Source organism: Phaethon aethereus (assembly GCF_964289735.1).
Source record: "Phaethon aethereus genome assembly, chromosome: 25".
NCBI lineage: Eukaryota > Metazoa > Chordata > Aves > Phaethontiformes > Phaethontidae > Phaethon > Phaethon aethereus.
In genome coordinates, this window is record NC_138601.1 from 1,352,280 (window position 1) to 1,422,659 (window position 70,380).

The following is a 70,380-nucleotide window of genomic DNA, read 5'->3' on the forward strand; positions in this document are numbered from 1 at the left end:
AAGAGCGGCCATCCGAAAAAATGCACTGATAAGCCAAACACACACACACACACACACCACCCCCCAGCCCCGAGCAGAGGGCGGGACGAATCGAGAGGGCGGGAATGGCCCGCCCGCAAGGGAAGCGGGCAGGAACGGAGCCCAACAAAAAGGTACTGCTAACCAAAAAAAAAAAAAAAAAAAAAAAAAGCTGGGAGAATGGGAACAAGGGTGGAGGCCAGTCCTTACAGGGCGAGGGTATGCCGCAGTTAAAAAAGATGGAAAAGTTAAGTGGTGTCCGCTTAAGTCTATTAAACCAGACCTTCAGAATAAAGCTAATGAAAACTGTGAGTTTTTGTCCACAGGACCGGATTATCGGACGTCCTTGTAACCCGTACACCCCGGTGGCGAGAGAGGACGACAAGCCGACAAGCATCCTGTCCGCACCTGGGAGCTCCACACTGGTGGAATCCAAACAGCAGCGACCTAACCTCCAAAGGGGGAGGCTACAATGTCTTTGTGTGATCTTGATTTTAGGGCTCGTCACTATAGGGCAAGCAGTATCAGAACACCATCCCCATTGGCCATTTAAATGGTCCCTCCTTCAATTCGATGATCAGCAAGTTATCGCAACCCGCTGCTTTAAGAATGTTCTTGTTCAAAATTTCCTTTAACTATCCCCAGTTATACCCCGTTGCTCCCAGCTACCCCCCAGTCACCTCTTGACGTGCCTTGTGTTTTCTATTCAAGTTCGTAATATGTATACATTTTTTAAGATTATTATAAGGCATAGAGTAAGAGTAGGATGCATTTAGCATGTTTCCTATCCAAGATTACGAGATATATATTCTTTAAGATTGCTATATTTTAACCAATTTAATTAAATTTATTAATTAAATAGTAATTTAATTACTGTTAATATTAATTAATATAATTAATAATAATTAATTTATTATTATAAATTAATAAATTAAATTAATTTAATTACGCATAGGGAGGGGGGAAATGTAGATAGCTAGGGTCTGGCGGTCGGAAGATATCGCGCTGTACGGAAAGTTAGGGCCCCTCTCCTGAAAGCCAATAGCATTTAGTTTATGATGCAAGCAGGCGGAAGTGAGGTTATAAACCTAAGCGATATAACGCCATGTCATACACCAATAAACGCCATTTGCCATCCACCACATTGGTGTCAGCTAGCTGATAGCCCGAGCGGCCTGGGGTTGGTCGCCGTGCCGTTCCTGAACCAGGTCGCCACGCCTGCGAAGGCAACAACCCCCCAGAAGGTTGAATTCAGAATTCAAATTAAAACATTAAATGATGTACAAAAATTGGTAGGAGACGTTAACTGGATTCGACCTATTTGTGGGATCACAAACCACGATATGGAGCCTTTGGTTCAGCTCTTGCGAGGGGATAGCAGGTTAAACTCTCCTCGGCAATTGACCAAGGAAGCCCGGGAAGCAGTAGCAAACATTTCTGAAAAGGTAACTCAAGCATTTAGTTCTAGGATAGACCCCTCGATAGGGATCCCTTTGGCAGTAATCAATCACGAGTGACATCTTGTGCTTATAACACAGTGGATAACAAAGCTAGAATCAAAAGCGGACCATGGGTCTTTTTGCCTCAGCAGCAGAGAAAAACCATCACCACGAAAGCAGAGAGTTTTGCAAATCTGATTATGAAAGGGCGCACAGAATTATTAATATATCAGCAAAGGACCCGAAAACGATTTTAATACCATTACAACAAGAATATTTGACTTGGGCTTTGCAGCACTCTGTTCCCTTCCAAACTGCATTAGCAGGATTTGAAGGTGACATTCAGATTAATTATCCATCACACAAAATGTTTACCTTTTTTAAAAAAAACATGAAGTAGAAGAAAAATCAAGGTGTAGTCAATATCTAGTTCAAGGTACTACAGTATTTACAGATGGTGGTGGGAAAACAGGCAAGGCAGCAATAGTATGGCGAGAGCACGGAGAATGGAAAGAACGCGTACTTGTCGTGCCAGGATCAATTCAAAAGGTAAAAGTACAGGCAGTAATTGAAGCCTTTAAATTATGGTCTGAAGAACCTGTGAATATAATTACTGATTCTTTATATGTAGTTGGAGTACTCCAAAGATTGGAAGGTTCAATCCTCAGACAAGTACAGCAGGAACAGCTATATCAACAATTTAGAACGCTTTGGTTTTTATTGCAGAAAAGACGACACCCTTATTACATTATGCATATACGCAGCCATACCAACCTTCCAGGGGAATTGGTGGAAGGAAATGCAAGAGCTGATCGGCTGACTGCCGCAGTATGGGCTGGACCTGCTCCGGACCATTTAGGTCAAGCACAAGCCTCTCATGCCTTTTTCCATCAATCTGCCAAAGTTTTAGCGAGACAATTTAATCTAAGTGCAGGTGACGCTAGAGCTATCATACAGACTTGTGCTGATTGTCAACAAATAGGCCCAGGAATCCCGATTACAGTAAATCCCTGAGGCTTGCATTCTCAACAGCTATGGCAGAGGGATGTGACACATGTCGCTGACTTTGGAAGATTTAAATATGTTCATGTTTCAATTGATTGCTATTCTGCAGTAGTCTGGGCCACTGCACAAACAGAAGAAACTAGTAGACATGTACAAAAGCATTTGTGAGCTGCATTCACAGCCCATGGTATACCCCTACAAATTAAAACCGATAATGGTCCTTGTTATGTAGCCCAGTCAACCCAGCGATTTTTTGCTCAATGGGGAGTGACGCATGTTACTGGAATACTGCATTCCCCAACTGGACAAGCTATTGTTGAACGAATGAATCATTCCCTGAAGCGTTTATTGCAAAAACAAAAAGGGGGAGAGGCTGCCACACCACCCCAAGAATGTTTGAATAAAGCCTTATATGTGTTAAATTATTTGCATCTAGCAGAAGGAGAAACAGTACCTCCCATAATAAAACATGTAAAAGGAATGACAGGAAGTCTGTTTGAGTTAACACAAAATGTGCAAGTAAAAGTTAAAAATTTGGAAAAGAATATGTGGGAAGGACCTTTTCAACTGCTAACCTGGGAACGAGGTTATGCTTGTGTCATTACAGATTCTGGAACTCGTTGGGTACCCGCAAAATGGGTAAAACCATGGGTGAAACAGTCACCATCATCGCCATCGGACACATCTTGACACTATCAGGTGTCATCGCAATCTGCATGCCACCTCAGCCAAAAGGAAATGTATGGGTAAATCACACTGAAATTAGCAGTATCATGAGAGGAACATAGAAAGCTTTTAGGGTAAACTGCTCTATAACTACAAATCCTTTAGTAAGATATAATATTGGTTTTCATAGCTTTGCGCAGGCGCTTTTTCCATTGCTAGGAGTAGTTTCCATCGCTAGGAGTAGTACAGCTGGAATTGTTTGCCTTGTAACATTCTGCTATTGGCTTAAGCATAGTTGATATGTGACTGCTGGATTATGGTAAGATGCCGTGTGAACAAAGCCTACGAACCAATAGACGGGATGGCTGTGGCGCGTGCAGCACGTCTGGCCAGCAGGTGCATACGTCATAGGCTCCCTGTGTTAAAAGGTGACAACCGAGGCGTGTTCCGACACTCGTTGGCCACGTGTGTCAAAACCCGTTCCTCTGCAAATGTATAAATAGCGGGATTTCCCAAAGAGCAGTGGGCTGGTGTATGGCAAGGCCACCGTTGCCTCTGTGGGGACGCCCACGTAAAGCTGGCACCTACCGACTGCTGGGCTGAGTTCGCGGCACAGGACGATACAAGAATGTACAGGTGGTTCATCTTCCTCACAGTCCTCGAGTTGCGAATGATCCATCAGGTTTTGTTTATAGATAAACAAAAAGGGGGAGATGTTGTGATCACCCTGCATGGCTCGACCTTAAGGAGAAGGAGCTGTGGCATTGAGAAGCTGGTAAACAGCTGGATATCTGCACAGCTCAGCCTTGAGGAGAAGGAGCTGTGGTAAACAACTAAGAACCAGCAAAGGAGCACAGGAGCACCTGCAGGCAGCAAATCCTGACTGTGCGAGAGGCGCATGGACAGCACGTGATATTTTGTATATAGCAAATTGCAATAATGTGTGTAACAAGCTGTAACCAATCATGAGTGTGTGCGCGTTGACTAAAGAAAAATTATGATATATATTGGAGTCAGACAAGACAATAAACGGCTTCGGAATATAACTCTCATAGAGTTGTGAAGTCCATCCTTCTCCCGCAGTTTTCTCCCGCTATTAAAATATCGTCCATATAGTGGTCAATCAACAGCTGACCCCATCGAGCCCAAATAGGCTGTAGAGCCCAATCAACAAATATCTGACAAATTGTGGGTGAGTTTTTCATACCCTGTGGCAACACTGTCCAGTGATATCTTTTCATAGGTTCAGCTTTGTTAACTGATGGCACTGAAAAAGCAAATCTCATTGCATCTTGTTCATGCAAAGGAATGGTAAAAAAGCAATCCTTCAGGTCGATTATCAAAAGATTCCAATTCTTTGGTATCACACTAGGGGATGGCAAACCTGGTTGCAAGGCTCTCATGTCTTCAATTACCTCATTCACTTTTCTTAAGTCATGTAACAATCTCCACTTGCCACTTTTTTTTAGGAATTACAAATACAGGTGTATTCCATGGACTTGTAGTGGGTTTAATATGTTTCTTTTCTAATTGCTCTTTTACCAATTCCTGTAGCTTAGTGACCTTTTCTTGAGATAGCGGCCACTGATCCACCCAAACTGGTGTATCAGTTTTCCATGTCAATTTGAGTGTCGGTCACTCCTCAATGGCCGCTCCACAAAATGTTCAGGAGTGCTATTTAGAACAAAACTCATTTGTCCCAAAACACCTCTCCCTAGCAAATTGATTGGGATCGGAGCTACATATGGTTTTACTGTTACTGTATACCCATATGGGTTCTTACATTGCAAGAGTACTGAACTTTGCATGGTATTAGAGATGCCTCCGACCCCAGTCAACCCATGGACTGGATTATGTGTTGGCCAGGTTGCAGGCCAGTCCCTGCTGGAAATAATGGATACATCTGCTCCCGTATGTATTAGCATATGACAAACTCCATTCTTTTGGGTCTGCTTGATTGTTGCAAAAAGTAATTTTTAAGGTAGGTTTTCATTGCCCTATTTCGAGTGCCCAGAAAACTTCTGGAGGCCCCATTGACCCAAACCTAGTGCTTCCTCTTGCATTCGGTAATGCACAAGGAGCCTGAGCTTGAAATGGGACTAGCTGTGCGATACGACTTCCCACGGGGATATTTACTGGAGGCTTTGGTGTCCATATCATAATTTGGATCTGTCCTGTAAAGTTAGCGTCAATAACACCAGGTAAAACAGAGTCCCTTTTTTGTGACTGGTGATCTGCCCACCAGCAATGCACTTAAGCCGTGCCCGAGAGGTCCGTGAGCCATTGATGGCACACACTGCACTTTAGTGACCCATAAGGTTATTTCTACTGCTGTGTCCATGTCCACTCTGGCACTTCCTGCGGTGTGTGCGGGCAGGCGAGCCAAGCAGCCTGTTGAGTCGGTGCTGCTTTTGTCGGAGTGCGGTTCACCGGCACGCTCTGCTGACAGTTTCGTGCCTGAACATTAGCATTCAAAGATAGTGGAGTCCCATTCTTATGATATTTTGACAGACACTGACTAGCTGAGTGGTTTCCCTTCTGACACCAGGTACACACTTTTCCCAATCCTAATCCAGCAGGAACGCTGCCATTAGGTTTTGGTCGTCCTTTCGCCTTACACTGTGCCTTAAAGTGACCTTCTTTACCACAATTATAACATATCCTCTCTAGTTTTAGAGCAGCCGCAAAAGCGCCTGCCGATGTTTCCATCTGATGTGTAGTTGTCCCTTCTCTATTACAGGCCTCCACCATGTCTACTAATGAGCTGTTGCGTGGAAGGGCTAGCAAGATTTTCTTACAATCTGCATTAGCGTTTTCCACTGCCAATTTTAATATTATAGCTATTTTTGCATCCTCATTAGTTAACTGCTTATTCAAAGCATCCTGTAACCTATCTATAAAAGACATGTAAGCTTCTCGCGCTCCCTGTTTTATCTGCGTAAAAGACTGTTCCTTTTTCCTGTCTTCTGGCAGGGTCATTAAGGCTTTTAATGCAAATTGAACTGATGCTCTCAGGGCGTCAATAGGCAATCAAGCTTGCAAACGTGGGTCTGCAAATTGACCCGTTCCCATCATTTGCTCTATCCCTATCACTCACAGCGGATCCCCATTCGGTGGATGTAGGTTTCTTAAGGCTTCTTCTTCACATAGATTGTGCCATCTATCCCTCCATAGTAATCTCTGAGTAGGAGCTAATAGCATGGTTGAAAGCTGTACACAATCATGAGGAGTTAGTAACTGACCATTAAATACATTGTCCAACAATGCCTGAGTGAAAGGAGTCATCAGCCCATAGCTCACCACTGACAATTGAAGTCATATCAAAAGTGGATAAAATTTGGACTCGAAAATGGAATTCTAAAATGATGCCCAGACTGGGCAAGTCGGAGATGATTACTGACCTGGAAGATAATTGACAAGGACCAGGGGAACCTTCCCTAATGGAACCCTTGGTAGAAGTTCAGCTAGGGAAAGAAGAGAAACTTGTAGAATTTTTAATAGATACAGGTGCCACATTTTCAGTATTAAATCAGACTTGTTACCTGTAAGTAGACAAATTGTTAATATTGTGGGGACAACTGGACAGGCTGAGAAGGCGTTCTTTTTGAAACCACTAAAAATCAAAATTGGGAAAAGTGTAGGGATTCATAAATTCCTCTACCTGCCTGAGGCTCCTAAACCACTTTTGGGAAGGGACTTCTTAGAACAATTGAATGCTGAAATAGGATTTAGAAATGGAGAAATTGAATTTAAAATACCAGAAGAGAACTATGATGAAATTTTAAGTTTGGCTCTTACTGAATCCCAAATTAGGGAAGAAGAAATTATACAAGAAATAAAAGGCCAGGTATTCCCAGGAGTATGGACCTCAGGAATACCTGGAAAGGTTAAAAATGCAGAATTGGTTGTTGTTAAACTCAAAAAGGGAGCACGATCTGTTAGGGTAAAGCAATATCCCCTGAAATTGGAAGACAGGCGAAGAGTGAAAAGCATTACAGAAGAATATATAAAATTCAGATTATTAATTGAATGCTCTTGAGAGTGTAACACTCCTATTCTGCCTATCAAAAAGCCCAATAGCAAAGCCTACAGATTGGAAGACCCGTGGGCAATAAATAAGTTGATAGTTGAAGATTTACACTCAGTAGTGGCAAACTCATACACGTTATTGACTAATTTAAAAGAAACTTATGAATCGTTCACAGTATTAGATCTGAAAGATGCATTCTTTTGCCTCACCTTGGCCCCTGAAAGCTGCAGTTTAATTGCCTTGTAATAGGAAAACCCTGATTCAGGAAAAAAAAAAAAACAAAAACAAACAAACAAAAAAAACCAGCTAACCTGGACAATGCTACACCAAGGATTTAAAAACAGCCCCACAATCTCTGGAAATCAATTAGCTAAAGAATTAGAGGCCTGGGAAAGACCTCTGGGAAATGGGAATCTTTTGCAGCATGTAGATTATATTTTGATAGCCACAGAAAAGAATGAAGAATGTAAAGAATGGACTGTGAGTTTGCTGGATTTTCTTGGACTAAGTGGTTACCAAGTCTCATTACAGAGATGCCCAGATCTTGAAGAAAGAAGTAATATACCTGGGATTTGTGGGTTCTAAGAGACAGAGACAGCTCAGGAGCGACTGAAAAGAAGCTATTTGCAGGACTCCAGAACCAAGCACGGTAAAAGAGCTTCAAATATTTTTGGGGATGACAGGCTGGTGCCAGTTATGGATCTATAATTATGAACTTCTGGTTAAACAGCTGTATGAACTACTGAAAAATATCCAGACACAATTAATACGGGCTGATGAAGCCAAGAAGGCATTCAAAGAACTGAAATTGGAGCTAATGAGGGCTCCAGCTCTGGGACTGCCTCACGTAACAAAGCCATTCTGGCTATTCTCCTATGAAAGGCATGGAGTGGCTTTTGGAATTCTAGCCTGGAGGCTGGGTCCTCATAAGCAAGCAGTAGCGTACTTTACCAAACAACTGGATGAAGTCAGACAAGGATGGCCAGGACGCCTTCGGGCAGTGGCCACCGTTGTTTTGATTATTCAAGAAGCCTGAAAATTCACTTTGGGGCAAAAGATGATTGTGCACACTTCCCATGCCGTAACTTCCATTTTGGAAAAAAAAGGAGGACATCAGCTCTCACCATCAAGGTTCCTGAAATATCAAGCAGTCCTGATGGAGCAGGATGATGTAGAAATTGTCACATCTACTGTTACCAACCCTGCTGCTTTTCTACAGTGATAAGCAGGAAATGGAGACTATTGTGCATGACTGCATACTAACCATCAAGACCATGTGTGTAAGCAGGCCTGACTTGAAGAAAGAGCCGCTGGAGGAAGTTGAACGCACTTGGTACACCGATGGGAGTATTTTTGTAAAGGATGGGGCTTGAATGGAATGAGGTATGCCGTGACCACCACAGACCAAGTGGTGGAAGCAAAGTCACTCCCCCAGAGTACATCTGCACAACGAGCCAAAAAAATTGGCTTGGTGAGAGCTTTAGAGCTTGCTGAAGGACTGCAAGTGAATACCTGGACAGATTCAAAATATGCCTTTGGTGCAGTTCATGCCCATGGGGCTACCTGGATGAACGGGGACTTTTGATGGCCCAAGGAAAACATGTTAAGCATGCTGACATGATCCTAAGACTTTTGGATGCGGTACAGTCGCCTTCAGCGGTTGCAATTATGCACTGCAAGGGGCACCAAAAGGGTAACACTTCTCAAGAAGTGGGGGATAAATCAGCAGATTATGAGGCAAAAAGAGCTGTGGAACAAGGTGAGGTATTAAGTTTAATTCCTGAAAAAGCTTTGCCACTACCAGACTTGGCTGATTATGATGAGAAGGATCTTAGATTAATTAAAGATTTGAAAGCAGAAGTTAAATCATCAGGTTGGATAAAATTAAAAAGTAACAGAATAATAGGTCCCTTTAGAATATTATGGAAACTGGTAAAAGCAGAACACGACAAGACTCATTGGGGAGCTGAAGCCTTGTATAATTCCCTTATGAAGCAAACAGTAGCCAGGAATTTGTTTTAAACTGTAAAAAACATGGTTAACAAATGTGAAAGATGCTTAAAAAATAATCCAAAGGTAGAAAATAATGTAAAATTTGGAAGTATTGATAAAGGGAAAGTTCCAGGTCAAAATTGGCAAATAAACTTTTCTGAACTCCCAAGAAAAGGGGAGGTTTGATATTTGTTAGTATTAACAGATACCTTTTCAGGCTGGCCAGAAGCTTTCCCTTGTAGGACTAATAAGGCTAGGGAAGTGACACAAGTACTTTTAAATGGAATTATTCCCAAATTTGGAATACCAGCAGTGATATCTTCTGATAGGGGTACTCTTGTGAGCAAATAGTGCAACAAGTTAGTAAGTTTTTAGGGATTGACTGGCAACTACATACTCCATACTGACCTCAGGCAAGTGGACAAGTTGAGAAAATTAATCACTTAATTAAACAACAGCTAGCTAAAATCAGTCAAGAAGCAAATCTACATTGGTACCAAGCGCTCCCACTAGCCCTATTACGAACCAGGGTAAAACCGAGAACTAAAGAGAATTTAAGTCCATTTGAAATTTTGTTTGGGAGGCCGTACCAATCCCAATACCAAGGGGAAGATCTCACCCAATTAGGCGAGAATAATCTACAAAAATATATGATAATATTAGGAAAACAACTTAATGAGGTGAACAAGAGAATTTTAGAAACCAGATCTAGAGGTCTGGATTCTCCTATTCATACTTTTAAGCTGGGAGACTGGGTTTATATTAAGGCTTTTACAGGTGAACCCTTGGAAGAGAAGTGGAATGGACTCTTGCAGGTGCTGCTAACAACCTTCACTGCTATCAAGATTAAGAAAGCTTGCCCTCCATGGGTGATAGAACAACAGGACTCTTTGAAGTTAAAGATAAAATGACAAAATGCATAAATACGTTGTGTTTATTGTAAATTTGGCAACCATGAGTCAAATTTGTGAAATGATTTACTGGGATCATAATACACATCTGACATTGGCCCAGAGTGTTACCCAAATTCTAAACAAGAGTGATTGTTGGATGTGTACTGAAATGCCTAGAGATTCGAGACAGACACTGCCTCTATTAGGAGTTCCAGTTCCTGTTAACATCTCTCTATTTAATAACCCCCACTATGGGATAGGACATGATAAGAGTACTTGGTGGCCAAATCTTTCAAAAAAATTTGGAACAGGTTGAATTATCGGTCTCTATTATAAATCTTGATTCTAATTCTTCTATTTATATATATGGTCCAGGAAATGATTCCATCTCCTCACATGATTTAAAGTCAGGAGACGATGGATGTGCTGATTATATGTATAAATGAACCACTAGGTTCACAGGCTGTTTTCCTGGTTGTAATAGAATGGCATTATACTGGAGACCAACAACATCCCCTGTACCTAATTTTTCCAGACTGCCAGTTCCTGAAGGAACAGGATGGTTTTGGCTATGTAATGATACAGCTAGGAAAATTCTACCCCCAGATTGGCAGGCAGCATGTACTTTAGGGGCCTTGGTACCTAATATGACCATACTAGAAAAATTACATTAACAAAAAGGATGGATCAGAACTTTTCTAAGGAGAACAACCAGGGCTCGCAACGCAATTGCAAACAGACCCATGAAATTTCATGGTTTTGTAAGATGGTTCCTGCCATGGCTTGGCGTGAGTGAACTGGAAAAGACTCTAGTGAACATTTCAGCAGTAATAGAAATAATAGAGAACAAGACAATAGATGCAATTCAAGCCCTACAGAAAGAGGCTTCCAGCCTATCACAGGTGATACGTCAAAACCAAATGGCGTTAGATTTATTATTAACATGTGTGAATATTCATGTGTTTAAGGTGTATAAAGGATGAATTTTTGTTTCAGTGCACGCATGTTAAGAGGAGATATCCCCCATGTGTCCGGTGCTGTAATAAACATGCCTGCTTTGTAACTCTTTTGAGTTGTGAAGTTTGTTTCTGCATGTCAGAATGGTTATATGTAAAAAGGAAACACTCAGGGGCTAAGGACCTCTATTGCGAGTCTCAAGCCCGAGGTTGGCCAGTTACCAGCGAAGAACGTAAGACCTGTGTGTCTGATTGTTGCATTAAGAGGCAGAGTAATTTGGCAGAACTAAACCCCCTTGTGTTCCAGCCAATCCTCAGATATCAGAGGGACTGGGTGCAGCTGGGCTTAGGTTCTGAGTGATGCCCAAAGTCAGTGTTACTAGTCTGGTCATGCTCCAACACCTCTGTCAGACTGCCACAGGTCTGGATGCACTACTAACATCACACGACCTGCTCAGCCGGACACCTCCTGAATTAACACGGCCACACTCAAAGGTACGGTCGCATTCAGGGACAACACACGCGGCTAAGTCAAACAATAGTGCGATTTATTGAAGCAACAGATGCACAAATTCTTTTAGATTGCCAGTGATAAATTCACTGTGTGCAAAGCACATGCAGTAGGTTAAATATGTCCTGGTTACACACACGTGGGGTAATAAAGCAACTCTATAGAGATTCCTGAGATTCCCAGGGATTCACTCGGGATAGCTGAGCATTCGAATCTTACCCAAAGGTGTCCCAATGGGGGAAAGAGAGGGTCAGCCCATTGGCAGTCCCTAAAGGTCAGGAGAATGGGATCATTCATGCAATGGTATCTTCCCTGACATCGATAGTATCTTCCCTGACACTCACCCCTTCTCAAACTATTTTATGAAGTTTTACTTTGCAGGTGGAGCTTGAGTGACTCTGGTCATACATACTTTTATCAAAATTGGTCCAAAATCCTCTCCCTTCATGTTTAAAGGCACAGACTAGGAAAAATTCAGTGCGCAAGCTCCTTGAGGTGTGGTCACACCTTGAGAGGTGGGCAACTTTTGAGATGGGTGTGCATTTTGGTATTATAGTGAGATTATAATAAGCAAAGTTCACTCCCAGTACAGCATTTCATCAAAAATTGACAGACTGCTGACCCGGGGCATCGAATGTGCAGCTTATTAATTATACTGCATACCTTTAGATTCCCTTGTTATCACAGAGCGTGGCTGCAACGTCTCCACTTCGCCCTCCATGCAATTTCTCCCAGAGTCAGCACACCAAGTTGCCCTGATGTTGCCAACATCTGGGGTTGCTTAGGGAATTGCCATGGTACAGACTCATTGTACATTAGCTGCGTTCCACCCTGCTTCAACGCTGTTCTTAAGGCATGAATGTAAGTTTAATTTCTGAGCCACCCCCAGCGACTATTCCACACGCTCCTTCCTCCTCAGGGAAGGACTCCTCACACTCTGCCCCTGCTCCAGCATGGGGTCCCTCCCTCGGAAGACAGTCCTCCACGGACTTCTCCAGCATGAGTCCTTCCCACGGGCTGCAGTTCTTCACGAGCTGCTCCAGTCTAGGTCCCCCACGGGTGCCATCCTTCAGGAACAGGCTGCTCCAGCCTGGGTTCCCCACGGGTTCCGTCCTTCAGGAACAGGCTGCTCCAGCCTGGCCCCCACGGGGTCCCAGGTCCTGCCAGCAAACCTGCTCCAGCCGGGGCTCCTCTCTCTCCCCACGGGGTCTGCCAGGAGCCGGCCCCAGTGCGGGCTGCCCACGGGGTCACGGCCTCCTTCAGGCATCCCCCTGCTCCGGCGTGGGGCCCTCCCTCGGTGCAGGTGCAGATCTGTTCCCCCATGGAGCTCCATGGCCACAGGGGCACAGCCGGCCTCACCATGGGCTTCCCCAGGGGCTGCCGGGGAATCTCTGCTCCGGTGCCTGGGATATCTCCTCCCCACCCTTTTTCACTGAGCTGGGTGTCTGCAGAGCTGTTCCTCTCACATATTCTCACTCCTCTCTCCAGCTGCAAATGCTGCATGCCATTTTTTTTCCCCTTCTTAACTATGTTATCCCAGAGGCATAACCACTGTCACTGATGGGCTCAGCCTTGGCCTTGGCCAGCGGCGTGTCTGTTATGGAGCCAGCTGGCACTGTCTCTATTGGACATAGGGGAAGCTTCTAGCAACTTCTCACAGAAACCACCCCAGCAACCCCAACCCGCTACCAAAACCTTGCCACACAAACCCAATACAGGCAGGATGTAGATGAGGCACCCCCATGCAGAGGAAAGGACCTTCTGGCTTAGTTTCAACTTGCTGCCTGGGGTAAGTTGATTTCCACAGCCCCAGACCTGGATAGCTACAGTCTTCCCTCTGAGACTCCTCCAGATCAATTACTGTGGTGTGTTCGGACTGTTGTTCCAACCAGTGCCCAAGAACATTGGCCAAAGCTGGTGAGATCACTTTTGAACCTAAAGCTGCCCAAAAGAGACAGCTCACAGATGCTGCTGAGTGTAGGCTAGTTTGCCTCTCCCGTCCTGTGTTAAGGAACTCAAATGAACATTAGCTTTGTGTCCAGGGAGAAATGCTGAGAAATCCTGCCCACCTTGTACAGGGAAACCTTAAGTGGATCTACTCCCAGTGCTGTGTCTGTGGAGACAACAGCTTAAGCTACACAGAGCAAGGAAGGCAGGACAGATGGAGACCATTGCCATCCAGGTAGCAGAGGGAGGCAGTCAAGGTGGGGAAGGCTGGAAGTTGGTGACTTCTGGCAATACAAAAAAAGGATCCTGCTCCACCTGCAGACTTTAACTTCAGAACAGGTGCTGTTGCCTGGGAACTGGTGAGGACAAAAAGCCCTATTAGGAAATTAATCAGAGGGATCTGTGCTCAAATAATTTTTCCTCCAATGAAGGGCAAAAGACCTGTGACATCTTTAGGAGACTCCCTCTCTTAGGAATCTTAAGCACCAGTTTGCTAATCTGACCTGATGTCTCAGGAGGTTTCTTGTTTGCCAGAGGGCAGATGCAATATGTTGCAGAGGGACTGTTGAGCCTGTTCTGCCTTTGGAGTATGACCCTTTCCTGTTCTTTGATGTGGGCACAAATGATAATGCCCAAAGTATTTCTAGAGTGAACACAGAGCTCTGGGGTGAAATAAGGATGTGAGGGCACAAACTGGAAATTCTTGAGTAGAAAAGAACTCATCCAGTGGATCAACACCTGGCTGCATGCTTTGTCTTGCAGGCAGAACTTTGGTTTTGTCAGAAAACTGTCTTTGATGAATGAGGACTACTCATTCAGAATGAGAAATAATTGACAAAGTCGTGCAACAGAGACTTTGCCATCAGGCATGCTAACAAAGAGAGGAGGACTCTAAAGTAGTTATGGCAGGGGAGGTTTAGCATAAAGGAAAGAGAAGTGAGAGCATAAGGAGTAGAACCCCTAGCTAAAAAGTGTTGGGATCACTCTGCACGGCTCGACCTTAAGGAGAAGGAGCTGTGGCATTGAGAAGCTGGTAAACAGCTGGATATCTGCACGGCTCGGCCTTGAGGAGAAGGAGCTGTGGTAAACAACTAAGAAGCAGCAAGAAAAACAGGGACACCTGCAAGCAGCAATCCTGACTGTGTGAGGGGCGCGTGGACAGCGCGTGATATTTTGTATATAGCCAATTGCAATAGTGTGTGTAACAAGCTGTAACCAATCATGAGTGTGTGCGCAGTGACTAAGCGAAAATTATGATATATATTGGAGTCAGACAAGACAATAAACGGCATTGACCTGATCATATTGGTCGTACGCGTCGTGTCCGAGACTTCCGCGTCAAAAAAGCTATGCCCCAGGCCCTAATTCTGGTACTGAAGTAATCTTAGTTTTAAAACATACTGGTTTTAAATGAAAACAGGACAACCAACCTGTCCCCTCCCTACACTGTAGCAGTTGAACACATCACAATGAACTGTTGTCCAAGCAGTTATTTCATTTGAGAGATGCCTCCCACCCAAAACAACTCACAGCTTTGTTCTGCCAGCTTGCTCTTACCTCTGAGGGTTAGTGAAGGTGACAGAGGGGTCTGTTTGTACTGCTCAGCTGTGGGGGACACAATGTGGGTCATTCTGTGTGATGGCAAATGTTCCGCACTCTCTGCAGAAAAGTACCACTTGTAAAATGACTACTGAGAAGTCATGCTTGAGATTATGCTAGTCCTAGTTATATGCCCTTTCACAGCTTCAGAATATGGCTGATGGCTTCCTGTCAAGACACATGCTGATGTCTGCACATCCATAGAAATGCTCCTTATGCAGACAAAACACCCAGGAAGCTTTTCATGACTTGCTCCCTTGAGCTCACATCTTAGGTCTGCATTGCCAGACAAGCTACCTAAAAACTTTTTCAGGTACAGCAGATCAGCCTCAGTGTCTTCACCCACTAGAGTGGGTTTCTTCACTTTAAGGTGTGTGAGATAGAGCTATGACCTACTGTCTCTGTGCTCCTTTCATATTCAGTGGACCTGGTTAATCTGGGGAGGGATTCTAGGTGGCCTAGCACAGCTCAATTCACAAAACCAGGCGATACCTTCTGCCACAGAGATCTGAGCTCCTGCCTGCCCGGGCAACCTGCCTGCCCGGGCAAGAGCCTGAAAAACACTCTCGTGGAATGCAAGAAACAGTCCTAGAGAGGGATGTAACTGATCTCGCCTGCTCAGGGCACAGGGCTAGCCAACCTCTGGCCTTGTTGTTCATGGAACTGCAGCAGTTAGCCTGGAAATCTCTGCTCTGGAAAGTTTTGGATGCTTCCCATCCTTGCCGTGTCCCCTGCGGATTCAAAAACAATGAACGTTAAGCAGCAGCTTCCAACCTCCTTCCTCAGGTGCAGTGTGGATTCCTCTCTCTGCTTTCTGGCACCTTTCCAAGGGGATGGGTGTAACCTCACCAGGTGACTCCTTTTGTGCTGCTGGGTCTGGCTGTGAACAGGACAATGAGGGACAACTTATCCAGGTTTGGATGAGAATTGTCCCGCATTGTCCTGTTGTTCTGAGCTATCTGCCTCCTGATCCTGGCTAGGAATACCTTCACCAACCTGGGGCAAGATGATGCTGCCAGGGGAAATGTACTCTGTGGGCTGCTCAGACAAGCAAGGCCTCTCCAGGGCCAGGATGCAGGACAGATGGTTGAGGAGATTGTGTCCCAGGTCTGGTCCATGCCAGGAAGGTGGGCAGCAACAGAAGCAGCCCCACCATGGCTCTGAGTCCTATGGGCAGTGGGCAAGCTCAAGGTGCAGCAAGGAGGCAGTTCCGTCTTCCCTATCAGCACCCAGTGGTAGTTGTAGACAGCAGTTATGCCTTCCCTTAGCCTTCTTGAGGCTGATCAAACCCAGTCCTCTCAGCCACTCCTCGTGTAAGGGATTGTGAAATGGGAGAATCTGTTTCATTAATGTTACCTGATCAAGAACCTTTCTAGTGCAAGTGGGATAATACATGAAGGGGGATGCAATAACTAAAATCACGAGGCACAAACCTGATAGAGAAGGAATAACAATAACAAAGCCTAAAAGTCTCCAATAGCTAATTAATGAGCCCTTAAGAAAATACAGGCATAGCTTTGGAGAAGGGCCACCTGGACTTTGTAACTAATAAGAAGGGGGAAATGAGACGAACACAAGGATTTGGGAAATTCATGGAGGGACTAGGGAAAAATTACTAAGGAATAATTCAGGGAAAGGGAATAAGAAATAGAGATGGTGGATATAAAAGGGCCTTGTTAGATGTAAGCAGTTGCCAGCCAGTACACTTGTCTAACTGAGCCCTGCCCTTGATGATGCATCCTGTCCTATCTTCTGATTAAACCTTCTTTAACTGTCTTTCCATGTAATTTCTCTGTGTGTGTGTGTGTGAATGTTGTAAGGACTGGATACCAGCAACTGAAGGGACCACAGAGAGTGAAATGAGGTCACCAACTAGAGTCAGATCAGAGCAAAAGTGTGCTGGGCCTGTGGTGCCAGAACCTGGGGTGGACAAGGTCCCAGTGTCAGCAACCGGTGTGGGACCACAGGTCACAGGGCCCATATGCCTGTGTGCCAGCAGCTGGGGACCAGTGTATTTATATTTTCCCTAGCCTGGTGTGCATGGGTGTGGGCAATTGACTGGCAAGCTTCAAGATGGACTAGCAGGCAAGTTGGAGGCCTAGGGTCTGGGCAGGGATATTAGATGAGAAGAAGACCTATACTGCTGTTTAAGGGAACCTCAGGCGTGAGCGTGCCTGTGAGACAAGTGTGTGAGTGTGTGCATCTGTTTGCCAGCAAGCATCAAGATGGACTAGCTGGCAAAGAGGAGATATGTGGGGTGAGTAATAGAGCTCAGAATCTGAGCAGTCTTAGACAGAGTGGCCACTTGAGGCATCCATGAACATGTATGTGATTGTGAATCTGGACAGCGGGGGCATGTGTGCTTTCACTAGTGAATTTCAGTCCTTACCAGCTGGGGAGGAGGAAGAGGTCTTGGCTGTCTCTGTGTTTGGTGTGAATTCTGGTGAGGCTATATGTGGGTGTTGCTGAAGGCAATGCCTTGTCTGTGGCAATATGTGCATCCAACCCTATTGATGTGCTGCACTTTTGTGTGTGACTCTGGGATACACACTGAGCCTCTTTACTGTTTGAGCCTGTAAACAGGAAAGCAGCTGCTTATTCCATTGGCCAGGGAGACAGAGGTCACTGGTTTCCTGTGTGAAATGGGCTGGGTTCCAGCAACTGCACAGGAGGAATCACCAGGTCCCAGATTCTGCTGGAGGCAACCAATTATAAAGATGTCCCTCAGCAACGCTCAGCATCCTGGTTGCCTGCATTGGACTTGCATTGGTGTTTCAATGTGTTTCTTGGCCTGGAAAGCCCTTAACAGGACACAGGACTGCAGGGGAGGTTTCACAAATGCTGAATAGAGGGGAGGAGTTACTTCCATTGACATGCTCCTTACTGTCTTGCTAAAACAGCCCAGGATGTGGCAGACCTTCATCACTGCAAGGCACATTGCTGGCATATGTTCAACTGGTTGTCCATCAGCACCCCCAGATCCTTTTTTGGAAAGCTGCTTTCCAGTCAAGCAGCCCCCAGCCTGTCCTGTTTCATGGGAAAATTGTTCTGTCCTGGAGGAGAGAGTCTTCATTAGCCCTTTTAAGCATCCTGAGGTTCCTTCCAGCCCATTTATCTAGTATTACTCAGCACTCCGAATAGAATAACTGAGCTGTGAAAAGCACAATCTCTGCAGGGTGAAAGCAGAAGCAAAGGAGGAGCTGGGACCCACCTCTCCCACACACAGCACTTCATACAGGGTGGCTGTCAATGCCCAGCTGGCAATGGGTGGCATCTGAGTGCCATCAGGGCACAGCAGTCCCAGCAGTGCAGGAATCAGGCCCTTGTGGCACTTCTTTAGCCATCAGGGGCGATTCAGTTTGGGTTGTATTTGGGCCTGGCCTCCACAGCAAACTGGCATCGAGCAAACAAGGGCCACAGTGTGATAATTTCTGGTTAGTTCAGGGGATAGGGAAAGTGTTTCTTCTCAGCAGAGGACCTCTGTTGTGCTTGGCTTGCTGAGCAGAAATGTTCTTGCGACTGTGTTGTCACTAGGCTGTGTCACAGGGAGCATAGCTTAGGTTTGAACAGTAGATATGACTATAGCCGGTATGTTATAAACATGGTATCTCACAGGAGTATAGACCACACAGACCTGGTGAACTGTGGGGCCACATGGGACTTATGTCTGAGATATACTTTCTGTGCCTGAGTGCAAATCTCAGTAATTCCTGGCGAATGGTTCAGTATCATGATTAAACCCTGTTCATTAGCTGGCCAATCTTGAGGAAATCTTGTTTAAGGAAACTTGCAACGATGTTTTTAATGTAGCATGCTCATTACTTAGCACAGACCTGAGATGTAATGAGCTGGTTTACAGTTCAGTTGTATTTGTATTGGAGTAGTATTTGCAGTTTGTACACTAAGAGCAGATGAAGATCTTTTAATTTAGTGTAAATGTTTAGGAAGTTCACTGCTATTAATAGCTTATTCCAATTTTGCATGAAATCAGGATATAAGTTGTAACGGAAGATACAGGAATTAGGTTTTTTTTATATGGTGCATTATACCATTACCATTAATACTAATGTATTAGAAGGCATAGTATAACTATAATTCATCTTAAGAATCTCACCTTTTTTCCCCAACAGAAATTGGAATGTTTTGGCTGAACTTAAATCCCTTCCCAAATGACATAAATGAAACCAAGGCAGAATAGAAAGTTATGCCTATATAATTATATTCATTTGTGCTCTTGCCCTAAGTTACAGGCAAAATGCTTTCCCTACTAGGTCACTTAATTTTAGAAGAATTAGTAACAGCTATATCACTATTTATTTCTGGGTAGCCACTGAGGCTCTGCCACACGTCAAATACAAGAGAGAAAAATGTTTTAGTTGTGAAAGAATGAAAACATATAAATCTTTGTCTCTCGCACCCCAGTTGGGTGGTCTAAAAAGGTTCTGCATGCTACATAAACCCAAAATTATATAGATAGATAAATTGTCTTCTTCTAGGCCTTTTCGACCTATGAAGAAACAAAGCAAAAACCTGGAGAAATGAGGGAAGGGAAGATGAGGTTGTGTGAGGGATGACAAAAGGGGGTGACAAGGCAGTGATTTGTGAGGGGCTGCATTTGCACCACACTGGATTTCTTTTGGAAACCTTTTTCCCAGGGCTGCAGAACCCACCAAACATCTGGAGGTTGTGTTCACACCCAGCTGCCTGGGGTCACCAGCCTTGTCTGTGGGGAAAACACGCTGCGTGACCTAAACTGCTGGAGCTCAGCACTGCAATCCGCAGTGCAGATGAGCGTCACCTGGTCATGTGCGGGGTGGTGTCATCAGCACAGGCACGGCGGGTGCTACCTCAGCAGATTCCTCCTGGCCTCAGCTGTGGACTTCTGCAGGTGCAAATGACATCTGCCAGGGCCTGCCGAAGGGGCATTCTCAGTGTCGCAGATTTTCTGGCAGAAATCCTTTGCACTGATGCTATTTATAGACAAAATTGTACTTTTAGTAGTATAACTTTTCCCAAGGGGAGCGGTTTTCCTGCAGCAATGCAGTAGTTCCGGGAGTGCTTTATTTACTGCCGAAAAATGCTGCAGGCTGGAGCCCCGTACACGCAGCCCTCATCCAGCTCCTACCTTATCGCAAAAGAAGGTATTTGTGATATCACTTGTTTTACCATTCCTGAACAAAATAAACCACCTCGGCAGAAGCTTGTAGAGCTTTCTCTGTGCTGAGGACTTCTGCCAGCCGAGCTATCTCAGATCATGCCTCACCGCACCACCCTCCAGCGTAGCTGTGGCTGAGCAGGTTTGCCGTGCAGGTTTCTAGCATACTGCTGTGTCACCAGTAAATGCCTGGTTAATATTTAAACTCACATGGAATTGGTTTATCAACTGCAGGTGGCCAAAATAATTATACACACTGCTCTCTATGAAAACTGAGTCAACAGGTTAGTGCTGCTTCTTACATCCCGTCAGGCTTCTCCAATTTACACCTAGGGTCAGACTTCAGGGAGAAAGATGTTTGAGCTAATGTGAGCAGCCATCACAACTCCTCAGGTGATGTCACCTTTCTAATGTATTTACTTCCCTCTAATTTTGCATCATAATGTTGGCTATGATACAATCATCGGTCTTGACAAAATAAGAAAGGAAAGCCCAGAGGAAAAAATATTGATATTTATTTAAAATGGAGTATGATAGATAAATGTACAACCTCATGATGTCAGAGCATGAGGAAGCATGGACTTCCAGCACCGCAGCTTTCCAGGGAGAAATCCTAAGGGCCAGTGTGGTTACACTGGCAAAACTGCACGTTTAGGAGTGTATCTTCCTTTGCCCATGAGATGTGGTTTTCTCACACCAGTCCAGTATGTGCTATGTATGTGTATTCTACATCTAGGAAAGTCGTAAGGTGACAGAGCTAGTTAGCTGGTGAGATTATCCCTGGAAACATCCAAGGTCAGGTTGGACAGGACTCTGAGCAACCTGATCTAGTTGAACATGTCTGTGTTCATTGCAGGGGGCTTGGACTAGATGACCTTTAAAGGTCCCTTCCAACTCAAACTATTCTATGACTCTATAAGTTCTTCCCTCCTGTCTATCACCTGCTTCCTGCTCAATCAGGTATCATATACAATTTTGCTGAAAGTCCACACTGTCCCACCATCTGGGTTGTTAATAAAGATGTTAAGAAGTGTTAATTCCAGTATCAGACCCGGCAAAATGGCACTGGGAAAGTACTAACAGGCATCTGTGACCCTGTAAGGGGGCTTTCTCATCAGCAAGTATGTTAGGAGTTTCTAGGGAGTGGGGACAATGAAAGCCAGAGCACCCACATCCAGAGCAGGAGTGGTGTGGGAGGGGGGAACCTGCACTCCCAGAGAGGGGATGTATGCTTGTAACCCAGAGGGGGATATGGTGGAGGGAGTACTCACAACTATATTCATGGATGCATACGGATGTGGGCATGCATGTGTAAGTGTGTGTGTGTACACACTTATGTGTGTGATTAGAATTTTCTGGGATTAACAGGAAAGTGTTTAGATATTTGTAGGTGCTTACTGAGATTTCCCAAGTGTCTCATAAGGTGGTTTATCTGCTATATTGCTGATGCTGATCCTGAACAAATAGGTCACTGATTGCCTATTAACTGTGTGTTACCAATAAATCAAAAAACTGCTTCAACCTTTCTGATTACATCACATGGACAGAGTGCTTTTTCCCTCTGCTGCATACCGTATTCCAAGGGAACCCAGACATCTGGTCTCTCTCTTCTCTACAGACCTATCTGTCCCCAGAGAACTCAGCACCACAGGCTGATGACAGGCTTCTTCACACTCTAACCCAGAGATACCTCAGTACTCTCCCCAGGAAACCCAGGCATACAACCTTCCAGTCTCCCACCCTTTTCTCAGCCTGCATCGTCTTTTTCATTTAGTCAGGAGTCTGCACTGGGATGCACAGCAGAGTGCCTTCACTTCTCACCTCCCTCTTTACAAATATCCACTCTTCCTCTTCCCATTCTTTTCTATGCCCAGGCATTAGACTGCCTTCTGGGGAGCTCATCACTTCCTTGGGCTGACTGTTGATTCTTCATGAGATCTTCTTCCTCCTGTTCCTTGGCTACATGCTCCCAGAAAGCCTCCATCAAGGGCAGACTGGACAACCTTGTCCACCTTCTTCTGGGACTTTGTGCTCTCTCCCTCCAAACAGGCTTTGAAGAATTTGCCACTGGGGTGCAACAGGAAGACTTGGAGGTGTTAGAATAAAATCCCAGACTGTACACACATAAAGGAACAAAAAGACAATGGCAAGTGGGGAACTTGGTTAACATCCTCAGACAACTAGTGCCAGGACCATCACAGGAGAGTGCTCAGTCCATTAAAGGCTCCACAAGCCCAGAGAATCAGAGAGGCATAATGTCAGGCAGGGAACCCAAAATAATGTACTAAGAGGAATGGACACTCTAGGCCTCAGTGCCATTGTCTAGATGTGAGACCCATGAAGATGAGTTAGTGGGATTGGCTCAAATTGGGGGGGATTACTCCTTAGCAATATGGGACACATTATGGGTTGCACAGTAAAAGCATGTGGGTATCGCTCGAGACTTATAATGGGCTGTTTAGAGGAGGAACCAAAGATGGGGAAAGGGAAAGATCCAGGTGATTTGGAGAGGAACAAATGTGGCAAAACAAAGGAATAAAGGGAAAAAAAGGACTGGTCACATGTGAACAGTGGTGGATGGTCTGCAAACTTGTCTAGTCATGCCCTGAGCCTGATAATTGCAGTGTCTCCTACCTTCTTATTAAGTTCAATTTCTACTTATTTCTTGGCATGAGGAGCTCTCTGTTCTGTGGAAATATGTATGTATGGAGGTGTAGGTGCCAGCAACCAGAGTGTGACCTTGGGTAAGAAGGCCCACGTGTCTGGGGTGTTAGTGTCTGCTGGTGGAGCCAAAGGACAGCTACTGGGTAGACTGAGTGTCTAAGCTAAGCTACTCCAGAGATCTACATTGTATATATGTATACATATATTTCCCAATAAATAACCTTCTGCTCAGCCAGAGAGAGGAACAGGATGACGCTCTTGGTACTCTTTTGTTTTCATATGAGTGCTGGGTGTGCCTGCCTGTATGGTTTGCTTGTGTATGTGTCTGCTTACTTGGAATACATTCTGAGCCTTCCTGCTGGTTGGCTCAGGACACATGGAACTATGGAAGCATTTCTACTGGGCTACCAGATTTGGTACCCCTTAAAAGGAAATGCTGCAGCTTTTCAAGGAATCTTAGCCACCTAAGTCATGTTCAACTTGGCCTTCAAGCTAAGCCAGAGGGAAACCTGACCACAGTAATAACCCTCTATTCTCTACACTGTTTGTCTTCATGTCCCATCTACATTTTTGTGGTCACTTGATCTGTCAAGGACATTGGCAAGCTAGGAGGAGTCATCCTGGAAAGGATGGCAGCTGGGACTTTTCTTTACCTCACCATTTTGGAGATTCTGCCCAAGAAGTGGTCTCAATTCCTCATTTTTCACTAGCTGGGATCCTTTCTAACAGCAGTCATTACAAGTTGTATCTGTTAACTAAGTCACTGCATCTAGTTTGGGGGTGGAAGGAGAACATTTTCCTTCCAGGAGCAACCTATTCCAGTCCCCAACCACAGGAAAGGACTTGTTAGTGGGTGGAGAACACCCTCCAGAGGATTTAGCATGAGGCCTGTTATCTCCCTTTGATCATGTGCAGTGCCTATCAGAGAGACGTTTCTGTAGCTTGGTGCTTAAGGTATTTCCATGTGCTGAGTGAGGAGCAAAGGGGGGGAGGGGGGTGTACTTAGTCTTTTGGGATAGTGGTGGAGGAATGGTCCAGGGGGAGAAAGTCAGACATCCTGAAGGTCCACACCTGTCTTTGTTTTCTGAAGTTAAATAGAGATAGAACTGAGTGAACAGAAGCAACTGCAATGGGACCCTGAAGGAATATTAAGCCCTTGGAAACCTGGAAAAATGAAAGGAATCATGAAAGGCCACACCAGAGGACATGACCCATCTCATCTGACTCCAGGTTGTAGAAGGCTACATAACTACACTCTGAACTGGGTTGCTTCATTTAAATGCACCTCTTTAGTTGGGACAAAGCCAGACCTTGGCTAAATAGAGCATGAGCAGAAGCCAATCTTTAGAGCTCATAAGAAATTAATGGCATCTGCTACACACCTGTTTGTTCATCCTTCCCCTGGGTCTAATACTGGTGTTGAATCTGTGCAGTTCACTGCACTATTGAAAAGATCTTAGACAGAAATAGATCCCCTTGACACACACTGGTCCACCTAGAGTTCCTAGAAGAACAGCTTTTCCACAGTAGCATGAGAAGACGACTCAGGGCTCCCTGCTGACTAGGTTGCATGCAATGATTTATAGACTTGTGCAATCCCCCTAAGGAGACCTAAAGGCTAGCACCACCCAGCCCAGCCCCTACTGAATTGTGGAATGTTTTTTACCACTTATTAGGACTTGGAAGATAAGTCATTCCCATGGGGCTAATTAGGGAGCTTTTCCAGTTTTGTTGGTTTGGTTATTTTTATTGGCAAGGTAAACAGGAGGAGTTTAATAAGCTTTCAAGACAATGATATTTATTTCTGTCTTCTTTTGTCTGAGCCTTTGCCTTTTGTTTCTAATAAAGACAAGACATTCTGATGTTGCAAATTCAGTGGAACAAGTTGCCTTCATGGGAGATGGAGTATTTTCCTCGTGAGAATCCTTTAAGCCCAGATATCTAGTGAATTTTTCAGCCATCTTAAACCCCACTTTTCCAGCTTGTATCTCCACAGTTTGTCTGTAAGGATAATCTGTGAGAGAGGAGAGAAAGTGTTGGTAAAGCCAGTTTGAACAAAATGTCCACTGATCTAGCTGAATGGTGTGAACCAATTGCATGACCAATATGCATTGTCATGTATAGCTTGCTTCATCTAATGATAAAAAGTGAACTCGTTACCTGCCAGACCAGCCTGTACAAGCACCTCCATCTGACTGCTGAACCTCACACCATGTCCAAAGTACTCTATGGAGAGAGAGGTGGCAGGGAGAGGGCTTCTGCATGCAGGAGAGAAGTTAGGCAGGTTGCTCTTATCAGCTGCATCTGTCACAAAAAGCATAAGTAAATCACCCTCCCTTTAACCACACTGAACACTTGGGCTTGACATAGAAATTACAGAAAGTGATTTTGTCATGTCCAGCATCTCTCTGTTTTGGTCCTGGACAGTGTAGACAGTGTCTCTTTGGGTGGAAGTCTTCTTAACAAAAGCTGGATATCTACTATGAATTTTCTTCTGCCTAGGCCAGCTTTAGTCTTTAAACTCTCTTGAGCACCACTGGGAGACAAATTGATCCTTCTAAGACATGGCTTGCCTGAACTTTTGGAGGAGGTGAACTAAGTCCTGAATTTACCCATTTCCCTCCACTAATGATGAGTGGAGCAAAGATTGATAGCTTGGGTGAAGACACCTGAAATAAATATCTGAAAAATTCTCAGTTAGCTCTGACAATCTACATCCTGGAACACTGTTTTTGCTCATTTGTAACAAGAAAAGCAGATTTATGAGACTGATTCTTTGCAGATGTCTCCACTGAGATGATAAATCTACCCATGGTGTACCAAAGGCATTCATCTCAGTTCTTTCCTTCACGCATGCAAAGAAAGTAGAAGTTTCCATACGTGATCCATCACCTCCTACACCAGCTCATTACCTCTGCACCACCTACAGTATCTCTCCCCATTGACCTGAGTAAGGGCACCAGATTAGTTACCTGATGCATAGCTGAGATTTTTATTTAGATTGTTATAGTTCAGACCTAAAATGAGGTAGGATGAATTAAACCTAAAATTGCTGTATTTAGACATCCATATTTGCCATGTACTTATTTTCATCTCTGGAGATATCACAATCTTCACAGCCAGGTGTTTGACACTTCTAGTTTTTCAGAATGTTCTGGCCATTTCTCTTTGCCCTGGATAGCAGCTGTGGTGGAAGGTGACAAAAGCAGCCATAGTGATCAAAGGGAATAATTAGCTGGATTTTCTTTCCTGAAGGAGTAAACGGGCAGGTGTTTGCAGTGAAGTCTTCTGAGGTGACACACAAAACTCGGGCTTTGTGCCAAGGTGGGAGTGGGTTGGGTCAGAAGGAGAGACGGGAGAAAGAGAATCAGAGGGAGGCAAAGACAAGGAGGGACCTGGAGAAAAGAGATGGTCTGTGTCTGTAGGAAACTGAGAGGTGAATAAGTAGTTTCATTTGCACACAAAAACGAGGTAAGAAAATTGTGGTCTGGGTCCCAGTAGGAGGATGATTATTGTCCTGTTCATGCCCGGTAAAAAAACAAAGATGTGTGAGAGAGGGTTCAGGGTTTCATGACAAAAGGGCATTTGAGAGGCCAAATAGTGAATATGTCACAATATGTGGGCACTACTAGCTAGTACTACAGTGCATTTTTCTGTCAGTTGTACATCCGATATTGGTACTGTTCATAGGACAAATCTGTCCCCATCCCTTTATGTTCATAACCTGCTGGATGGCCTGTAAAGCAAATGCAATAACTTGGATTTGCTTGAGATTTTTGAGGAAGACTTTTCCAAGACTGAGCAGTCACTGAATAAGCTCACCAGTCAGATGATGTTGGCCTGGGCCCAGGTACTTGCACCTCTGCAATCCTCAGCTGGCCACCCAAAGCATTCTGTGTGAGAGGGCATGTTACATGCTTCTTTCTTCTTCCATCCCTTCCTCCCATCTTGTTCCTTTCCAACTTTTCAGACAGGCATTTGTTGTCACTTCCTCAGCTGAGTGGGCTGGTTGCTGGGATTTGATTTGAGAATATTACCAGCCTGTTTGGCCTTCTGCCCACTCTGAGAAGTCTCTGGGAGTCCTCAGCATACAGTATTGATGTGTCTGGAAGCTTTATTCTACCTTGAGGTGCTCCAGACCTTCCCTGCTGGGATCCAGCATCTCCTCACTTAAGCCCACAGTTAACTTGTGTTGATGCATGTGTGCTTGCTTGTGTGGACACCTATGCATATGGACCTCTGTGGAATGCATGTGGGTGCACAAAATTGTGCATGATCATGTGTATTTGTGTGTCCTTGTTGTCATTTATGAGGAAATGTGCTGCTCATTGCAGGTTCCTCAGGCCAGGAGGAGCCCAAGTGCAGCTGAATGGTAATAGCACTGACCTGGCGAAGAGCTGCCAAGTGCACAGGCACTGTCTCCTGAGCCCTCCTTTTCCTGTCTTCCCAAATTTTACACTCTGCCACAGCAGATTTCAAGACCAAGGATAGTTTCATGCTAGTATGGAATCTTAGTTTAATTCAACATAAATATAATTGCAGTCTTTCAGCTCTGCTGGCAAACACCTTTGCCACTTCTTCCAGGCCAAGATATGTCTCCTCTCCTCAGTACTAAGGAGTCTGAAGGAATGGGACTGACTTTATGTACAGGGAGACAGACTGAGGAGTCCTGCCCATCATGTGCAGTACAACTTTGAGCAGATGCTTCTGATGGAGTGTCATTGCTGTTTGTGATGGGACACAGGCTCCTCGTGACCAAGACAACGCCAAGTGCACTCAGCAGCTCATCGACCTGGTTCTGAGTCAGGCAGGGTCTGAGATGAAGGGATGGGGGTCCTGATGTTGCCATGCTGAGAGAAGAAGGATGGTCCCAGAGGGAGAGTCAAAGGAGTTGTCAGCACCTTTGCTTTTCAGCCACCAAGATCTTGAAATCTCAGTCTGAGTATGCAGCAACAACCCCTGAGGGAAAATGGACATCTGATTGAAGGACACACACCCCAAAGCCTGCTGCTATTCATCAGTGGATCAGGAAAATATCCTCTTTCCCTCAGGGACTTTTGGCAGTGGAAGAAAAGCTACTTTAGGAGGTGGTGAAAAGCTAGCCCCTTTTGGGAAGGAACTCCTTTTTTGTGTTTCTCCTTGGGCTATTCTTCTTACTGACTTGCTTCCCTTCCTCCAGACAGGCTTTCCATATCTATTGCACAGTGGTGCTTGCTGGTGGGAAATAGAGTACACCACAACAGCAGGGCCCCCTCTTCTCTCCCTGTGGCCCACACATGCACAAGTCCAATTGTCCCCATGCCCCCTTCACCTCTGTAAGAGTCTCAGGCATTGGCTTTGGGCTGCAGTAAAGCACCTGGAGGGAGAATCTCTCCCTGCTCATTGCTTTCACCGGGAAATCAGTGGACACTGTATCTAGCCCCTGAGCCCTTAAACTGGGATGCCTGCCATCTCTGGAGACTATGGCCACTCAGCTATCCCGGGACAGAGCTGGTGGTGTGCTTGTTTACTCTTGCTGGCTACTCTCCAGGTGGTCTGTTATGTTGTTCTCTGCTGAAGGATTCTTTTCAGTCTTTTCCCACATTTTCCTCTTTTGCTCCTGTCTCCTGGGCTGGGCTGTAGGAAGGGAAGGGTCCAATTCCCAAATGTCAGCACCCCTGCACTTAGCAAATAGGACTGCAAGCACAGGGGCTGTTTTCCAGATAATATATAGCAAGGATGATGCAGCAAACCTGGATAGTCATGGCATCTTGCGCCTGTGGAATGTCCGAGTCAGACCACAGTTTCACGGAAGGTTTCAGTTGGACCCCTTGTTTTCATCCAGATCTCACCTATTGACATCACAAGCAAATGGAAGGAATTTCACAACCACATACATAGAGATGCATGAGAACACATGCTCACATGCACACAAAGAGTGCACATACATACATGGTTATTTGGACACACCTTTATGTATCATCACAAGCACATGTACATAGATGTGTGTGCACATCTCATACACATATATAGGTGAAAACACACACAATGTGCTTCCACAAACACATTTATTTACATGTGAGCACACAGGTATTGGATCTAGCTGCGATGAAATTAACTTCCCCCATAACAACCTTCATAGTGCCGTGCTTCATATTTGTAGCTAGAATGGTTTCAATAAAGCAATGTTTTGGCTACTGCTGAGCAGTGCTTGCACAGCAGCAAGGGTGTCTCTCCACACCCACCCCCTTCCAAAGGCCAGTAGGCAAGAGGCTGGGAGAGGACATAGCCAGGACAGCAGACCCAGACTGACCAAAGCGATATTCCATACCATATGATGTCATGCTCAGCAATAAAATGCAAGAGAAAGGGGAGCGGGCATTTGTTATTAAGGCATTTGTCTTCTGAAGCAACTGCTACATGTACTCTGGCCCTGCTTTGCAGGAAGTGGCTGAAAATGACCTGCTGATAAAAAGTAGAGAATAAATCTTTTTGCTTTACTTTGCTTCTGCACATGGCCTTTGTTTTTCTTCATGAAATCACCTTTAAATTGACCCATAAGCTTTTCATCTTATTTTCTCCCCTTGTCCAAAGAGGAGGGGGAGTGAGAGAGCATCTTGGTGGGCACCTGGTCACCAGACAAGGTCAACTCCCCATAGTCTTTTTGGTGCTCAATGTGGGGCTCGAGAAAATGGCAGTTTTGAACTGAGCATGTTATAGCTGTAGTAGTTACTAATTGGTAGGCCTCTGTGCAGGAAAAGGAGTTTGCTTGCTGCACTGCTTATCTCTTTATTTGGCTGAGCTTGTGAACATGTTAATAGAACCAAGGGCTTTGCCCTGGCATTGAGGCCCTTACTGTGCTGGGGGAGCTATCTAGTGGAGAGGATGCGGGAATAAACCTCCCTCTTCCCATCTGGGTTGTTTTGTTGTGCAGGCTGAAAGGTCCTTGTTCACCCTTGATCTTTTCAGATCTGTTGATTAAACTGATTAAATTAATCAATTATTAATTTAATAAATAATTAATCAATCAGATTGATTAATCTGATTAAACCTTGATCTGTTTAATTAACAGCTGTACTAATTAACACTGTTGGTTTATCGTGGGGTTTGTGGAATCTGGTGTCATGCTGGCATGAGAGGAGACAAATTTCGGGTGAAACTTGCCCTGAAGTGGCTGGTCCCTGGGTGGTAGGATGAATGGAAGCATTTGGACAAGTGCCAAAGGCAGTTATCATGTCCCATAGTCTGGGATTTTACACTTGAACAGGCTGGCATTCCTGGTAAATTGACATGCCACCTGATAAAATGGTGGCTTGCCTACCCCAGTAAAAACCAGCAGCTTTTAGCACTGTATTGAGGCTTGGCCTCTGCCTATCAAGCCACGATTCAGTTCTGTCAGAGGACCGTGGTTGAAATGAGGACAAAACACCTCTGTGAATGCCATGATTTATTCAGGGATCCAAACTACTTCTGAGAACATGATGGTTGAGACAGAGACACAGAGACCCAAACCGCATCTGAGTGCACCATTACTGAGATAAGGACCCAAACACTAACTACAGTAATCTTCCCTTCCAACCCAATGAATGATGATCTACAATTCTATCATTCTATGATTTCAGCATTGACTTGTCTTCTGTGCAAACATATCCATTTCCATTCCTGGTGACATTTGGTGTAGACTCAAGGAACAGAATAGGAATGCCTATGACTACAGAAGACTTCCTGGTGATAGTCCCTTGATATTAGTGTATTGGCACCAGCACCCGCGCACGACCCCAAATTTAAAATCTTAACTTAGTATGAAGCAATCTCTCTTGTAAGGCTAGAGAAGCAGTAATTTTATTCTAGAATATGTTTCTGAGAAATTAAGCTCATACTTGCTAAGATCTAAGAACTGTTGGATCCAAGCCCTTTCTGGGACTGAAATTACTTCGAGAAGTTGACTTTCCAATTAGAATGTACAGGTGGTCCAGGCTGCACTGTTATCACATCAGGCTACAGTGCTCACAGTCCATCAGCCCACTCACAGTGGCCTCATTTCATTGCTTAATTTGTGGAACTGCAAGTGCCATTTGCATGAAGTCAAACCAGTCCAGTTGATGACAGCTGAACCACATCATTTCTGTCTTTCTTCTAAGAAGGTGAACTGATAGAGAAGTTAGATTTCTTTCCCCACCTGCCAATGGAAGTTTAGCTCTTATATCTCTTGCTGAGCTCTAAAGGACAGTGATGTCAGCAGAGTGGCACATTGCATTTTGTTGCTACTCAGCTGTGGGTATACAGTCTGGCTTGTTCTGTAAGTTGGGAAGTTCTGCAGACTCACCAGAAAATGCCATCTGGAAAATGTGCTGAGCTCTGGTTATCAGAGATACATGCCCTTCAGTTGGCTCTGAATGGGGCCAAGGACCTGATGTCCACCTGCAAAGGCATACGCTGGTGAGTAGAAATCCCTGTCATCCTGACACAGGGGCCCTAAAAGCAGTTCCCTCCCTGTGCAGGTAGTGTCCATGCCTCACTCCCCTGAGCTCTCAACTTAGGCCTGTGTTCCCAGACAAGCCACCAAAATACCCATTCAGGTGCAGCAGATCAGCCTGCGTATTGGCATACCTTGGAGATGCCTTTCCTCTCAGTAAGGCAGACATGCATGGTGGAGCCATGGCCTAGTGACTCTGAACTTCTTTGGTGGTCAAGGGGAGACCAATTTCATCTGGGGAAACAGTCTGGATTGCTTGGCACAGCTAAGCACATTTCCTTGGCAGGTACCTCCTGCCACAGAGATCTCAGTTACTGCCTGCCCATGCTGAGCCTTGAACACCCCTGCAGCTCTTGCAGAGTGCAAGGGGCAAGCCAAGGGAGGCACCTGACGCATTGCCCGCTGTCTGGGCCACAAAGGCTAGCCAAGCTCTGGCCTTGGTTTTCTTGGAGGTACACCAGGTAGCCTGGAAATCCCTGCTCGGTGGTGCTCTAGACACTTCCCCACCCTGGCCGTGGACCCAGAGCTGAGATGCTAAGCACTGGATGGCAGCCCCTGCCCTCTTTCCACAGATTCCTTGTGTGGATCCCTACTCCTTTCCCCATATATTTCTGAATGGAGAGAGTGAAGGTAAGCTTTGGCTCTCTCCCCCTCCCGTGACATCCAAACTCTGCTGAGGCCAGTTGGTGGGGATGCCAGCCTCAGTGAGAGGGTGGCAATCTTCCTTAACATGGGGTTCATCACTATGTTTCACCCCCATCCCCACCTCCTGTGTGCGTATCATCTCACCCATGCTGAGGGGCCACTCTACCATAGGCAAGTGTCATAACTTCTCCACCTGCACTGCCTACCTCAAAGTAGTGGCCAGCTATTACATTCCCGTGGTGTCAGGTACCTGAGGGCCTGGATCCCAGAACCCTGTGCACAGCATGGCTGCTGACTTCTGCACCCTCTTGAATCCCCTCATGTGCACCCGGAGGAGTTGGGAGATGAAAGCTGACTTCACCAGGTTGTCTGGTGGGAGGGGGCTGGGCCAGAGTTAGTGGGTATTTTCCCTCTACATCAGACACCTGTGAACTGAGGAAGAGGAGGGAGGATCACGGGCTTGTGAGTCATGATGCCAGCTGGGGGGAGAAGCTGCCTGAGAAAGTGCTGGAAAGGAGGCCTGGGTTTGTTCTTGTGTTTGAGAGAGAGGCAGGATGCATCTGGCTCGAGAGAGCTGCTCTTTCTCTCCCAGAGCACACCCCTCCCAGCAGCACTGATTTCTCCTATTCCACATTCAGCTTCTCCCCTTTTATTTGTTCCCCCTGCCCTGCTCCCACAACCTCCTCCACTGACATCTTCTCTTTAGCATCTCTGTATGCTCCTGACTGCTTCTGCGGGATTTGTCCTGCAAAACAGCAGTCAGGGCTGAGCAGAAAGTAGTTTTTCAGCTTATTTTCTTCTTCGTTGGCTCGGCAGTGGTTGTGGGCAGAGCCCAGGTGCAGCAGGAGCTGTTGGCAGAGACCACTGAAGGCACCAGCATCAGCATCACCTGCTCATTCCCCAACATACAGATCGGTAACTTCATTGCCTGGTACCGTCAGCTCCTGGGCCAAGGCCCCGCGTTCCTGGCGTCAGGACTTAAAGGCTCCAAAGAGCTGCAGGACCCGCCGGGGCGGCTGTCGGTGGTGGCAGACCGGCGGTCCAGCGCCCTGTGGCTTGCCCGATCCCGGCGCGGGGACGCGGCGGTGTATTACTGCGCCGTGAGAGACACGGGGAGAGGAGCCGCGGCTGCGGCCGGGCACGAACCGCCGCGGGCGGGGCCGGGCGTGTGCGGCGGGGCCGGGGACACAGCCCCGGCCGGGCCTGCCAGGGGGCGCTGCCACTCCGCCCGCCGGGGCCACCCAGGGCCCCGGGGCGGTTCCCCCGCCCGGCACCGGCACTGGTACTGGTACTGTTACTGTTACTGGCACCGGTACTGGCACCGGTTACTGGAACTGGTACTGGCACTGGCACCGGTACTGGCACCGGTGCTGGCACTGGTACTGGTACTGGCACTGGCACTGGTACTGCTATCAGCACTAGTACTGGTTTCCTCTGCAGTGGTGCTGTGGCTTTTCCTGACACACCTTTCCACACATTGCAGAGGACCACCCTTATGACCTGAGGAGGCTGTCCTTGAAGGTTGGCCAGCTCTCCTGGGACCCTGTGCGCTCTGGGGCAGTTTCCCAGGGCTTCCTGCCAAGAAGGTAGGTCCCTGCTGAGATTCAGATGTGCTCTTCTGAAGTCCGGGGCAGTAGTCATCCTGCTCAGTCCTCTGAGGATCCTAAGCTCCACAGTCTCATGGTCACTGCAGGCAAGGCTGCCCTTGAACTTTACAGCATCCAACAGCTCCTTTTCATTTGTGAGTAGCAGGTCCAACAGAGCCTCTCCCCTAGTCTCTTCATGGATTGCCTGCATCAAAAATTTGTCTTCCAGACACCCCAGCCATGTCCCGGTGTGCTTGTGCCCAGCCATTTTGGTCCTGCAGCCGATACTGAGGTGGTAAAAATCATCCATGAGCACCAGGGCCTGTGACCGTGAGGCTTTCCCCAACTGCCTGATGAAGGCATCATCGGCCTCCTCTTCTTGAACAGGAGGCGTGTGGCAGACAAGTACCAACAGCAGCACCTGCACCGCAGGGGAAGTGTGAGAGCCTCCCCTGCCATGCTGTCCCCATGCGTACCTCTTCCACGCCTTGTGCTCTCCCCTCTCTTCAGCCTATGGTGGACCTCCCCCTCTATACCGATTTTAAGTCCCCCTCCCTAGTTTAGCAGGCATTTGCAAAGACACTCTTGCCTCACCTTGCCAGACACATTCCACTCCTGAGCAGTAGTCCTCACTCTTCCAAGAGGGGCCTCTGGGGAGAGAAGCCAAAGCTGCTGAGTGCTGCCGCACTCTCCTTCTGCCGTGCACACTGCCCAAATGAGCTCTCAAGGGAGAGTGATTCTCTTCTGATGTGTGTGCCATGCTTTGCTTCTCGGTCTCAGAGAATATAGGTAATTAAGGGGATGTGAATGAAATGAATCAAGATCCCTTCCGGGGCTATGTCCTTCCATAGCTCTGATTCCAAAGACATCCTCATGCAGAGGCTTTTACAGCCCCAACTCACTGCCCTGCAGGGAAGGACCTCATGGAACCATTTTTGTTACCAGCATCATTCATCAGAGTCATAGAGTCATAGAATGGCTGGGGTTGGAAGGGACCTTGAAAGATCCTGGCCATGGGTAGGCACATCTCTCACTGCATCAGGTTGCTCAAAGCCCCATCTAACCTGATCTTGAACACTTCCCATGATGGGGTATCCACTGAGCCTCTGGGCAACCTGTTCCAGTGTCTCACTATCCTCATCAGAAAAAAAATTCTTCCTTGTGTCCAATCTAAAGGTACCCTCGTTCAGATTAAAGTCATTGCCCCTTGTCCTGTCACTAGAGGGCCTGGTAAAACATCTTTCTCTGCTTTTCCTTTAAGCCCCCTTTAAGGCTCTGGTCTCCCCAGAGCCTTCGCCTCTCCAGGCTAAACAACCCCACCTCTCTCAGCCCTTCTTCATAGGAGAGATGTTCCAGCCAACCCTCTGAACATTTTTGTGGCCCACCTCTGGACACATTCTAACAGACTCTACAGAGGCTTCCCACAGTCCATGAAGAGACATGAGCTCACACACAGCACTTAGCTCATCCCAAAGCAGACGCACATAGTAAAGGGGACAAACCATCTCTCTGGAGACGCTGATCCTACAAATACCAGTGGTGGCCCTTGAACTCCCCAGCCGGCATAAGCTCACAGCAGGGCCTACACGCCTGGTCACGTGTGCATGGCTTGCTTCGCCTGTCCCAGCAGAGCCTACAAGCACCGCCATCCCATGGCTAAACCCCATATCCATGCCCACGGTGCTCAGGGACAGGCAGAGAGCAGCGCAAGGGCTTGTGTGTGGGCGAATGGGCTCCAGCTGGGCACATTGCTCTCAGCAGCGGCATCTCCCGCTCTCACCGAGTGCAGGTCAGTCTTCCCCCAGCCACGCTCAACCCTTGGACACAAGACTCTGTCCTTGGATGCAGAAGATGACCCTGTCAAGTCCAACACATGTGCAGTGGCCCTGGACACAGTGTAGACAGCCTCCCTTTGGGTGTCGTGAGTCTTCTCAATTAACTTTAGGTGACTTGAGGTCTAGATTTGTGTGTGTGTGTATGTGTGTTACCTGAGCCAGCTGTTTATTCTGTCTTGAGTGTCCTTCACTGGACTCTTCCAGCATGTGCGATGTGTCCTCCAGCCACACTGAGATGTTTTGCTCCGGAAATGCTTGGGCCTCTCATCCTGTCAGGCAAAAGACGCCGTCACTGGGGACTGTGCCTAGCATAAAGCAGGAAATGAAAAACCAGCCATTCGGGAAGCCAAAGCACAGCCCGTAACCTCAGCTGGGATGTTTTACATTCAAGATGAGCTTGTCAGAAAATAGTCACCTCTACAAGGGATGCCTCTGGCAGCCTGGGGCAGTAAAGCTCCATGATAAAAGGCAGCCCAGCTCCTCGCTCTCTCATCCACTTCTCTTGCCTCCTTCTCCTTGGGAACCAGGTGAGTCTCCTTCTCCCCTTTCTCCAAAAGGAGGTCTCAGCTCAGTGGACCTCTCAGCTGACACCGTCTTTCTCCTGTGGGAAATGTTGGGGCTGCTTGTCACGGGAGAGGGAAGTAGGGAGGTGGTCAGACATGTGTGGAAGTTGGGACTGTATTGAGGTGGCTTCTGGACTCAGGGACTGGTCAGTAGCCACATAGGAGCTGGTGGCTTTTTTGGGCGCTGGCAGGATGAGGCCAAGAAGCCCTCATACATCTCTGCACAGCCTCCACCTCGTGGCCCTGCAGATTTCCTTTGGCTCCCTCATGGTGTGGTGACAGGCTGCTCCTCATGCACCCCATGTTTTGCTTCCTCCCTGCCCTCTCTCCCAGGCGTACCGCGGACCCCAAGACATGTCCTGCTACAACCAGTGCCAGCCGTGCCAGCCCTGCCAGCCTTGTGGCCCAACACCGCTGGCCAACAGCTGCAACGAGCCCTGTGTCAGGCAGTGCCAGAACTCCACCGTTGTGATTGAGCCCCCTCCCGTGGTGGTGACCCTGCCCGGCCCCATCCTCAGCTCCTTCCCGCAGAACACCGTTGTGGGATCCTCCACCTCCGCTGCTGTTGGCAGCATCCTCAGCTGTGACGGTGTCCCCATCAACTCTGGGTGCTGTGACCTCTCCTGCATTACCAGCCGCTACTGTGGCAGCAGCTGCCGCCCCTGCTAAAGATGCTGGAAACAGCACTGGATAAGGCTCCCCAGGAACTCAGAGCATGGTGCTGGACAGAGGATCAAACTTCGTGCCGTTGTTTTAAGAGCAGCTGACCCTTCTATGGCTTGTCCTCCAAGGGCAGACTGTAAGGGACCAGCCCGGGCTTTCTGAAAACATGGCCAATATCCTCCTTTCCTGTCTTCCACTCACCCTTTTTCCTCTCTTTTCTTTGATATCTTGTGCTCCCACCTCCTGCTGTGAGGACCCCAGAAAGCAGCCTGCAGGGACCTGCTAGCCTGTCTCCTTTTGTGGGGCAGGTCCACAGGAAAAGGGAAGGAGATTTCTGGCTGCTCCTGCTGCTCCCCAACACTCTGGACCTCCAGTTGGAGGGACCTCATTTCCCTCTTTAGATGCATTAAAAATTTGCTGCAACACTGCCTGTGTCCCTTAGGTGGTCTTTCCTTCTGCAGACTGCCTGCTGGTGAAGAAAGCCGTTGCTTTGGAGGGGAAATAGGTGGGGGCACAGGGGGACCCTTTGTCATTCCCAGAGGGATTGGAGGGTGGGAGTCACTACAGTGAGTCCTCTTTCAGGCGCTGCCTCTTGAAGCTGAGGAAGACAACCCTAGTCACTCCACAGCCAATGGCCATCACTCCCTGCCTTGCTGTGTCTCTGCTCAGAAGTAGCCCCTTGGCCCTGGAGCACGTCATGTGAACAGGAATCCTGACAAGGGCTGTCCTCCAGAGGGGAACTGTGGGCATGTGGGAGGCCCCCGGGAGGTGAGCAGTCCCACAAGCTCTTGGGGAAGAGTGCTCCTCTTGCTTTGGGTGGAGCTGTGCTGGGCAAGGAGACTCAGAAGAGGATGTTTCCAAAGGATGCATGGAACTGGGAATGGGTAAAAAGCCTTGGGGATGGCTCGCAGTCTTGACTCCCCCTGTCCCTCCCCTCCATCACCTGATCTAAGACCCATGGCCAGCACACCTGGGTATGGGCAGCAGGGACAGCTTCCCCGGGCAGCCCTATCACCCTTCAGCACAGCATCTGGCATGGCCCACCTGTTGGCTACGTGCATAGGGCTGAGGTGGTTACCAGTTAGTACTGGTATCAGCTACAGCGGGAATCCCCTGTCCCAGAGAACCCAACCCCTGCTTGGGTGAAGGCAGGCCCAGGACAGCGACCGGTGGCCAACCACACATGGATGCTCTTTGGTGCCTTGACTTCCCCAAGCACGGAGCAGCTTTCTTCAGGCCCACAAACTCTACAGTCCCGCAAGTGCCAGTCCAGCTCCGGTGTGGAAAGGTGCTGTCTGAGAGCAGATACCCCCACACACCACCAGCACCATAGGACCAGGATGGAGGACAGGGTCATTGCCCTGTGCTGGGTAAGAATGGGGGCACTTCTCCCCAGGTCAGGTTCTGTGGGAGGCAGCGCTGTGTCAAGTTTTAACACAGGAGTGACAAGCATCAAGCCCACTTAGGCCCAAAGCAAGCATAGGTCCCAGCTCTGGCTTGGGCCCTGGCCCAGGGTCTCTATGGGAGCTCAGGCCCAGCACAGGCCTGCCCCAGCTCTGACATACCTGCGCCTGGCCTGGGCTACTATTGTCCTCCTGGCCTCCCAGGAGTTCCCAAGCAGTCACTGGAGGAAGCCTTCACCTTCTTGAGTCCAGCCTTGGCCTGGGCCCCAGCCCCAGCTCCGACCCTGGGGCTGAGACCTTCTGGCCGTAATCTACCTGGTGCCTAGATGATGGCAAAAATCAACAGATGCTTCTGGGGCAGAATGATCTGCTATCTAGGATACAAGTCTGAGATGGACCCGCTGACTCATACTTTGGGGGTGTTCATTGCTCTACATCATGACAAAATCCTTCCAGACAACAACTGAAAATGCTGATGCTTGTCTTTGCTATTCCCTGCCTGCAGTGTATGTCAGTTAAGGAGAACAAGACCAACATCTGAAAAGGACATTGTCCACAGAGCATCTCATTTTCTCTGAAAAACCATGGTAGACCTGATCACAATACACTGATTTGAAAAGTATACAAATTGCAAGTTTTGCTCACTGTCTTTTCTCCTCCTTATATCAAAATGGGTGTAACAAAAGAGAAAGGCTCTGCATTAGGCTGTCTTGAGAGAAGACTAAAATCCATGGTCATTGTTTAATGTAAAAGTGCAGCTGTATTGAAGTTCCACAAACACAGCATTTGGGCTGTGTTTTCTGAGCTGTCGGGGAACCTTTGCTAAGGCTGAAGTCGCCTTTCACTGCCTTGCCGTTGTCCTCAGAGCTGCCTTCATGTCCTTGTTTCTGACGGTACAGGTGAAAGGATTCAGCAGAAGAGTCAGGAGAGTATTGGCGGTGGACTCCACTCTGTTGAGACTAAAGGACGAGAGAGCCATGAGTTTGAGACACATGAAGATGACAGCTCCATGGAGGATGGGGACCACTGTGAGATGGGAGGTGCAAGCAGATAAAGCCTCCAGGTGGCTGAAAGACAAGGGACCATATGGAGAACTGCAAAGGTGATGCAGATGAAGAAAACTGTCTTGAAAAGCAGCGTGCTTTGGGTGATGGGGATGGGCACCAGAAAGCCAAGAGTCTCAATGAGCATTGTATCGGCACAGGCCAGGCTCGGGAGAGGCCCAGCATCACAGTAGAGATGGTCAATGTTGTTCCTGGAGCAGAGAAGGCACTGAACCAGCAGCAGAGGCATCTGGGAGTTGATGACCGCAAAAAGCAGTAGCGATGCTGCTAGGCATAGCAAGAAGCAGAGTATCTTTGTCATGACAGTGATGTAATGCAGCTGTTTGTGTCTGCCAATGTAGCAGCCTAAGGACATTGCTGAGAAGGTTAGAAACTCAGTGACATGCAGGAAGAAGTGGTAAAATGACTGTGACACGCAGCAGGAAACACAAGCGGTTTGTCTTGGTGACAAGGAAAGTCTCCAGTGTTTTGGGGACCATGGTGGTGGTGTTCTGGATCTCCAAGAAGGAGAGCCTGCCGAGGAAGGAATACATCAGGGACTGATCATTTCCCGCAGTGAAAAAGATGAGGCCATTCCCATCAGAGCTGCAAGATACATGGAAAAGATCAGGACAAACAGGACTATGTGCCACCCGGGATGGTCTGGGAAGCCCAGGAGAAGAAATTGAGTCCCAAATATCCTCTTCTTCTTTGCCATGGCTCCAAGATTACAGACGGAGATTATGTCAGAGTGACGTTGCACACTGCAATAAGAGCAGCAGTAACCTTTCAACAGAAAGTCTTTCCCCGGGCCCGATGGCTCCTCTCACGGCCTCAGGTTACCAGTGCCAGTCTCATTCTCCCTCCATTTCCTCTCTCTCGCTTCTTTTATACGGACAGGCATATAAATATCTTGTGTAAGAAACTTATAACTTCAGGACTATAGATTAGGTTATGGTTCAAGAGATATTAGATTGATATTAGATTCTCGTTATCTTGACCAAATACAACCAGAGCTGCTTCAACAGGCCCGGAGTATGTTCTCAGCCTGCTCCTTGTACAGCCCCAACACAGGGCTGGTTTAAAACCCGGCCAAGCTAATCAAGTAGAGACAGTTTAAGCAAAAGATGATGAATTAATAAAATGCAGGTGCTTTATTAGAGAAAGTGATTATAGAATATAGAAACTGTTTGTTTTGGCTAAGTTTTTAATAGAATATCTTGAGGTCTTTCTCGGAATTATGCAAGGCGAAGATTAGTGGAAGAAACAATAAAGGCAACGATGACTCGAGGATGACCCAGAAACTGAAATAAGCATTGGAACAAGAGAAGACGAATTTAACTGCGACAGGGGCTTGTGGTGAACTGTAATAGATGATGAAGTTTGCAGAACTGAAAGGTTGAGTGGAAATTTACAAAGACTTTGGATTTTAGGTAATGGGTTAGGAAAGGTATATAAGCTGTATAGATGCTTTGGTTATTTGCCATTCACTGCGGTGGTGGCCCAACTGTTGTTAATAAAGTTGTTAATAAAGTTGTTAATAGAGTTGTTAATAAAGCAAACCTAGACATACCAACATCTGGTCAATTCGTTTCCTTTCCTTCAATTCGCAGTACAGATTTGGCGACCCAGATGGGACTCTAGGACGCAAGAGGAAGGAAGGTTAGGAAGTTCTCTGGACAAGCCCGTAACCAATACTCACTTCCCGGCAATATCAGGTGAGTTCACCTAAGAGAATTGGGCACAGATGACTCCAGACAACACTGGGAGTAATCTTGTATTTAAACTTGCTAAGGATATTGTAAGTGAATAACTAACGGGAAATTCCCAAGTGAATCCCCGGGAATCTCAGGAATATCTGTAGAGTTGCTTTATTATCCTATGTGTGTGTAACCCATCCGTATTTAACCTATTACACGTGCTTTGCACACAGTGAATTTATCACTGGCAATCTAAAAGAATTTGTCCATCTTTTGCTTCAATAAATCGCACTATTGATTGACTCAGCCGAGTGTGTTGTCTCCGAATGAGACCGTACCTTTGAGTGTGGCCGTGTTAATTCAGGAGGTGTCTGGCTGAGCATGTCGTGTGATGTTAGTAGTGCATCCGGACCCGTGGTAGTCCAACGGAGGTGATGGGCATGACCAGACTACTAACACTGACTTTGGGCATCACTTAGAACCTAAGCTCAGCCGCCCCCAGTCCCTCTGATATCTGAGGATCAGCTGGAATGCGAGGGGTTTTAGTTTCTGCCAAATTGCTCTGCCTCTTAATGCAACAGAAAAATTGGCATCACGGACAGGATTGCCATGGATAAACTGCTGCAAAAATATAACTGTGCCCCTTCCCAGGCTGGGAAGGAGTGGGCCCAACAATTTTGGAAGGATGAAGAAAAAGTGATAGAGCTCATTGAGCAGTGTCAAGCTGTACAAAAGGGTAGAGTGAGAAAAAGCGAAGGTGTTATCATCTATGCAGTTTTAGGAACTTGTTTATCTTGTGGTCAACAAGAAGCTAAGGAAGCCCCTGCTCCCACGCTAGTTTCTAATGTGGAATATACAACTCTGAAATTGGAAAATGAGGTGTTGAAGTCGTCATTAGCTTTTGAAAGGGAGACAGGAGAAAAATTAGGACTCCAAGTTGATAAACTTTTGAGAGAAAAGGGTAAACTTATAAAGGAACATGAAGATCTTGTGGTCCAAAATAGAAATCTTAATCAGCTGTTAGAGTGTGTCAGCTGTTAGATAAAATACCATCTTGTGTTCCAGTTACACAGATTTGCAGATTAATGTGTAAATCAGACCCTGAGACTGGAAGCAGATTTGTGGGGTCTTGTAGCAGTGATGAGGAGATTGGAGAAACCTCTGATTCTGATTCTCAACCTTTGATTAAAAGTGAGACTATTGTTGATGACGATGATAAGGTCCGCACTACTGTGCGTACAATTCCATGGTCACCAGCAGAGTTGATAAACATAGAGGAAAAATTCTCAAGGTGACCAGGAGAGTTAGAGGTTGAGTATTTGTGGCGAGTTTCCCTTGAGGGAAGAAACCAGATTATGTTGAATGAGGAAGACGTAGGAGGCTTTTGGAGGCCAGAAGTGTTTTTAACCACCAACCCAGGGGAGCATAGTTATTCTTTGACCTCACAGGTTGCATTTTGGGCAGGTGGTATAGATCCCCAGCTGAGAGGAGAACCAATGGAAATTAAAGCCACAGGCTATTCTGATCTAGCTGAGGCAGTACAGAAACAGCCTGCATACAAGCTATGTAAGACAGAAATCAGTTTTTTAAATCACCAATGTTAGCCACAATTGACCCACCATGATTAACCCCTCTCATTCGCGGTCTCCCTGATTGTCTCAAGATGTATGTAGGAAACACCCAGGATCATATACAAACCAATGACGCTGGTTGCAGTTAAAAGAACCAGGGTCAAATTGCTAACATACTCACCTGGAGTAACTTTGTACAAGACGTAGATAAGTACTGACGCCGAATGGGTTGGATCGGATCATCCGGTAGAAAACCCGCAGAATATGCCAGGCAAGTTCGCCAAGTACACACCCCCAAACATAAATCAGATTGGAAGTTTAGGCATAAAGCCCTGGACTTGGGGGTACCCTGGTATTTCTGTGCAGTGCCTCTACAGAGAACCACAGAATCTCTGTACATTAATCCAATCTCTTGGCAAAAAGAATGAATTGGCTGTGGAAAATCGTGCAGCTCAACCACCCCCAACCCAAAAGGAAAGTGTGCCTTCTGCCCCAGAATGTAATCCAACTGATATGGCAGAAGTCCAGAAAAAAAACTTCTATCCCTGGGGAGGGCAGGGAGCCACCCTGCCCAGCGGGTATTAGCAATTCAATGGCTCTCTGTTAAAAACTCTGAACCTATTATTGCCATCCCCGTGGGACCCCAGAAAATATTGGTAAATTTTCTCATTGGTACCAGAGCCCAAATGTCAGTAATCACCTAAGAAACAACTCAAACCCTGAACATTAGAGTCAGTCAACACAGGGTTAAATTACAGGAATAGAAGGTGTGGTAAAGGAATGCTCGCTGCCAAGATTTCCCTCTGGTTGCCAGGGGAACAGAGGTTAACCAGGGTGGAGGTACTGGTAGGTGCTGCACACACTGACATTCTAGGATTTGACATGCTGTGTGGGCGGATGTGGAAACTCCCGGACGGGACTGTGTGGAGTTTTGCAGGAATGGAAAAGGAATTCAGCACCAAGAAACTGAGTCTGTTGGAAACATCTATTCCCTTACCCACATGTAAAGTCAGCAATGTTCGGCAATATCCGCTGCCAGCAGCAGTGCTGGCAGGGATTGATGGGATGGTAACAGAATTGGAAGAAAGAAATATCATTAAGAGGACTCATTCGTCTTACAATTTGCCGGTGTGGCCAGTAAAGAAACCAACCGGACAGTGGTGTTTTACAGTAGATTACCAACAGCTAAATGCTAACACCGCACCCCTAACTGCCACAGTTCCAAACATTGCAGAGATAGTGACTCTGATACAGGGAGCCACTCACCCCTGGATGGCTGCTTTAGATGTTAAAGATATGTTTTTCATGATTCCTCTCCTGGAGCAGGATAAAGAGCAATTTGCTTTCACATGGAAAGGGACCCATTGTACTTTTAACCAGCTTCCGCAGGGATGTAAGCACTCCCTCACCATTGTTCACAATGCTTTGGCTAAGGCCCTAGCAGGAGTTTCTGTTTCACCTGGCTGTATGGTTTATCAGTATATCGACAATATCCTGATAGGAGGATGTTGCGTTAAGAGGCAGAGAAATTTGGCAGAAACTAAACCCCCTTGCGTTCCAGTTGATCCTCAGATATCAGAGGGACTTGGGGGCAGCTGAGCTTAGGTTCTGAGTGATGCCCAAAGTCAGCGTTAGTAGTCCGGTTGTGGACTTACAATATTCCCTTTCAGCCCTGGGAGATAACCAATGGCTTGTGTCAAATCTGTTACCTCAGTGGGAGAACTCCTATCCCTGAAGGGAAAAACAGGAGAGGAAATCCAACTAGGGTGCAGAATGATCAATGGATCAACACATGAAAAGGGCACCTATATCTTTTCAGTCTCCTCAAACCCAACAACCATAGAGTATTGTGCCACTGCCAAATGGGATTGTTGGTACAACTTCACTTTGGTTAAACCCATTATTGTGGTTTGTTTCTGGTGGCAGCACAAAATGGGACTGTCATTTAAGTTCAAAATAGATGTAATTTAACCTGACCCCACCACACCAGCCAACCTAGTTTTATATATTCTACCTGAATCACTTTTCAGTGACCCCACAGAAAACACTTTATTACGCAGAGTTAGGGACATATCTGGTGATAACCCCTGGGACCATGCCTTGTTGAGAAACACTTCAAGCACTGGAACACCAGAAAACAAAAAGGATTTAGATCTCTACTGTAGTTATACACGGAGATAAAACATATTTGAGAGACGAATGGGATTGGAGTAACTCCCTCCAGATGGCTACACTCCAAGCCACTCTAGGGCAAAAAATACAAACTGTCTGTCGAGTGGTTAATGGGTCTATTTACCATAGGCCAACCAAAATTAAAGCATATCATACCGACTCTACTAAACCAGAGAACTATAGCACTGAGTGTTACAAAATAATTGAACCAAATTCAGATTGTTGGTACACCTTTACCTTTCCCAAACCTATAATTGTGTACTGTATGTGGGGTTACAGAGGTACAGACTTGTTGTTCGAATTTATGATTGATAAAACATCTGTGCCAATTGAAAGGAACACGAAACCTCTGTCCATATCAGATCTGGAAAATGTAACACCTAGACCTTCTATTTAGCCTAACTCGCTGTGTCTTCAATGTTGGTCTGTACATAATTAAAAACACAGGTCAACAACAAGTGTTGCTTAATCCATCATGTTCCCTCAAGCGGGTGGAATTATCAATGCAAACAAATATCTCCACAATTAAATTTACCTGCTCACCATTCTTGAGTCCGTCTTATGCAGGATGGTCAGCATGGTTACGTGGACGGACTCTCATCTCTCGGAGACAATCAAAGAGAGATGTGACTGGTATCTTGGAAACGGGATTAGATGTCTTAAACAGTATAGATGCAGAAGCACTTGCCAATAAATTGACTGCAGATACCAATGATTTAAACAAATTGAAACACCCCTTACAATCTTCTCTTTCAGCCCTGGAGGATAACTAATGGCTTGTGTCAAATATGTTACCTCAGTGGGGAGAAGCAAACGAAAAGGATCACGAGTTGATTATGAGTGCACTCGATCAAACCCAAAGTGATATATCTCTAGCTCTTGGTTGCATCCAAGCTCAGCTGTGGATGCAATTGACAGCAACTGCAATTATATGAGAAGATGAAGAAGACATCTTGCCCACTGAAATTCAGAAAGTAATTTGGGACAACCCTGCTGTCGTGGTTTAGCCCCAGCCAGCAACTACGCACCACGCAGCCGCTCGCTCACTCCCCCACGGTGGGACGGGGGAGAGAATCGGAAGAGTAAAAGTGAGGAAACTCATGGTTTGAGATAAAGACAGTTTAATAAGTAAAGCAAAAGCCGTGCACGCAAGCAAAGCAAAACAAGGAATTTCTCACCACTCCCCATGGGCAGGCAGGTGTTCAGCCATCTCCAGGGAAGCAGGGCTCCGTCACGCGTAATGGTTTCTTGGGAAGACAGACGCCATAACTCCAAACGTCCCTCCACCCCTTCCTTCTTCTTTGTCCCAGCTTTATATACTGAGCATGACGTTATATGGTATGGAATATCTCTTTGGCCAGCCTGGGTCAGCTGTCCCAGCTGTGTCCCCTCCCAGCTTCCCGTGCACCCCCAGCCTGCTCGCTGCAGGCCAGCACAAGAAGCTGGACTGTCCTTGACTACTTAGCAACAACTCAAAACATCAGCACCTTATCAACATTTTCTCATCCCAAATCCAAAACATAGCCTCATGCTAGCTTCTATGAAGAAAATTAACTCTACCCTGGCTGAAACCAGGACACCTGCTGAATTTGAGAAAGAATTCCAGTCCTGGTGGTACCTAGTTAACTTCACCTACAGCTCTACTGATGAGAAAGCCACAGCTTTTGTGCTGATGATACGCAATGCTTTGGTATATACCATATACCAAATCATTTTGCTGGGAATAAATTACATGAAACTATACTTTACCCCATAGAACATAGAGTGTGGACTCAGCAAAATAAAGATAAATGGCAAACTATTGATGCTGATGCATGTGCCATGTGAGAACAACAAGGGTTCATCTGTGAAAGTAATACCATCAAAGCCCAAGACATCTGTCTCAATGCAGAGCAAAGTATTTGTCATTTTGAAATACATCCCAATGAAACTCTAGAAACAGTACTTATAGATACGGGGAAGGGATGTATTTGTCTTAGAACCACATGTGATTTCCTATTAGATACCATAGATACCAGTATCTATGGTATCTAACAGGATAGATACCAGTAATTATTCTAATACTTGTGTTTGTAATTTTGCTAATATTAGAGGATGTGACTTCAACCATTCAGTGCCTGTTGTGACTTACCACTTGCTACAATCCAACTACATGTTGTTTCGAAATCTGTTACCTGTCATTATTGGGATGAATCTCACATTGGTGAGAAAATTCCTGCAACATGAAGACCTAAGGTCGTTGTTAGAGAAAGTGCAAGAAAATGGACAAAAGACTCTAGTTACTGTCCATCATGATGTCAAAGAAATATGCCAGGCACTGGAAAGAGTGAAGAAAGGTGGAGAACACAAATGGTGGGACAGTCTTTTTGGATGGTCACCGACTTCTACGGGACTCTTCAATAAGATATTATATCCTGTCATTGTTTTGTTATCATTTAATATTTTGTGTTTTATTTTAATAATCATTTTGTATGTTACATTTTGGAGATGCTTACCTCATCCAGTATCCCCACAGGATGCGTATGTATTCAATAATCCTTGCAATAAGAATGCATGTGACACTCCTCATTTATCTTAAAAAAAAAATCATGAAGCTTGAGTGACTATAGTCACGGGGTGGATAATGTGGAATAATCCCATAATGTGGGGGTGACTTAGAAATCAAACTTATATTCATGCTCTAAGAACAGCATTGAAGCAGGGTGGAACGCAGCTAATGCACAACAAGTCTGTACCATGGCAATTCCCTAAGCAACCCCAGATGTTGGCAACATCAGGGCAACTTGGTGTGCTGACTCTGGGAGAAATTGCATGGAGGGCGGAGAGAAGTGGAGATGTTGCAGCCACGCTCTGTGATAACAAGGGAATCTAAAGGTACGCAGTATAATTAATTAGCTGGACATTCGATGCCCTGGGTCAGCAGTCTGTTAACTTTTGATGAAATGCTGTACTGGAAGTGAACTTTGCTTATTATAATCTCACTATAATACTAAAATGCACACCCATCTCAAAAGTTACCCACCTCCCAAGGTGTGACCACCCCTCAAGGAGCTGGCGCGCTGAATTTTTCCTAGTCTATGCCTTTAAACACAAAGCAAGAGGATTTTGGACCAATCTTGATAAAGGCACGTATGACCTGAGTCACTCAAGCTCCACCTGCAAAGTAAAACACTATAAAATAGTTTGAGAAGGGGTGAGTGTCAGGGAAGATACCATCGATGTCAGGGAATATACCATTGCAGGAATGACTCCATTCTCCTGACCTTTAGGATCCATTGACAGGCTGAGCCTCTCTTCCCCCTCACTGGGACGCCTTTGGGTAAGATTTGAACACTCAGCTATTCTAAGTGAATAATCTCTAGAGTTGCTTTATTACCCCACGTGTGTGTAACCAGGACATATTTAACCTATTGCACGTGCTTTGCACACAGTGAATTTATCACTGGCAATCTAAAAGAATTTGTGCATCTGTTGCTTCAATAAATCACACTATTGATTGACTCAGCCGAGTGTGTTGTCCCTGAATGTGACCGTACCTCTGAGTGTGGCCATGTTAATTCAGGAGGTGTCTGGCTGAGCAGGTCATGTGATGTTAGTAGTGGATCTGGACCTGTGATAGTCCAATGGAGGTGTTGGGCAGAACCAGACTACTAACGCTGACTTTGGGCATCATTCAGACACCAAGCTCAGCTGCCCCCAGCTGAGGGGATCTGAGAATATCTGAGGATCAGCTGGAATGCGAGGGGGTTCAGTTTCTGCCAAATTGCTCTGCCTCTTAATGCAACAGAGTGGCAGAAACAACGTGTGATGAACTGACCACAACCTCTGTTCCCCATCCCATTGCACCGCTCAGGGGGGAGGAGGTAGAAAATCAGGAGTGAAATTGAGCCCGGGAAGAAGGGACGGGTGGGGGGAAGGTGTTTTAAGATTTGGTTTGTGTTCTCATTATCCTACTCTGATTTTGACCGGCAATAAAGTAAACTAATCTCCCCAAGTTGAGTCTGTTTTGCCCATGACAGTAACTGGGGAATGATCTCTCCCCATCCTTATCTTGACCCACAAGCTTCTCATTATATTTTCTCTCCCCTGTCCAGCTGAGAAGGGGAGTGATAGAGCAGCTTGGTGGGCATCTGGCATCTAGCCAAGGTCAACCCACCACACTAGCCTACCCTGTGAATCGCAAGTAGTCTCTCACTGCCCAAGAGCAAAGAGGTAATGACTCTCCTCAGGGCACAAGGTTGCCAGGGGTTAGCATTCTGGTGTGTCCTTACGATCTACCATTTTTCAAAATTGTGCCTTTCCTTGGCAGAAGTGTGCCTCATTCCACAACACATTCAAGGCCAAGGGCAGGAGGGGTTACTAGAGGTGAGCTGGAGACATACACATCCAATGTCTCCTGTCTTGTCCACACCACCAGGAAATCCACCTATGGCCAGAGGCTTCAGGCTGTGTCCAAACATTACCCAAAAATGTACCATTTGGTTAATTCAGAAGAGGTAACATGGCTGGCATTAAATATTTTTTCTTTCAATTTGATTTGGCAGATTGGGATTAGCTCAACCGTTACATTAATGATGCAATACCCAAAAATAAAACCCACAATCCCCAGATCCTAAGGCAATAGACATCCACCTAGTAACCCTTGTGAGCTGTGGTCTACAGTCTTTGGAAACCCCAAATTTATTCTCACTAAAAACCCACATTATTTTCCCAATTTTGTAATATTATTCCACAGTTTATTGTCAGTGTTAAGCTGATGGCAACAGGGTATGGGGTTGTGGGGGCATCATAGGAAGTTGAGCTTTCCAGAGTTCCATGACCCTCTGCCTCCACACACATTACACAACAGATTCAAGTCATTGGCTCACCTCTATTTTTCATGTTCATGTCACTGTATCTGGCTCGCTGCATCTGTTCATGTCCACTGAATTTATGGTAAGGTCATATGGCTTCATTATTAATGCCCACATCTAGGTATTCTTTCCTATGATACTTGAAAATTTCTTTCTAGACCTCCCTCCTCATCTCAAGGTGATGATTAAAATACTGGCATCCCTGAAGCATCCACGATCCTATGGGTGCAGATAAGGAACTCCCAAAGATACTGTTGTGTTTGAAATAGGGTCACAGGCACACCAGGGCCCATCAGGCTAGGTGAGGTTCCCCTCACACCATGCCCATTGTTCTGCTACTGGGTACCCTCTTGTCCTCAAGTTGAAGGGACTGTGACCTGTGGATGAGTCCACATGAGAGCAGGACACCCCAAAGCATCTGTGGCCGTGCATAAGCCCATGCCAGAGCAGGTATATCTCGAAGCATCTGTGGCCCTGGTTACGTCACTGCCGCAGCAAATATACGTCTAAAGGGATTGTGGCCAAAGGATAAGTCCACGCTGGAGAAGGTACATCTTAAAGCATCTGTGGCCATGGATAAGTCTATGCCGCAGCAAGTAGACCCCTGAAGAGGCTGTGGCTCATAGATAAGGCCACACTACAGCAGGTACACCCCTATAGGACAGTGGTCTGAGGATGAGTCCATGCCAAAGTAGGGCCAAGGGGATGACTTCATTCATGTGTTAAACTCTCACATGATCCAAAGGGACCGGGGGGGGACTTGTAACAGATATACCTTTAAATGATTAAAACCCATGATTTGAGTTATGGGAATGTTATAGGAAGCACTATAGCAGGCCCAACTTGACCCAATGGAGGACAACCCTCACAAGAAGCAGTGCAAGTGCATCAATGATCCAACATAAGCTGGCTTTGCTGCCCAGTAACTCCATGCAACACATAACTTCTCTTGTCCTCACTGACCACCATAACAAGTGGACCTCAAAGTGATGGACTAAATGAACTCAACTGATATTTTCTGGTCATTTTATAGGCACCTTTGAAGGTGCTTGCCAGCTGCTGTACAGAGACAGGGCGCTCTCCTTGAAATGGCAGCCCCTCCAATTTGTGGGGGTGGCAACTGGGGAGTTATGGTATGAAAAGGTATGGAGAGGTCACAAAGAGGAGGCGCTATTCTGTTGGGGGATCGTTGCTAAAATCCATGGCTGATCAGTTATGCGGAACAGACAGCTGTTCCCTGTGGGACATGGTTGACAATCTTTCTACCACTCGCAGTGTGCTGCCTTCTCCTCCTCCACACAAAATGTACCCGGTGCCATGAGTGGTGGCTTGCGCCCAGTGGCCTTCTCTCAGGTAAGAAAGACAGGCTTACCGTGTGGGCACAAAGCCCTGGGAGGATGGAAGCAGAGCTGAATGTGCCGAGAAGTGCTGGATGGAGAGGGCGAGGTGAGGATTGGGATTGGCGTCACCACGCAGGGGAAAAGCAGCACTGCTCGGCGTGAATGTGTGCTCTGACAAAGACGCCGCCCTGTCGCTGGCTGTGCGCGGGCTGGCCAGAGAAGTTGCCCGGGGAGCCTTTGGCCCTGCTGGCGATGGCTGCGAGGGTTGTGTCCCCGTCCGCCTCCTTTGTCTCCTTCTGCCTGAGCACTGCAGTTCCAGTTCTGGGAACTGCCAGCAGGTTCCTACCTGCCTGTCTTAGGTGCACGGCCCCCCTTGGGCAGCCTGGCCTGGAGTTTTACAAGCGGCAGCAGTCTACGAGCGCGTGTGGGTGCCTGCGAGGATGTTCAGGGCCCTTGGCACCCAGAGGATTTTGAAAGGCCGAGCTGCGGCTTGGCTGCCCCAGTTGGAGGCTCAGAGCGCTGGAAAACCTGGTTCTGGCACCGGGGAGCCTGGCGCCCAGCAGAGGGGGCCGCTTGATTCCCTGAGTTTGGCCCGGCCAGTGCTTTAACCGCCAGGCAGTGTGAGTAGAAAGGCTCCCTGGGGCAGAGGTGTGGGATCCCAGACAGCCCTCAGAGCGTTTTGTTGCACCCTTTGGAACCTTGAGGTTTGGAGGCGGCTTTGAGCTGGCAGCGGGAGGAGAGCACACGAGCTGGCAAGCTTCAGCTCCCACTTGCCTGGGAGCTCCCTGGGCACTCTGTTGAGCGGAGAGCGTGACACAGTCCAGGTTTTCCCAGCGGCAGCCTTGGTGGGACTGGCGGAGGCTGGTGACGCAGGGGTGTCAGGCTGGGCAGGAGCAGGGTGGCGGGTCGGTGGGACTGGCAGCGCTGGAGGGGGAAGAGGAGAGTCCTGACTCTCTGGCAAAACCAGGAGCTCTCCTTCCTGGGGGGTGGAGGCCGCAGATGGCACGTGGCAGAGGATGGGAGACGTATTGTGAGCAACGGGCGTGAAACGGGGAGCAAGACTCCACACATCTCTCTTGCAGACAACGCAAATCCTCCTGTGTACTGTTTCTGCATGCATGCCTAGAGAGACTCAGAGAGTGAGCTGTTCAGGAAACAGACCACACCTGCACTTAGAAACTCTGCCTCTTCCAGCTGTGCTGGACGAAATGCTGGCAGCCTGACTGGGGATAGACCAGATCCCCACAAGACCGAAGAAGAAGGTTAAGTCAGCGCAGGGAGAGCTGAAACGCTGCGGGAGCAACAGCTTGTAGTAGGAAGCCACAAAGGGAGGTGGGCGAGGCATAGCCCTCCTCTCCTCCTCGGCTGAGGGAGAGAGAGGTTGTAGCTGGAGGTGTCTTGTTGCCAGAGGTGTCTTGTTGCCAGAGGTGCACCCGGGAGAGATGGCAGGGAGGAGCACAGGGGCGTGTGAGGAGCAACCTGTCATGCAACCACCAGCACCACCAGCACCACTACCCCTGCGACAGAGACAGGGGCCCTCCTGAAGCAAGAGCCGCCTGCCAGGGAGAGCGCACGGGTGCGGCTGGGTGCAGCAGCAGCTCCCAGTGCCGCTGCCATCCCCAGCGCAGCTGGGGAGATGGACTCCTCACGCGGGCACTGGTTGGGCTCCTCATCACCTGCAGGACGTGCTGCAAGGCTGAGCAGGGCGTTTGTGTGCGGGGATGCAGCGAGGCAGGCCCTGACGGCTGCTGGCTCTGCGGGAGCCGGGGACATGTTCCTCAGCTGCAAGGGACAGCGTCTTGAAAGGAGCCCACCGGCTGTGTCTCAGCCTGCCCTTCCTGCGGGAATGCCGATGGCTCTCCTTTGTGCCTGCAAGATGTCCCCAGAGCGACACCTTTCTCTCTGGCAGCTGGGGAGAGCGTCCCGAGAGAGAAGGACCACGCAGAGGCCCAGGCTGGGATGCAGCAGAACTTTAATGAGTGGAAAGAGGGAAAGGAGGCCCTCTGCGTGGGGGCCATGGGGCAGGGAGCACCAGGGGTACCTAGGAGTCTTTGCCCCTTGGCCAGGGTGCAGTTTGCACCGGGCGTCTGCCGGCCTGGCTGCCCGCCCGCCCGCCCCTGAGAGGGAGAGCAGCAGCGGGTCCTTCCTCGGCTGGGGCTTAGCAGGGGCTCACAGCCCAGGGGAGCAGCAGACAACAGAGAGAGGAGAGAGAAAGAAGAGAGGGAGAAACAGGCAAGTTAGACAAGGGCCATGTCTTCAGAGAGCCCAGGCGCGCCTCTTCCTGCCTTCCTTTGCAGGTGGAGCCATGGATGCTCAGCCCCCCTGAAAGCGATTGCCAGGAGCTCCGTGCTCAGTCCGTTAGCGTCTTCCGGGTTCCTGGGGGTCCTTCTGTGGGGCCGCCTGCGGCAGCTTTAGCAGGGGAGGCATGTTCTGCCGCAGTAGCGGCTGCCGATGCAGGAGAGGTCACAGCAGCCGGAGTTGATGGGCACTCCCTGACAGCTGAGGATGCTGCCAACGGCAGCGGAGGTGGACGATCCCACAACGGTGTTCTGCGGGAAGGAGCTGAGGATGGGGCCGGGCAGGGTCACCACCACGGGGGAGGGCTCGATGACGACGGTGGAGTTCTGGCACTGCCTGACACAGGGCTCGTTGCAGCTGTTGGCCAGCGGCGTCGGGCAGCAGGGCTGGCAGGGCTGGCAGGGCTGGCAGGGCTGGCAGGGCAGGCACTGGTTGTAGCAGGACATGTCTCGGGGCTGGAGGTGCACCTGGGGGAGAGGGCAGGGAGGAGCACGGGGGCACGTGAGGAGCAGCGTGTCCACCCGCCTCGAGGGAGCCAAGGCACAGGCTGTGCAGGGAGGCCCACGCGCCTCTTTGCCTGTCCCCCCGGGCACCGAGCACAGCGAGGCAGGCCCAGGAGAGCTCTTTCCTAGCCAAGAGCCCAAGAGTCCCCTCAGCCCAGACCCAGCCCCTCTCCACGCCAGACCTTCTCCCCGCTCCCCCTGACAGGACAGGCAGCCCCAAGTCCCAGTATAGCGCAGAGCTTCCAACTCACTTGCTTCCGCAGGAGAAGGAGAAGAAGGGGCGCGAAGCGGATGGGAGAGTGAAGAGCTGCAATGGCTTTTATACTGGTGCTGCACTGCCCCAGGTCCAGAGGAAGCCTCTGTGGAAGCAATAATTTTCCGAGAAGCTCATCTGAAATGCAAAACATGCCAGCTAATGATACGGGCTGTGTGTTGGTTTCCTGCACGGCTGCCTTTTCATTTCCTTGTTTGGCCGCACCCGCTCCCCCTTGAAGGCTCCTTTTCGGTGCTGGGGTGGGAGGCCCAAGGATTTTTGGGACAGGAGCGCATCGGTGCCGGCAGAGGACGAGTCCCAAGTGCCGGAGGGATTGCGTGCAGGCTGGGGACATTGGCCTGGGGCACTCGAGTGGGCTGGTTTGCAGCCCCATTGGCAGGAAGGGCCCTGATGCTCCTGGCCCTGCTATCCTCGCCTGGGTGCCAAGGGGCTCCCGAGTGGGATGATGTGCCACGTTGTCCCCTTTCTCCCACCCTCCAAGCTCTCTGATGGTCACTGGCCGTTGCCTCTGCCGGCAGGTGGTCAGAGCTGCCGCTTTTGACACTCTTCCTCCTAAGGCCGCTCTGAGGAGGCCTTGGTGCGCCTGTTGGGCCTCCTCCACCCTCTGGGCTCTCTGTGCCGGTCCCCTGCTGATGCCAACACCACCAGTGTGTCTGGGGCCTTGTGCTGCCCCAGGGTGCTCCAGTCCTGCCCCGCAAAGGGGCTTCCCCGTGCCTTCTGGGGCGAGTCCACCGTTGCCCATGCGTAGGCAGGGGTGCTTGCTGACTTGCCCTTGCGTGCATACTGGGGCAGTGCAAAAGGAAATTCCACACGGGCATGAGGGACAACTCCTCTACTCCGAGGCTGGCCGAGCCCGGCAGACGTTGCCCAGGCAGTCTGTGGAGTCTCCGTCCTTGGAGATATTCAGAACCACACCAGGCAGTGTCCTGACATCAACCTGCTCTGCTTGACCCTGCGCTGAGCAGGAGGGCTGGCCCTGACTAGCTCCAGAGGCGCCTTCCAGCCCCATCGATTCTTGGATTCTGGGCCTCGGTGATCGGCCCCTCATTGATCCTGATGCTCAAGATGCCACTGGGCTTCCTACCTGTGGAGGAGATGATACGCTCCTTTGTCAGCCGTGTGGCCCGGCTCTTCTTGCTTCCACCAGAGCGCCTGCGCTGAGATCTTCCTGCTCGCACTCGTGGCCTACGACTGATCTGTGGCCATGTGCCAGCCCCGGGGATCCCCAGTGTCACACGAGAAGGTCAGTGCCACTGTGGCGGCAGGCCGGAGGGCTGGTGCCACTCTCCCCTTCTTGGCACACCAGTGCCCGTTTGCCCAGCCTCCGCCCCAATGTCAGTCACTCCTGCTTCTGGGAGGTGCTGCCGGAGCTGGCCTGTGCTCAGAGCTGCTGGACTGGTGCGCTCCTTGTCTCCAACAGTGGCACCAATTCCCTGCTCTGCTACCTGGCCTTGTGGGGCTCCTGTGGGGTGATTCAGCTCTCCACCTGGCAGCTCATACCAGAAGAGAGACGCGAGGCACTTGCCACTTGGCTGTGGTTGTGCTGTTCCTTGGGCCATGGTCCCTGATCTTCACCCGCCCCACTACCAGCCTCTCCCGGGACAGGGGAATGTCCGTCTTCCCACAGTGCTGGTGCTGCCTCTGCTCAACGCACTGATCTGGAGCCCAAAAAAGCCGGAGGTGAAGGAAGCAGTAAGAAAGCTGGGAAGCAGAGAGGTATTTGCCAGGATGTACAAGGCTGGTGGAAGGACTGGGAGTGTGCCATCGGGGCAAGTTGCTTCCAGGAGCAGGGGCGGTGGGATGGAGAAGGAGGGGTTGCAGCGACAGTGGAGAAGGATCTACACACTGGATGGGAAACATGCATAGGATAAAAGGAAGGGCAGGGCAGTGCAGGGCAGGGCAGGGCAGGGTAGGGAAGGGCAGGGCAGGGAAGGGCAGGGAAGGGCAGCGCAGGGAAGGCAAGGCAAGGCAAGGCAAGGCGAGGCAAGGCAAGGCAAAGCGAGGCAAGGCAAAGCGAGGAAAAGTCAATCGAGGCAAGGCAACGCAGGGCAAGCGGAGACGTAGAGCTCTTTTGATGGATGTCGTTCATGAGTCGTTCTCCGTCTGCAGGGATTGCTTGGCTTTTCCTGGCACAATGCCCATGTGTAACACCTATACGTGGAATGACTCTGATGAAACAAGTAATTTGCAGGCAGTATGTGCGATTGCCTTGATCACAGCGTACATGGCTTCCGTGGCAAAGAGATGGCTGCTCTGCATGGGTAGGGTGGTGCAACCCAGCTTGGGCTTCCTTGGGACGTGATTGTCAGTGGTGGGGCTGTGTGGGCACCTCACGCTTACAGTCAGTGGGACCACTTGGTGAGCAATGTCCATCCCACTCTAAAGGACTGCTCCCAAGGCACGAGAGCTGTGAAGGTGCTTGCCAGCTGCTGTCCAGAGACAGGGCGCTCTGCTTGAAATGGCAGCCCCTCCAATTTGTGGGGGTGGCAACTGGGTAGTTATGGTATGAAAAGGCATGGAGAGGTCACAAAGAGGAGGCGCTATTCTGTTGGGGGATCGTTGCTAAAATCCATGGCTGATCAGTTATGCGGAACAGACAGCTGTTCCCTGTGGGACATGGTTGACAATCTTTCTACCACTCGCAGTGTGCTGCCTTCTCCTCCTCCACACAAAATGTACCCGGTGCCATGAGTGGTGGCTTGCGCCCAGTGGCCTTCTCTCAGGTAAGAAAGACAGGCTTACCGTGTGGGCACAAAGCCCTGGGAGGATGGAAGCAGAGCTGAATGTGCCGAGAAGTGCTGGATGGAGAGGGCGAGGTGAGGATTGGGATTGGCGTCACCACGCAGGGGAAAAGCAGCACTGCTCGGCGTGAATGTGTGCTCTGACAAAGACGCCGCCCTGTCGCTGGCTGTGCGCGGGCTGGCCAGAGAAGTTGCCCGGGGAGCCTTTGGCCCTGCTGGCGATGGCTGCGAGGGTTGTGTCCCCGTCCGCCTCCTTTGTCTCCTTCTGCCTGAGCACTGCAGTTCCAGTTCTGGGAACTGCCAGCAGGTTCCTACCTGCCTGTCTTAGGTGCACGGCCCCCCTTGGGCAGGAGTTTTACAAGCGGCAGCAGTCTACGAGCGCGTGTGGGTGCCTGCGAGGATGTTCAGGGCCCTTGGCACCCAGAGGATTTTGAAAGGCCGAGCTGCGGCTTGGCTGCCCCAGTTGGAGGCTCAGAGCGCTGGAAAACCTGGTTCTGGCACCGGGGAGCCTGGCGCCCAGCAGAGGGGGCCGCTTGATTCCCTGAGTTTGGCCCGGCCAGTGCTTTAACCGCCAGGCAGTGTGAGTAGAAAGGCTCCCTGGGGCAGAGGTGTGGGATCCCAGACAGCCCTCAGAGCGTTTTGTTGCACCCTTTGGAACCTTGAGGTTTGGAGGCGGCTTTGAGCTGGCAGCGGGAGGAGAGCACACGAGCTGGCAAGCTTCAGCTCCCACTTGCCTGGGAGCTCCCTGGGCACTCTGTTGAGCGGAGAGCGTGACACAGTCCAGGTTTTCCCAGCGGCAGCCTTGGTGGGACTGGCGGAGGCTGGTGACGCAGGGGTGTCAGGCTGGGCAGGAGCAGGGTGGCGGGTCGGTGGGACTGGCAGCGCTGGAGGGGGAAGAGGAGAGTCCTGACCCTCTGGCAAAACCAGGAGCTCTCCTTCCTGGGGGGTGGAGGCCGCAGATGGCACGTGGCAGAGGATGGGAGATGTGTTGTGAGCAACGGGCGTGAAACGGGGAGCAAGACTCCACACATCTCTCTTGCAGACAACGCAAATCCTCCTGTGTACTGTTTCTGCATGCATGCCTAGAGAGACTCAGAGAGTGAGCTGTTCAGGAAACAGACCACACCTGCACTTAGAAACTCCGCCTCTTCCAGCTGTGCTGGACGAAATGCTGGCAGCCTGACTGGGGATAGACCAGATCCCCACAAGACCGAAGAAGAAGGTTAAGTCAGCGCAGGGAGAGCTGAAACGCTGCGGGAGCAACAGCTTGTAGTAGGAAGCCACAAAGGGAGGTGGGCGAGACATAGCCCTCCTCTCCTCCTCGGCTGAGGGAGAGAGAGGTTGTAGCTGGAGGTGTCTTGTTGCCAGAGGTGTCTTGTTGCCAGAGGTGCACCCGGGAGAGATGGCAGGGAGGAGCACAGGGGCGTGTGAGGAGCAACCTGTCATGCAACCACCAGCACCACCAGCACCACTACCCCTGCGACAGAGACAGGGGCCCTCCTGAAGCAAGAGCCGCCTGCCAGGGAGAGCGCACGGGTGCGGCTGGGTGCAGCAGCAGCTCCCAGTGCCGCTGCCATCCCCAGCGCAGCTGGGGAGATGGACTCCTCACGCGGGCACTGGTTGGGCTCCTCATCACCTGCAGGACATGCTGCAAGGCTGAGCAGGGCGTTTGTGTGCGGGGATGCAGCGAGGCAGGCCCTGACGGCTGCTGGCTCTGCGGGAGCCGGGGACATGTTCCTCAGTTGCAAGGGACAGCGTCTTGAAAGGAGCCCACCGGCTGTGTCTCAGCCTGCCCTTCCTGCGGGAATGCCGATGGCTCTCCTTTGTGCCTGCAAGATGTCCCCAGAGCGACACCTTTCTCTCTGGCAGCTGGGGAGAGCGTCCCGAGAGAGAAGGACCACGCAGAGGCCCAGGCTGGGATGCAGCAGAACTTTAATGAGTGGAAAGAGGGAAAGGAGGCCCTCTGAGTGGGGGCCATGGGGCAGGGAGCACCAGGGGTACCTAGGAGTCTTTGCCCCTTGGCCAGGGTGCAGTTTGCACCGGGCGTCTGCCGGCCTGGCTGCCCGCCCGCCCGCCCCTGAGAGGGAGAGCAGCAGCGGGTCCTTCCTCGGCTGGGGCTTAGCAGGGGCTCACAGCCCAGGGGAGCAGCAGACAACAGAGAGAGGAGAGAGAAAGAAGAGAGGGAGAAACAGGCAAGTTAGACAAGGGCCATGTCTTCAGAGAGCCCAGGCGCGCCTCTTCCTGCCTTCCTTTGCAGGTGGAGCCATGGATGCTCAGCCCCCCTGAAAGCGATTGCCAGGAGCTCCGTGCTCAGTCCGTTAGCGTCTTCCGGGTTCCTGGGGGTCCTTCTGTGGGGCCGCCTGCGGCAGCTTTAGCAGGGGAGGCATGTTCTGCCGCAGTAGCGGCTGCCGATGCAGGAGAGGTCACAGCAGCCGGAGTTGATGGGCACTCCCTGACAGCTGAGGATGCTGCCAACGGCAGCGGAGGTGGACGATCCCACAACGGTGTTCTGCGGGAAGGAGCTGAGGATGGGGCCGGGCAGGGTCACCACCACGGGGGAGGGCTCGATGACGACGGTGGAGTTCTGGCACTGCCTGACACAGGGCTCGTTGCAGCTGTTGGCCAGCGGCGTCGGGCAGCAGGGCTGGCAGGGCTGGCAGGGCTGGCAGGGCTGGCAGGGCAGGCACTGGTTGTAGCAGGACATGTCTCGGGGCTGGAGGGTGCACCTGGGGGAGAGGGCAGGGAGGAGCACGGGGGCACGTGAGGAGCAGCGTGTCCACCCGCCTCGAGGGAGCCAAGGCACAGGCTGTGCAGGGAGGCCCACGCGCCTCTTTGCCTGTCCCCCCGGGCACCGAGCACAGCGAGGCAGGCCCAGGAGAGCTCTTTCCTAGCCAAGAGCCCAAGAGTCCCCTCAGCCCAGACCCAGCCCCTCTCCACGCCAGACCTTCTCCCCGCTCCCCCTGACAAGACAGGCAGCCCCAAGCCCCAGTATAGCGCAGAGCTTCCAACTCACTTGCTTCCGCAGGAGAAGGAGAAGAAGGGGCGCGAAGCGGATGGGAGAGTGAAGAGCTGCAATGGCTTTTATACTGGTGCTGCACTGCCCCAGGTCCAGAGGAAGCCTCTGTGGAAGCAATAATTTTCCGAGAAGCTCATCTGAAATGCAAAACATGCCAGCTAATGATACGGGCTGTGTGTTGGTTTCCTGCACGGCTGCCTTTTCATTTCCTTGTTTGGCCGTACCCGCTCCCCCTTGAAGGCTCCTTTTCGGTGCTGGGGTGGGAGGCCCAAGGATTTTTGGGACAGGAGCGCATCGGTGCCGGCAGAGGACGAGTCCCAAGTGCCGGAGGGATTGCGTGCAGGCTGGGGACATTGGCCTGGGGCACTCGAGTGGGCTGGTTTGCAGCCCCATTGGCAGGAAGGGCCCTGATGCTCCTGGCCCTGCTATCCTCGCCTGGGTGCCAAGGGGCTCCCGAGTGGGATGATGTGCCACGTTGTCCCCTTTCTCCCACCCTCCAAGCTCTCTGATGGTCACTGGCCATTGCCTCTGCCGGCAGGTGGTCAGAGCTGCCGCTTTTGACACTCTTCCTCCTAAGGCCGCTCTGAGGAGGCCTTGGTGCGCCTGTTGGGCCTCCTCCACCCTCTGGGCTCTCTGTGCCGGTCCCCTGCTGATGCCAACACCACCAGTGTGTCTGGGGCCTTGTGCTGCCCCAGGGTGCTCCAGTCCTGCCCCGCAAAGGGGCTTCCCCGTGCCTTCTGGGGCGAGTCCACCGTTGCCCATGCGTAGGCAGGGGTGCTTGCTGACTTGCCCTTGCGTGCATACTGGGGCAGTGCAAAAGGAAATTCCACACGGGCATGAGGGACAACTCCTCTACTCCGAGGCTGGCCGAGCCCGGCAGACGTTGCCCAGGCAGTCTGTGGAGTCTCCGTCCTTGGAGATATTCAGAACCACACCAGGCAGTGTCCTGACATCAACCTGCTCTGCTTGACCCTGCGCTGAGCAGGAGGGCTGGCCCTGACTAGCTCCAGAGGCGCCTTCCAGCCCCATCGATTCTTGGATTCTGGGCCTCGGTGATCGGCCCCTCATTGATCCTGATGCTCAAGATGCCACTGGGCTTCCTACCTGTGGAGGAGATGATACGCTCCTTTGTCAGCCGTGTGGCCCGGCTCTTCTTGCTTCCACCAGAGCGCCTGCGCTGAGATCTTCCTGCTCGCACTCGTGGCCTACGACTGATCTGTGGCCATGTGCCAGCCCCGGGGATCCCCAGTGTCACGCGAGAAGGTCAGTGCCACTGTGGCGGCAGGCCGGAGGGCTGGGGCCACTCTCCCCTTCTTGGCACACCAGTGCCCGTTTGCCCAGCCTCCGCCCCAATGTCAGTCACTCCTGCTTCTGGGAGGTGCTGCCGGAGCTGGCCTGTGCTCAGAGCTGCTGGACTGGTGCGCTCCTTGTCTCCAACAGTGGCACCAATTCCCTGCTCTGCTACCTGGCCTTGTGGGGCTCCTGTGGGGTGATTCAGCTCTCCACCTGGCAGCTCATACCAGAAGAGAGACGCGAGGCACTTGCCACTTGGCTGTGGTTGTGCTGTTCCTTGGGCCATGGTCCCTGATCTTCACCCGCCCCACTACCAGCCTCTCCCGGGACAGGGGAATGTCCGTCTTCCCACAGTGCTGGTGCTGCCTCTGCTCAACGCACTGATCTGGAGCCCAAAAAAGCCGGAGGTGAAGGAAGCAGTAAGAAAGCTGGGAAGCAGAGAGGTATTTGCCAGGATGTACAAGGCTGGTGGAAGGACTGGGAGTGTGCCATCGGGGCAAGTTGCTTCCAGGAGCAGGGGCGGTGGGATGGAGAAGGAGGGGTTGCAGCGACAGTGGAGAAGGATCTACACACTGGATGGGAAACATGCATAGGATAAAAGGAAGGGCAGGGCAGTGCAGGGCAGGGCAGGGCAGGGTAGGGAAGGGCAGGGCAGGGAAGGGCAGGGAAGGGCAGCGCAGGGAAGGCAAGGCAAGGCAAGGCAAGGCGAGGCAAGGCAAGGCAAAGCGAGGCAAGGCAAAGCGAGGAAAAGTCAATCGAGGCAAGGCAACGCAGGGCAAGCGGAGACGTAGAGCTCTTTTGATGGATGTCGTTCATGAGTCGTTCTCCGTCTGCAGGGATTGCTTGGCTTTTCCTGGCACAATGCCCATGTGTAACACCTATACGTGGAATGACTCTGATGAAACAAGTAATTTGCAGGCAGTATGTGCGATTGCCTTGATCACAGCGTACATGGCTTCCGTGGCAAAGAGATGGCTGCTCTGCATGGGTAGGGTGGTGCAACCCAGCTTGGGCTTCCTTGGGACGTGATTGTCAGTGGTGGGGCTGTGTGGGCACCTCACGCTTACAGTCAGTGGGACCACTTGGTGAGCAATGTCCATCCCACTCTAAAGGACTGCTCCCAAGGCACGAGAGCTGTGAAGGTGCTTGCCAGCTGCTGTCCAGAGACAGGGCGCTCTGCTTGAAATGGCAGCCCCTCCAATTTGTGGGGGTGGCAACTGGGTAGTTATGGTATGAAAAGGCATGGAGAGGTCACAAAGAGGAGGCGCTATTCTGTTGGGGGATCGTTGCTAAAATCCATGGCTGATCAGTTATGCGGAACAGACAGCTGTTCCCTGTGGGACATGGTTGACAATCTTTCTACCACTCGCAGTGTGCTGCCTTCTCCTCCTCCACACAAAATGTACCCGGTGCCATGAGTGGTGGCTTGCGCCCAGTGGCCTTCTCTCAGGTAAGAAAGACAGGCTTACCGTGTGGGCACAAAGCCCTGGGAGGATGGAAGCAGAGCTGAATGTGCCGAGAAGTGCTGGATGGAGAGGGCGAGGTGAGGATTGGGATTGGCGTCACCACGCAGGGGAAAAGCAGCACTGCTCGGCGTGAATGTGTGCTCTGACAAAGACGCCGCCCTGTCGCTGGCTGTGCGCGGGCTGGCCAGAGAAGTTGCCCGGGGAGCCTTTGGCCCTGCTGGCGATGGCTGCGAGGGTTGTGTCCCCGTCCGCCTCCTTTGTCTCCTTCTGCCTGAGCACTGCAGTTCCAGTTCTGGGAACTGCCAGCAGGTTCCTACCTGCCTGTCTTAGGTGCACGGCCCCCCTTGGGCAGCCTGGCCTGGAGTTTTACAAGCGGCAGCAGTCTACGAGCGCGTGTGGGTGCCTGCGAGGATGTTCAGGGCCCTTGGCACCCAGAGGATTTTGAAAGGCCGAGCTGCGGCTTGGCTGCCCCAGTTGGAGGCTCAGAGCGCTGGAAAACCTGGTTCTGGCACCGGGGAGCCTGGCGCCCAGCAGAGGGGGCCGCTTGATTCCCTGAGTTTGGCCCGGCCAGTGCTTTAACCGCCAGGCAGTGTGAGTAGAAAGGCTCCCTGGGGCAGAGGTGTGGGATCCCAGACAGCCCTCAGAGCGTTTTGTTGCACCCTTTGGAACCTTGAGGTTTGGAGGCGACTTTGAGCTGGCAGCGGGAGGAGAGCACACAAGCTGGCAAGCTTCAGCTCCCACTTGCCTGGGAGCTCCCTGGGCACTCTGTTGAGCGGAGAGCGTGACACAGTCCAGGTTTTCCCAGCGGCAGCCTTGGTGGGACTGGCGGAGGCTGGTGACGCAGGGGTGTCAGGCTGGGCAGGAGCAGGGTGGCGGGTCGGTGGGACTGGCAGCGCTGGAGGGGGAAGAGGAGAGTCCTGACCCTCTGGCAAAACCAGGAGCTCTCCTTCCTGGGGGGTGGAGGCCGCAGATGGCACGTGGCAGAGGATGGGAGATGTGTTGTGAGCAACGGGTGTGAAACGGGGAGCAAGACTCCACACATCTCTCTTGCAGACAACGCAAATCCTCCCTGTGTACTGTTTCTGCATGCATGCCTAGAGAGACTCAGAGAGTGAGCTGTTCAGGAAACAGACCACACCTGCACTTAGAAACTCCGCCTCTTCCAGCTGTGCTGGACGAAATGCTGGCAGCCTGACTGGGGATAGACCAGATCCCCACAAGACCGAAGAAGAAGGTTAAGTCAGCGCAGGGAGAGCTGAAACGCTGCGGGAGCAACAGCTTGTAGTAGGAAGCCACAAAGGGAGGTGGGCGAGGCATAGCCCTCCTCTCCTCCTCGGCTGAGGGAGAGAGAGGTTGTAGCTGGAGGTGTCTTGTTGCCAGAGGTGTCTTGTTGCCAGAGGTGCACCCGGGAGAGATGGCAGGGAGGAGCACAGGGGCGTGTGAGGAGCAACCTGTCATGCAACCACCAGCACCACCAGCACCACTACCCCTGCGACAGAGACAGGGGCCCTCCTGAAGCAAGAGCCGCCTGCCAGGGAGAGCGCACGGGTGCGGCTGGGTGCAGCAGCAGCTCCCAGTGCCGCTGCCATCCCCAGCGCAGCTGGGGAGATGGACTCCTCACGCGGGCACTGGTTGGGCTCCTCATCACCTGCAGGACGTGCTGCAAGGCTGAGCAGGGCGTTTGTGTGCGGGGATGCAGCGAGGCAGGCCCTGACGGCTGCTGGCTCTGCGGGAGCCGGGGACATGTTCCTCAGCTGCAAGGGACAGCGTCTTGAAAGGAGCCCACCGGCTGTGTCTCAGCCTGCCCTTCCTGCGGGAATGCCGATGGCTCTCCTTTGTGCCTGCAAGATGTCCCCAGAGCGACACCTTTCTCTCTGGCAGCTGGGGAGAGCGTCCCGAGAGAGAAGGACCACGCAGAGGCCCAGGCTGGGATGCAGCAGAACTTTAATGAGTGGAAAGAGGGAAAGGAGGCCCTCTGCGTGGGGGCCATGGGGCAGGGAGCACCAGGGGTACCTAGGAGTCTTTGCCCCTTGGCCAGGGTGCAGTTTGCACCGGGCGTCTGCCGGCCTGGCTGCCCGCCCGCCCGCCCTGAGAGGGAGAGCAGCAGCGGGTCCTTCCTCGGCTGGGGCTTAGCAGGGGCTCACAGCCCAGGGGAGCAGCAGACAACAGAGAGAGGAGAGAGAAAGAGAGAGAGAGAAACAGGCAAGTTAGACAAGGGCCATGTCTTCAGAGAGCCCAGGCGCGCCTCTTCCTGCCTTCCTTTGCAGGTGGAGCCATGGATGCTCAGCCCCCCTGAAAGCGATTGCCAGGAGCTCCGTGCTCAGTCCGTTAGCGTCTTCCGGGTTCCTGGGGGTCCTTCTGTGGGGCCGCCTGCGGCAGCTTTAGCAGGGGAGGCATGTTCTGCCGCAGTAGCGGCTGCCGATGCAGGAGAGGTCACAGCAGCCGGAGTTGATGGGCACTCCCTGACAGCTGAGGATGCTGCCAACGGCAGCGGAGGTGGACGATCCCACAACGGTGTTCTGCGGGAAGGAGCTGAGGATGGGGCCGGGCAGGGTCACCACCACGGGGGAGGGCTCGATGACGACGGTGGAGTTCTGGCACTGCCTGACACAGGGCTCGTTGCAGCTGTTGGCCAGCGGCGTCGGGCAGCAGGGCTGGCAGGGCTGGCAGGGCTGGCAGGGCTGGCAGGGCAGGCACTGGTTGTAGCAGGACATGTCTCGGGGCTGGAGGTGCACCTGGGGGAGAGGGCAGGGAGGAGCACGGGGGCACGTGAGGAGCAGCGTGTCCACCCGCCTCGAGGGAGCCAAGGCACAGGCTGTGCAGGGAGGCCCACGCGCCTCTTTGCCTGTCCCCCCGGGCACCGAGCACAGCGAGGCAGGCCCAGGAGAGCTCTTTCCTAGCCAAGAGCCCAAGAGTCCCCTCAGCCCAGACCCAGCCCCTCTCCACGCCAGACCTTCTCCCCGCTCCCCCTGACAGGACAGGCAGCCCCAAGCCCCAGTATAGCGCAGAGCTTCCAACTCACTTGCTTCCGCAGGAGAAGGAGAAGAAGGGGCGCGAAGCGGATGGGAGAGTGAAGAGCTGCAATGGCTTTTATACTGGTGCTGCACTGCCCCAGGTCCAGAGGAAGCCTCTGTGGAAGCAATAATTTTCCGAGAAGCTCATCTGAAATGCAAAACATGCCAGCTAATGATACGGGCTGTGTGTTGGTTTCCTGCACGGCTGCCTTTTCATTTCCTTGTTTGGCCGTACCCGCTCCCCCTTGAAGGCTCCTTTTCGGTGCTGGGGTGGGAGGCCCAAGGATTTCTGGGACAGGAGCGCATCGGTGCCAGCAGAGGATGAGTCCCAAGTGCCGGAGGGATTGCGTGCAGGCTGGGGACATTGGCCTGGGGCACTCGAGTGGGCTGGTTTGCAGCCCCATTGGCAGGAAGGGCCTTGATGCTCCCGGCCCTGCTATCCTCGCCTGGGTGCCAAGGGGCTCCCGAGTGGGATGATGTGCCACGTTGTCCCCTTTCTCCCACCCTCCAAGCTCTCTGATGGTCACTGGCCGTTGCCTCTGCCGGCAGGTGGTCAGAGCTGCCGCTTTTGACACTCTTCCTCCTAAGGCCGCTCTGAGGAGGCCTTGGTGCGCCTGTTGGGCCTCCTCCACCCTCTGGGCTCTCTGTGCCGGTCCCCTGCTGATGCCAACATTACCAGTGTGTCTGGGGCCTTGTGCTTCCCCAGGGTGCTCCAGTCCTGCCCCGCAAAGGGGCTTCCCCGTGCCTTCTGGGGCGAGTCCACCGTTGCCCATGCGTAGGCAGGGGTGCTTGCTGACTTGCCCTTGCGTGCATACTGGGGCAGTGCAAAAGGAAATTCCACACGGGCATGAGGGACAACTCCTCTACTCCGAGGCTGGCCGAGCCCGGCAGACGTTGCCCAGGCAGTCTGTGGAGTCTCCGTCCTTGGAGATATTCAGAACCACACCAGGCAGTGTCCTGACATCAACCTGCTCTGCTTGACCCTGCGCTGAGCAGGAGGGCTGGCCCTGACTAGCTCCAGAGGCGCCTTCCAGCCCCATCGATTCTTGGATTCTGGGCCTCGGTGATCGGCCCCTCATTGATCCTGATGCTCAAGATGCCACTGGGCTTCCTACCTGTGGAGGAGATGATACGCTCCTTTGTCAGCCGTGTGGCCCGGCTCTTCTTGCTTCCACCAGAGCGCCTGCGCTGAGATCTTCCTGCTCGCACTCGTGGCCTACGACTGATCTGTGGCCATGTGCCAGCCCCGGGGATCCCCAGTGTCACGCGAGAAGGTCAGTGCCACTGTGGCGGCAGGCCGGAGGGCTGGGGCCACTCTCCCCTTCTTGGCACACCAGTGCCCGTTTGCCCAGCCTCCGCCCCAATGTCAGTCACTCCTGCTTCTGGGAGGTGCTGCCGGAGCTGGCCTGTGCTCAGAGCTGCTGGACTGGTGCGCTCCTTGTCTCCAACAGTGGCACCAATTCCCTGCTCTGCTACCTGGCCTTGTGGGGCTCCTGTGGGGTGATTCAGCTCTCCACCTGGCAGCTCATACCAGAAGAGAGACGCGAGGCACTTGCCACTTGGCTGTGGTTGTGCTGTTCCTTGGGCCATGGTCCCTGATCTTCACCCGCCCCACTACCAGCCTCTCCCGGGACAGGGGAATGTCCGTCTTCCCACAGTGCTGGTGCTGCCTCTGCTCAACGCACTGATCTGGAGCCCAAAAAAGCCGGAGGTGAAGGAAGCAGTAAGAAAGCTGGGAAGCAGAGAGGTATTTGCCAGGATGTACAAGGCTGGTGGAAGGACTGGGAGTGTGCCATCGGGGCAAGTTGCTTCCAGGAGCAGGGGCGGTGGGATGGAGAAGGAGGGGTTGCAGCGACAGTGGAGAAGGATCTACACACTGGATGGGAAACATGCATAGGATAAAAGGAAGGGCAGGGCAGTGCAGGGCAGGGCAGGGCAGGGTAGGGAAGGGCAGGGCAGGGAAGGGCAGGGAAGGGCAGCGCAGGGAAGGCAAGGCAAGGCAAGGCAAGGCGAGGCAAGGCAAGGCAAAGCGAGGCAAGGCAAAGCGAGGAAAAGTCAATCGAGGCAAGGCAACGCAGGGCAAGCGGAGACGTAGAGCTCTTTTGATGGATGTCGTTCATGAGTCGTTCTCCGTCTGCAGGGATTGCTTGGCTTTTCCTGGCACAATGCCCATGTGTAACACCTATACGTGGAATGACTCTGATGAAACAAGTAATTTGCAGGCAGTATGTGCGATTGCCTTGATCACAGCGTACATGGCTTCCGTGGCAAAGAGATGGCTGCTCTGCATGGGTAGGGTGGTGCAACCCAGCTTGGGCTTCCTTGGGACGTGATTGTCAGCGGTGGGGCTGTGTGGGCACCTCACGCTTACAGTCAGTGGGACCACTTGGTGAGCAATGTCCATCCCACTCTAAAGGACTGCTCCCAAGGCACGAGAGCTGTGAAGGTGCTTGCCAGCTGCTGTCCAGAGACAGGGCGCTCTGCTTGAAATGGCAGCCCCTCCAATTTGTGGGGGTGGCAACTGGGTAGTTATGGTATGAAAAGGCATGGAGAGGTCACAAAGAGGAGGCGCTATTCTGTTGGGGGATCGTTGCTAAAATCCATGGCTGATCAGTTATGCGGAACAGACAGCTGTTCCCTGTGGGACATGGTTGACAATCTTTCTACCACTCGCAGTGTGCTGCCTTCTCCTCCTCCACACAAAATGTACCCGGTGCCATGAGTGGTGGCTTGCGCCCAGTGGCCTTCTCTCAGGTAAGAAAGACAGGCTTACCGTGTGGGCACAAAGCCCTGGGAGGATGGAAGCAGAGCTGAATGTGCCGAGAAGTGCTGGATGGAGAGGGCGAGGTGAGGATTGGGATTGGCGTCACCACGCAGGGGAAAAGCAGCACTGCTCGGCGTGAATGTGTGCTCTGACAAAGACGCCGCCCTGTCGCTGGCTGTGCGCGGGCTGGCCAGAGAAGTTGCCCGGGGAGCCTTTGGCCCTGCTGGCGATGGCTGCGAGGGTTGTGTCCCCGTCCGCCTCCTTTGTCTCCTTCTGCCTGAGCACTGCAGTTCCAGTTCTGGGAACTGCCAGCAGGTTCCTACCTGCCTGTCTTAGGTGCACGGCCCCCCTTGGGCAGCCTGGCCTGGAGTTTTACAAGCGGCAGCAGTCTACGAGCGCGTGTGGGTGCCTGCGAGGATGTTCAGGGCCCTTGGCACCCAGAGGATTTTGAAAGGCCGAGCTGCGGCTTGGCTGCCCCAGTTGGAGGCTCAGAGCGCTGGAAAACCTGGTTCTGGCACCGGGGAGCCTGGCGCCCAGCAGAGGGGGCCGCTTGATTCCCTGAGTTTGGCCCGGCCAGTGCTTTAACCGCCAGGCAGTGTGAGTAGAAAGGCTCCCTGGGGCAGAGGTGTGGGATCCCAGACAGCCCTCAGAGCGTTTTGTTGCACCCTTTGGAACCTTGAGGTTTGGAGGCGGCTTTGAGCTGGCAGCGGGAGGAGAGCACACGAGCTGGCAAGCTTCAGCTCCCACTTGCCTGGGAGCTCCCTGGGCACTCTGTTGAGCGGAGAGCGTGACACAGTCCAGGTTTTCCCAGCGGCAGCCTTGGTGGGACTGGCGGAGGCTGGTGACGCAGGGGTGTCAGGCTGGGCAGGAGCAGGGTGGCGGGTCGGTGGGACTGGCAGCGCTGGAGGGGGAAGAGGAGAGTCCTGACCCTCTGGCAAAACCAGGAGCTCTCCTTCCTGGGGGGTGGAGGCCGCAGATGGCACGTGGCAGAGGATGGGAGATGTGTTGTGAGCAACGGGCGTGAAACGGGGAGCAAGACTCCACACATCTCTCTTGCAGACAACGCAAATCCTCCTGTGTACTGTTTCTGCATGCATGCCTAGAGAGACTCAGAGAGTGAGCTGTTCAGGAAACAGACCACACCTGCACTTAGAAACTCCGCCTCTTCCAGCTGTGCTGGACGAAATGCTGGCAGCCTGACTGGGGATAGACCAGATCCCCACAAGACCGAAGAAGAAGGTTAAGTCAGCGCAGGGAGAGCTGAAACGCTGCGGGAGCAACAGCTTGTAGTAGGAAGCCACAAAGGGAGGTGGGCGAGGCATAGCCCTCCTCTCCTCCTCGGCTGAGGGAGAGAGAGGTTGTAGCTGGAGGTGTCTTGTTGCCAGAGGTGTCTTGTTGCCAGAGGTGCACCCGGGAGAGATGGCAGGGAGGAGCACAGGGGCGTGTGAGGAGCAACCTGTCATGCAACCACCAGCACCACCAGCACCACTACCCCTGCGACAGAGACAGGGGCCCTCCTGAAGCAAGAGCCGCCTGCCAGGGAGAGCGCACGGGTGCGGCTGGGTGCAGCAGCAGCTCCCAGTGCCGCTGCCATCCCCAGCGCAGCTGGGGAGATGGACTCCTCACGCGGGCACTGGTTGGGCTCCTCATCACCTGCAGGACATGCTGCAAGGCTGAGCAGGGCGTTTGTGTGCGGGGATGCAGCGAGGCAGGCCCTGACGGCTGCTGGGCTCTGCGGGAGCCGGGGACATGTTCCTCAGTTGCAAGGGACAGCGTCTTGAAAGGAGCCCACCGGCTGTGTCTCAGCCTGCCCTTCCTGCGGGAATGCCGATGGCTCTCCTTTGTGCCTGCAAGATGTCCCCAGAGCGACACCTTTCTCTCTGGCAGCTGGGGAGAGCGTCCCGAGAGAGAAGGACCACGCAGAGGCCCAGGCTGGGATGCAGCAGAACTTTAATGAGTGGAAAGAGGGAAAGGAGGCCCTCTGAGTGGGGGCCATGGTGCAGGGAGCACCAGGGGTACCTAGGAGTCTTTGCCCCTTGGCCAGGGTGCAGTTTGCACCGGGCGTCTGCCGGCCTGGCTGCCCGCCCGCCCGCCCCTGAGAGGGAGAGCAGCAGCGGGTCCTTCCTCGGCTGGGGCTTAGCAGGGGCTCACAGCCCAGGGGAGCAGCAGACAACAGAGAGAGGAGAGAGAAAGAAGAGAGGGAGAAACAGGCAAGTTAGACAAGGGCCATGTCTTCAGAGAGCCAGGCGCGCCTCTTCCTGCCTCCTTTGCAAAGACCCCAGAACCCCTGAAAGAGGGTCGCTAAGC

The 70,380-nt window shown here is 50.6% G+C and overlaps 3 protein-coding genes across 3 annotated transcripts; all 3 read right to left on the reverse strand.

The window, feature by feature from the left end:
• Nucleotides 1-51,901: 51,901 nt before the first annotated feature.
• Nucleotides 51,902-53,830, reverse strand: LOC309413563 (feather keratin Cos2-3-like). The gene has a single exon (XM_082010735.1). It carries the CDS (start codon nt 53,446-53,448, stop codon nt 53,116-53,118), a length of 333 nt encoding a protein of 110 aa, XP_081866861.1. The 5' UTR covers nt 53,449-53,830; the 3' UTR covers nt 51,902-53,115.
• Nucleotides 53,831-57,906: 4,076 nt separating this feature from the next.
• Nucleotides 57,907-59,224, reverse strand: LOC309413565 (feather keratin Cos2-3-like; the record flags this gene model as incomplete). The annotated part of the gene is made up of 1 exon (XM_082010737.1): nt 57,907-59,224. The coding sequence occupies one exon, from the start codon at nt 59,222-59,224 to the stop codon at nt 58,892-58,894; it is 333 nt and encodes a 110-aa protein (XP_081866863.1). The 3' UTR covers nt 57,907-58,891.
• A 5,437-nt stretch (nt 59,225-64,661) lies between these two features.
• On the reverse strand, nt 64,662-65,653 carry LOC309413566 (feather keratin Cos2-3-like). The gene has a single exon (XM_082010738.1). It carries the CDS (start codon nt 65,007-65,009, stop codon nt 64,677-64,679), a length of 333 nt encoding a protein of 110 aa, XP_081866864.1. The 5' UTR covers nt 65,010-65,653; the 3' UTR covers nt 64,662-64,676.
• Nucleotides 65,654-70,380: the final 4,727 nt, after the last annotated feature.

Excerpts from the sequence above, each read along its gene's own strand:
- LOC309413563 (XM_082010735.1), bottom strand. The coding sequence starts at position 53,448 with ATGTCCTGCTACAACCAGTGCCTGCCCTGCCAGCCCTGCCAGCCCTGC.
- LOC309413566 (XM_082010738.1), bottom strand. The coding sequence starts at position 65,009 with ATGTCCTGCTACAACCAGTGCCTGCCCTGCCAGCCCTGCCAGCCCTGC.